Below are 72,089 nucleotides of genomic sequence, written 5' to 3'. Positions count from 1 at the left end.
TGTCCTATGCGAAAGGCTCTGGCAAATAACAGGGTTTGATACTGTTCATCCAGGTCACTTCAGCATGAGAAAATACTGAGTGAGTGTTGCTATGTCAAAGTGTGAATTTGAAGGCTCAGATGAGCCATTGAGGTGCTTTTGCGTTCTGCCGTGTAAGCAGTTTTTGAATGCTATTGGAGATTAGAGGACTTGACCACAGCATGGTTTACCAGTAATGAGTTTTGAACTTTGTAGTCTTCTTCTTTGTCATCCCAATCATTCTAATAATCTGTGGCTGGTTTGTTGGCACTCTCTTTGATAAGTGATGAGATTCACAATGTAACATCATTGGTGATTAGAGATACTGACATTGTGTAAAAGAAGGTGAACTGCTACAACATGATTGAAAGTAATATTATTGTTATTATTATTGTGCTTAAGGTCACATATCTTGCCAGTGTGTTACTTTATCACTCTTTAATGCTTAGGGCACTTTTCCAGTTTATTTTATGCACCATAAACTTTACTGTGAATACTATGCAGTTCACACATCCCTGTGCCTTTCCCCAAGCCTATATCAGCCAGCAATTGTATTTTGCTTGTAAAGTACACAAAAAAATATATCTGGCATGGTCTCAGAACTGCTCTTACATTCTTTACCACTTTTCTTTTAGGTCGAGACATGGCGAGCACTACTCTCCCAGGTTACCCCCCTCACGTCCCCCCCACCGGGCAAGGCAGCTACCCCACTTCAACACTTGCTGGAATGGTTCCTGGTAAGTCATATTACTGGTTTTATGAGGCTGTTAAGTTTAAGTGAGCTCATAATATTTTCAGTCAGTAGTCCTCACCAATTGACTTCAGCAAACCAGTTTATTCCAAACCAATATAAAGTTCTTAAAGAAATGTTTGATAGCCTTACTTTTAAAATTCTGCTGAGGCTGACAACTAAATGAAAGTGTCAGGTAAAAATTATACTGAACACTAGTATTGATAGAATAACGCTAACAATGATAAGTACAGTGGGTATAAGGCGGTATAGCCATTTAGTGAGTAGCAACAATAAGGACAGACAATTGACCTGCGAGCAAGCATCAGGCAGCTTATTGGATGCGCAGGAGCAAATTAGCACTACTCAATATGCGATCAAGGCATAGGATATAAGACAGTTCCTCTCAGCTCCACATGGGTTCCAATGCTCATTACCTGCCTCACCCCCCCCTCGTGTTTTTACGGACCATCGATAAACAGGGCTCTCTTGCCCCAGCCTACAGTGCTGCAGAGCGTATCTCTTTCCCCCTCTACTTAACCTGCAGTTCAGGTTCACAGCAAACAGTTAAGGGTCACAAAACAGCGGGCAGGAAGGCCTGTAAATATTTAAATCACTATCTCTCTAAGGGACCCAGCTTGGGTTTCACTGCCAGCCACCAGGACAGGATGCAATCTGGCAACAGAGTTGTGCCCTCTCCCCAAACAGCACACACAAACACACATACAAGCATACACATATCAAAACATCTATTCTTTCCAGTACAAGAGCTCATCCAGGCCAGACAGAGCTCATCTACATATCCTTAAAAAATAAAAAAAAAACTTTGTTTTCACACTTTATCCGAAGCATAGGAATAAAGCATAGGACCGGCTGAAAAATCTGTCTCACAGCATCTTCAAAGACATCTGCACAGTGAGCAAAACATTAAAGACAAATATTTTACATCAAACACAAAAGGATTCTTGCTACGGTCACTGTTGAGTGCTTCAGCCCGATTCAGTCTCGGTGGGATTGCCGAGCCTGCAAACATGAATACATTTTGCAGGACAAATTTAATTCAGTGACAGAATTCATTTGTTGGGCAAACATATCTTTATAGGCACATCAAAAATGTCTTCATCAAAGATTCATTTTCACTGGTCACACACATAGAGGAATCCTCTTAAATCCAGGAGCCATGGGTTTAATGTGCTCTCCTATTTATCTGCTCCCAGAACAACTAAGATTTAGTGACAGACCCCAAAACACTGTTAAAGCAAAAGCCATTTCTCACCAGCTTCATATAAACCCCAGCTTTTATTGTCTCATAAAAGAAAGAAACGTGGGGACCAACAGCATTGCTCACTGACACACTCGCGACTGCTCTCCAAAAGTCTATGCTATATAACGAGTGAGAACAAAAATTATTCAACATTGGGGATCTTTTGGAAGTCAAAGTTTTTGAAAAGCTGGAGGAAAGGCACAATTAAAGAAAGAAGCTGCAAAATATAGAAGACGATTAGAACTATGGAAAATGCAGAAGTAGGAAAGACTAAAATGGTAGGGGAAAACCATTTGGTGCAATTAATAAGATCTGCTTTAGACTGTGGTGTTTTTTTTTTTCTTGGTTTTATAGGAAGTGATTTTTCAGGAAATCCTTACTCCCATCCACAATACACAACCTACAATGAAGCTTGGAGGTTCAGCAACCCTGCACTATTAAGTGAGTATTAACACTACTTATTTCAGATAGAAAAGTGGGTTGGATTATTCATATGTAATCAAATGTTGTCTTGGGTACATTTTTAATTCAGAGATTAGCATCTACTTTGTAACTGAAGTTATTTCCTGTAGATACAAAAGAGAAAGGCTAACTAAAAAGCGTCACTGTCCTGATTTTAATTTAAAGTGAAACTGTATTTTCTCCTACTTTTAGAGTGGGCCTGTACTTTGCATTGGTTGTTTTCAAACGGTCCGTTCTTCTGTTAACTTCCAGGTTCCCCTTATTATTATAGTGCTGCGTCCCGGGGCTCGGCCCCTCCCACTGCTGCCACTGCCTATGACCGCCACTAGTTACCATGGCAACCACGTCACTCTAAAACAACACAACCATGACCAACGTATCGCACCAGTGTGAACAGTGTTACGGTCCAGCGTGGCCATTCAGTGTGGCTCCCACCATCTTTGCAGGGTCAGACTGAGATAAGGAGGGTCAAGCAGCCGTGAATTTCCCTCCTGCATTTATTCTATGCCCAGCCACACGCCCCCCCCCCCCCCCCCCCCCCCCCACCACCACCACCACCACCACCACCACCACCACCACTTCAATCATCGACGTCTGAGCCCCCTGTTTTTTAACTCTCTGAAGAATGACTGTAAAATTTCCATAAAGACACTGAAAGATTATACAAAATCTATATATATATTATAAAATATAAAACAAGACGAACCGTGTGAAAAATACAATGTTAACATGTGATTTTTTTTTATGTTGATGTTTTTTTTGTTTCTTTTTTTTTTCATCAGTCATTGCATTCCTTTACATACTGTAACATTTTGGATTGTCCTTTGCCAGTGTCTAAACCTCTCATGGACAGATTAGTTAGGCAAGAGGTGCAGCAAGAAGAGCTTTGTAGATGAACGCATCAGCTCAAAAGCCCTCTATCATAAAGACCAGTTTAATAATGTTTGTGACAGTATAAAAAGGCTTACATCATGTTCTGTGAAACACAATCATTTGTTAAAAAAAAAAAAAAAAAAAAAAAAAGGCTGAATGGTAAGAATAAAAACGGTAAAAAATGGCCTGAAAATAAATTAATTTCTTGAGTTCAGATTTTTACAGGGTTTTTTTTTTATGTTACAATTTCTCATTTTTTGTTTCATATCAAAGATTATGACAGGCTTCTGTTCAGGTGCTACATCATAACCAACATCATGCTTTGCTCCTTTTTGCACTATTTAATTACAAAAAAAAGTTACTAATGAGGTCCATGAGCAAGCAAAATATGTCCAATGGTGTGTAAAAATACAAAAAATCCATTCTATACTGGACAAAACAGAAAACATTCTGACACCTTTAACAATTGCTTCAACTCATGTAACCTGTTTATTGTCTTTATTATGTTCATGTTTTATGAATGTTAAAACAAAGCAATCGTCTGCTCTTTTGTCATATTACTGGGCCATTGCCATCTGTACTAAACAGTCACAATTAAATTATTTTTTATAACTGTTTTTTTTTTTTTTTTTTTTTTTAAACCTACTGATCATGTTTAGCAGAACATTGATCTCTACTCTAATGTCAACATAAGGTCCTAGAGCTGCCTTACAACAAAGTTTTGGGTGAAAACTGGCTCCAGTCCTGAGAGGTAGATATGCAAATAAGACAGCTATTGTGTTCTAGAACAATGTTTCTAGATAAGAGATTTAAATCCGTGAAAAAGAGAAAAACATCCATTCCATCATCTCCTGAAAATGTAAAGTGAATGTACTTTTACCACATTTGCCAAAGATTTAGTTTGATATTTAATATTTTATTTGCAGTATCTGTATGCATTATTAAAGCAGTATTATGTTTTAATAGTAGTCAACACTGATTCTATGTGGTAATGTTAAACAAAACACCAAGCTCCATCAAATGCACATTACAGTGTACACACACAAACACACACACACACACACACACACACACACACACACACACACACACACAGAGGTGTATTCCGTTAGTTAATGTCGTCATTTGCAACAAAATTGCTGCTTTGTAGAATTTGTGTATAATGTGAAGACAATTCTTCAGTGTATATAAGATCATCTACATCTGACCATTGCAGTATCGTAGTAATTTACTGATTTCATTTGTAGATATGCAAATTGAAAGGAAAAAAAAAAAAAAGATTACATACATTTGTGTCTTAGGTGTTGTGCTTGGAACAAAAGTGCAACAAAAAAACTTAAACCTGTCAATTATTACTGTGGGTTTCAAATGCTACCCATCACATGTATGACTGGTTGTATGTTTGGTTCAGTTTTTCCTGACTTGTTCATATTTTTTTAAGTCGCTATGCAAATGAAGTAAATGGCTTTCTGTATTCTCTTTTACTTCTGTGTTTAATTTTTCCATCTAATTCCAGATGATCCATCCATCTCTTATTAATGCTGACCCTGTACAAAATACAGTTACGGTTTATTTATATATGCCTGGTTTTGTGGGCCGTTTTTCCACAAGATGTCCAACTATGATCTTTGCTCTGTGGTTTAAAATGCAGCAAAGTACAGCCTGTGATTCAACATATTTGAGCTCATTGACCTGGAGGTGACTATGTCATAGCAGCATGGAGAATACACACACAGAATCTAATATACACATACATACACAGAGACACTCAAAAACACATAACATTATGGCAACAGAGACAATAGCGAATTCAAATAAAATTGTGAATGTTACAATTAAAAAAATTTCATCTCACTTAGAATGAAGACATTTTTGTCCTATTCATTGCACCCAATATATATTTTTTTTGCCTTTTTTAAAGACAGAAAAGATCTGCATCAGCAGAGCCAGGCAGAGGGCATGGTGTTTCTACTGTTGTTAAGATGATGCATCATGGACATTACAATTTCTGATGGAAACCTATAACTGAAGCCATGTGGCCTCAATCGTTGCTCAGATCCACTTCTGTCTGAATCCTTTTTTTTGTGCACATGAAAATAAATTTTTGTATGTCAACACTTGAGTGGAAATTTATTTTTATAGCTTTTAAATTGCAGAATGTACATGTACATTACTAGTATAGATATGAGAAAGAAAGAAAGAAAGAAAGAAAGAAAGAAAGAAAGAAAGAAAGAAAGAAAGAAAGAAAGAAAGAAAGAAAGAAAGAAAGAAAGAAATGAGAAACAGTGTAAGAGAGAGAGAGAGAGAGAGAGAGAGAGAGAAAGAGAGAGAGAGAGAGAGAGAGAGAGAGGGAGAGAGAGAGAGAGAGAGAGAGAGAGAGAGAGAGAGAGAGAGAGAACAATATGTAATGATGTTTCGAGTTTCCTCTGCAGCAGACCACTGCTTGCTCCTCTCGTCTAGGCAGACAGTCTCACCCTGCTGTAATTCAATTGCTCTGCCTTTTGTTTATTTCATGGATCCCCTGTGAAGCATCAAAAGCTGGTGTTCTGTCAGGCTCTTACTGTCGTATATATGTTTGTCATTCAGGCCTTGTTAAAATAAGGAAAAGAAGCCTCGCCTCCGCTCTTCCCCCAGCTGAGAATTCCCAGTGGTAAAATTATTCCATTTAGATGGAAACTTTTTTTTCTCTCACTACACTGTCTAAATTGGCATATCTGCCTCTTTTGCTGAAACCAATAAACTGTGAACCTGAATGCATCTGTCAATCAGGCTCATCTTCACTTTAGCATGCCAGATGACAACAAGGGAGGGAAGGGGGTGGGGGGTGTTAGCCGAATGGAATCAGCTGATTGGCTCTCATCAGCAAGGCATTACAAAAAGCACCTGTCATCCTGCAGGCTCCTCAAACCCAGTCAGGAGGCCCAAGCCCTGTAGTGCTGCGCTTCGACAAACAGCTCCACACACACTTACTCTCCAACACTAACTCCTAGTTACCCAATGTTTTACCTAATTCCAACAGTAACTTTGCAACTCTTTTAAACAAGCTGCATTTGTTTTTTTTGTTTAACATCATGTTACTTACATTTACTAAGTTGGCTAAAATCTGTCTAACTTGGTTAGAAATGCTGCCAATTTGCATTTAATATCGTTAAACTACGAACTATTCAAATTAATTAAAAATATGTTTTGTTTGTTAACACATATTAGCACAACAAGACCTAGGAAGAACTGTAATTAAAAGGTCAATAATTTAGCACAATATCACATTTGCAATGTGAAATTCAGTGTTCAACATTTTTAACAAATACAGTAAATGCACAACACTTATTATAGTTGAATAACTTACCCAATTTATACACACCACCTACCAGTTGACAAGGCAGCATGACACCACCTAAAGCCTTACCAAGCATGATCAGAAATGGTAATAGCATGGAAAATGTGTCCATGTACATTTTATGTAAATGTCTGTACATGATAAAGATTTGATGACACATTATTTCTAACACAGCAAAAAAACAGGGCCGGTCAATGAACGTTTAACATAGAGTGAGCATCTGAAACTGTCACGAGCTTTAACCTCAAAGAGAGGACGGCTTTCAGAGGAGTGGCAGTGGACAACATTTAGCAGCAAGTCCTGTCAACTGCATACATGCTCATCATCATCATCAGTGTCATGTTTGATGCTGGGGAGGGGAAAGGCCAACCCAGGGCTGCCAATCAAATCCACCTCATTAGGGACAATGCTAATTATGAAATTTTAGGTGTGGTCTAGTAATGAATATGTTCAACATGATTTTTATTTAATATAAATATTGCCATTGTAATGAGTATAATGTTTATAATGTGAAAAAAGTCACATTGTACATAAATAGCCTTTATATATTGTTTACAAAATATTGAGTATAATGTTTATAAACTGAAGCATACTCATAAATAATAAACACATTAATGTAATAAATATATACAATAAATAATAAATATATAGATACATAAACACTGTTTACAGATATACTGTATGTATATTATTATTATTATTATTATTATTATTATTATTATTATTATTATTATCTTAATGGTTACAGTATCTTACATCACATACTCTGTATAAAATAATTTCTCAACTGTCCTCCTTCTCTTAATTTTACTACAAACAAAATACCATAAACAAAACATATTACATCATTATTAAACTATTTTGCAGGCTAATAATAAAAATAATAATAATAATAATAATAATAATAATAATAATAATAATAATAATAATAATAATAATAATAATAATAATAATAATAATAGATAAATAATCGTACAGGAGAAACAATTATTATTATTATTATTATTAGTAGTAGTAGTAGTAGTAGTAGTAGTAGTAGTAGTAGTAGTATTAGATTTGCACCTTGGATAGTCTGCCACCCTTTTTCTGGAGATGTTCACTGTCACACTTGTTCCTGTTACTACTTCTGTGAAAACTGACAGCATTCAATTTTTTTTAAGTGAGTTTTGTCTATGAAGCAATCTGTTACGCAATATGTTACTATCTTCACTTCTTTTATAAACATTTTTATATATTAACATTCAATATATTAACGTTTAATATATAAACAATTTCTGATTCTTAAGTCATAAGATTATCATCAACAATTACATTTTATTTAGAAAAAAACAAAAAGGTGCTTTTTGCACAGTGCTATTCCCATTAGTTGTAACTAATTTTGCCTTTTGTCAGAGTATTGTATTTAATTAGGTGTTGCAGTGTAGGCTATAAATTAATAGTAAGCTCCACTTTTTGTCTGCCTCCCCACTGTTTGGAGCGTGATGTCAGTGAAGCTGAAAGTCTCTGCTGATGGCTGCTCTGTAATTATGAGGTCATTTTTAGCTGAGCTGTGTGAGCCCATCCAGGAGACAGTTACATAAGTTGGTGAGCTTCCTAATGAGCAAGCATTGATTGACTTAACAGTGTAAAAAGATCAGCTTGGGTGGTGCTGAGGCGTTGCAGAGTTCAGTTCTGGCTCTAAACAATGGGGTGGTTTTATTAGTTATATTATTAGCACAGGAACATTATCAAATCTGGCTTGATCTGAGACCTGGTGCCTTATCACTGCCAAATCTGGCCACTTCCATTGGCAGACAAAACCCATTTTCTTTCAGCAGCTAAATGATTGCACCTAATGGCTATTGTGCAGCACATCATGTAATTAAGGGCCAAGCACCCCACCTTATGTCACATAAGAAGGCAGCAGCACAAATCATATTGTCAAAGATAGATTTTTCTTTTTTTTTTTTACTAAATGTCTAATCAATCAAACATCTGAAAAAAGTTGTTTGTTTGGTTGTTTGGATGTTTCTTTTTTTAATTCAGCAATACCCCTGACATGCGGTGACAATATATTGCAATCCAGTCCACCATTGTTTATTATGCACATACATCCACATCTTTGGGCAATTTAGCATCGCTAATCTACTACTAGCTTGTTTCTAGAAAGTGAGAAAAAACTGGAGAACTCAGAAGAAACCCTTATGGGAAAAATTATTTACAGACATATGAACTCAAGATCAGACCGGGGACCCTGAAGGTGTGATTTGGCAACTTATTTTCTGATGTGTCATCCCCTTTACACTTATATATCATTTACAATAATCATGTCTGCTCACTGGAGATCATTATGCCTTATATGGATTACAAATGGAGAGAAAAAAATAGAAGAGTGAAGTCGAGATACAGCAGAAGTGCAAACCCTTCTTTCCCTTCTTCCCTAACCCCAACCTCTCCCTGGCTCCCCAGTCAGACTCCCTCTCTCTCTATCTTTCTCTCTACCCCCTACCCTTCCCCAGCACCCAGTCACTGTCAGGCCAAACACATGATGAATTGCCCTGTCAACAGAATTCATTCAGGGACCAATTAATTCAGCAGAAATGAACTAGAGCCATCAGTCGCTGAAAAACTCGCTGCGAAGAGAGCAAAGTGGCTTACTTCGGAAAAGGGAATGAGAGCGGGAGGAGGGAGGCACAGAGAAAGAGGAAGAAAGGGAGAGAGAGTGCGTAGTGGAAGTTAGTCTGACAGAAATTGGTCATTTAATGCTTTAGCGCACTGGAGACAGCCCCTGTCATACAGGAAGGCATGGCAGGGCTCCCCTGGTGCTTTATTTATTAATTATCCAAAGCAGCAAGGGGCATTTAACTGTCTCACTCCAGGCCTGTCAACCTGACTTCTTGTCATTTCCTTACCATAAACAGATTCTTTAACACCACACTGAGGTTAATAAAACAGTGTTCCAAAAATATTCCAGAGTTTACAAAATTATGCATTTTTGTGGCAAATAGTTACTAATAAACTTTCCCCATTACTCATAATGGGCACAAAGGGTTAAGTGTATTTTTATAAAGTTTTGAAAAACCTTATTAGAGATCAGCTGAAGTGAACTTGAAACACTTCAGTATTCTGCTATTTCTGTACCTTATTGAAATGAATGAAATCATTTGTGCTCTATAAAAATACTAAGACAACATCAGTGGCCTAAAATTCTCCAGTGAAACAATTTTAAATGACAGAACACTATTGTACCTCCCTAAGCCTTCAAGTTGTGTAACAGGCATGGCCAGGCTCTGCATATCACTATCCAGGCGTATCTACATATCTTAATTGAGCAGACTATAAATAAGCAGAACAAAAAACACACATGAATTTACAGCCTTATTTGCATACTGTCCAGAATATAGTCTAGCCTGGATTCTTTGCTAGAACAGTAATGTGAAATGTACAATTGATTAATTTCTTATGTCGCTCTTTAAAAAAATGATCATCACACCACCGAATTAGCCCAAGCAGGGCTTTGGAGCAACGCAAACTAATTAAGGTGTTTTGTGATTTTTGGGCTGGTGATCAAGCGGTTGCTGCTTCATCCCACTGGTAATTATCATGTCCATATGGTCAATGCAAAGCTATCTAAGCAGGGGAAATTCTATCAGGCTGCTTCTGCCAGAGCTAAGCCAAAACTTTGATCATCTCCATTGTAGAGGTCCTGATCGCTGTACTGAATTATTGATGGAGCCTTTTCTTGAGCAGAGCTCTGGAGCTGCTCTAAGAGGAGGCTAGAGACAAGCAGCTGGGAGGCAGCATCTCCTCACGAGCCTGTCCTGCAATTCTCTCCACTAGCAGCAAGTGAAACTCGAGGCTCTTTCCACTGTGACGTTGTCTTCTGAGTAAAGACGCTCGAACCTTGGATGGCCTTCCATGGTTGTCAATTGAATAAAAAAGGTTGTGGCGTGCCTGCCAAAAGAGGCACATCTATTCATAATGGACATCCAATAGGACAACGCCATAGCATGTACTTTAGACTGTACAACATGTTCAGAATAATGTCAGCACAGTACAAAAGTGACCGTGTACTTTATTAGATTTTTCTTTTTTAAAAACAACATTTAAACTTTTTTAAAAACTTAACAGCTTGACAGTTCCTGTCTCATCTGTCTCATCGTCAATTGCACAATTTGTCTGAAATAGCGTGAATATATATGAGCTCTGTTATGTGAGTTTATAGAGGGTACATTAAGCTCACTCTGGCCTGTAACCTAGCCTTACGATCAGCCTCTTTCAGTCCACACTCCACTGCAGCCCACTGTTTATCTCCCAAGTCTTAAAGCTGATAGACAACACTGGCATCCAAGCTGAGTGAATCTGACAAATGAAATAGAGAAGCTAACAGAGAAGAAAAAGGTGCTTAGGTAAACTGTCTTTGCTGAAGTACTCGCCTGACTCAGACTCACATGCTGTGTTTAAAGCTGACTTGTTTTCTTGGGCGAGCTAAAGAACCGAAGCACGAGTGTGTCAGTAAGTAAACATTCTGCACTCGAGGCCAGGCAAATAACAAGCACTAAAACAGAATGTACATCTCAGTCAGTGAATAAAACGGAATATTGCAAGAATGATGGAGATGCTGAAAATACGTAGACATTGTGATTAACTGTGATTTTATGTCAAATGTCTAAAGTTTCCCACACCAACATAAAGTCAGTGTCGAAGAATCATCTAAATGGCGTTACTTTTCATGGAAATTTCAAAATTTTGGCTCTTTACACATAGCCTTGCAAATATGAGACATAATGCTCATTTTGAACAAAAATGAACCCTACCTTCGCAAACTACTCTATGATATATATATATATATATATATATATATATATATATAATTAATTCACTTTTTGCCATTGCTCTTGGGAACTGATTACGTTTTTTTAAGCACGCACATACTTTCACCAGTCCAAGTATCTCTTTATTTCTCAGCCTACAGTAAATGGAAAAATGAGTACAGAGGCAGATAAGAAGATGTGCAGCTGAATATAATTAATTAAATGAGACTAATTAGGAACATGAGAGCAGGTGCCAGGCTATGGGCTGACAGCACAGACAGCGAGACAACATGAGAGGAAAAGAGAGAGGGAGAGAGAGGGAGAGAGAAAGAGAGAGAGAAAGAGAGATAGAAGGGGGAGGAAAAAAACACTCGGTTAAGGGGTGTAACATGACAGGAAGAGGGACAAAACAACTTTCTGCATTTTGTCATGTGAAACCCCACAGGAATACATATGACAGAAACTGTGGACCCTAGCACCATGGGGGTCTTTCCTTTGTCTGAGACAGATTATTTTTTTTCTTTTTTTTTTGGCAATTGGAAGTTTGCATAAGCGCAAGATTTTTCCCCCTAATTATTTCAGCATATGCTCAGCACTGGTGGCAGCATAAATTGAGAGCAATTTTTTTCTCTCTCTTTTCTGCCACTGTTTTAGGAAAAAGAATCAAGCATGTCCCCCCCTCTGGAGAGCTTAAGTGAGACTTCATATTTAAAAATCAAGATGACAATACTTACTGCTTCATATACCTGTAAACTCAATTAAACATGCTGTATTTCCAGCAGTAGTTGAGCAGGATGGCTTTACAGTAACTCTTTAGTACAGTTACTGCCTAATACTATATACAGAACTCGGGAACAAATATTTTATATTATTTTTTATATAATAAAAAATATTTTATAAATATAAATATTTGTATTATATTATATTATATTATATTATATTATATTATATTATATTATATTATATTATATTATACTATTTGTAAGTATAATTAAGTGGCAATGTTAGTTCAATTAATTAATTGTTTTTAGACAATAGCCATATTCAAATAACTGAAAAGTTCGGTCCAGATGTCTTTTATTTTTTCATTTGTGCCCATTATAGCAATAGTACTAGTAAAACTGCCTATTGTAATTACTTTGTAAAAAATTAAAGGTGTTCTAGATGTACTGTAAAAGACCCTTTTCTGAGCAAAAATTAGCTGAACAATGAACATCTGATTGTCATTTTTATTTCTGACACTACATATTAGTAATGGCCAACAGTAGTATTATAACAATATAAACAACAAAATAAAATACCTAAATTGTGTGTAGGTAACTGGAATAAATCATGATACTAATTCCTTGGCTTTAGGAGGTGCATTGAAGGCTTAATTAGACGACTGTTATTTTCTGCATTTACATATTTGATATAACAGCTACAACAGAATCAACCTTGCAGAATCTGTTGTTAAAAAACAACAACAGATGATTGTTATAGTAGCCCGTAAGAAATGTGGCATTTTATTTGATGAGGGTGGTCAGGGTGGATTAACCTAATCTCTAGTAAACAAATAACACCAGTGGATGAGGTGGTTTAATGAACTCATTTGATTTCTAGTAGAAATAACTCTTTGACCTCCACTTTTATGCCAAACAGAGAGAGAGAGAGAGAGAGAGAGAGAGAGAGAGAGAGAGAGAGAGAGAGAGAGAGAGAGAGAGAGAGAGAGAGAGAGAGAGAGAGAAGGAACTTCATTTCAACTTCCTTTGAGGAGGCAGGAGAAAATCTTTTTTAATTCTAAAAGGTATGTAAAGTGTCATATGTACCATTTGACTGAGTGGGACAATGGGACAACACTAACCAAGTGGACAGAGCAAAGAAGAGAGAAATTTACTAAGACAAGACATTTCTTTACATTTCTTTAGCTTTGTACACAGTATATGAACCTAAACAAGAAATTGTATTTACAGCATTAGTATAACCATTTCCCTAACCTCACAGCAAGACGCATTTTAAATGAAATAAAGCACAAACATTCTTGAGATTAAAAGAAGAGAGCTGTGCTTCTTCTTCTTTTTTTTTTAACTCTCTAGAAAAAGCACAAGAGGCAGTTTGAAGTGCATGGTGTTGAGAGTCAAGATGCTGCCAAGAGGACAGTTCAATATTTTGTCTGAGCTCAGCTGTCAATGGGCCAAAAGTGAAAGTCCGAGACAGAGAGGCCCAGCGTTTTTAATTATCTCCAGCCCAAGCCGACTGTGCATCATCATTAGAGAAACTAAGTAGCAGTGGTCACTGACTCAGGTAGTGGTAAACGGCACAATTAACAGCCTGAGGGGGGAGAACTATATTCAATCTGAAAGCCTTCTCTCTTAATCCATCTCCACTGATCATGGCCTTTGCTGAGCTATGGGCTTTTACATTCAATTACGTTAAGTTAATTCAAGCTAAGAAGTCAACATTTTAATCAGGACCTGACAATTTAAAGTGAAATTCTAATGTTGAGAGAACTTTAGTGATAATGCATACAAATATAAGACAGGGGGTTTACTTAGTCAACACACTACGAAATAAACTGCAAAATCGTGATTGGAAAAGCGCATCTGTAGGGAAGTTTGTATCGGCCTGTTGACGATTATAAACCCAGTTACCCAAAACCAAAATGACTTAGCTTGAAACCATAAAATGATGTAGTCCATTTAAAGTCTTGAATTGTGGATGTAGAGCATAAAACCTTATATTTCCCAATTTTAACAAATATTTTGAAAATTAAATGTGAATTTCTGGTCCCTTCATTCGATGGTATTTATTCCATGATGCAATAAATTGTTGTTGCAATGTTGTAGTAAACAGAGTTTTCCCAGTCCACACAAAACGTTGAAAAATAAAGGGAAAAAATATTTTCTTTTTCTAATAATAATTAAAGTCTTAGTTGTTTAGGAGCACCACATGTGCATGTTTCATATATTGTCCCTTTGATTTAGTCAGTTCTGAAAGGTAAGGCTAAAATATTTATTAATAAGGCAGGTGTTCATTAAAAAGAAAGAATTCATTAAAACAGCTGGATACTGCTAATTTTGGTAAGTGTGAAAATCCCTACAATTTGTACTCATACACAAATTGACACAACTTACATACATATGCATTATAACATGACAGTGTTTACTTTTATAATAAATTAACTACAGTGTAAAAGTAACTTAAAACAATCACTGGGTTCTTTTTCAAGTAGATGAATCAGTACAACAATAACTTATAAATAAAGTTTTTACTTTCTTTTTGAACTGTATACAGCCTTCTTTGCATTTTTGCTTGCCTAAGTGTCTTAAACACTAAGTGACCCTGAAAGCCTGTCCTGATTAACAAGGAAATTTGCAGCATTCTGCACATAATCAGACTGGACAGAGGTTAGAACAGCTCAATATAAGAGATAACCACTCTTTGATCCAAACAGCCATGCAGAACCTGGCAGCAGCAGAGTCAGAAAATGTTCTGTCAGATACTTTGGATTTAAATTTGACCTTATTAGCCTCACAGGGATGAGAGAGAGAGAAAGGATGGACAGTGGTATAATGCAGTACATCTTGCCCTCACGATATAAGATATCAACAAGGTTTTTTTGGCTCTGATATCGCCATGAAAGAATAATTATAAATTATAAATATCTAAAACGAGAATGTCCACTGCTTTGAAGAAACGCATTATTATTTGGAAGGATTTTTAAAAAAATATTTTTTTTAATGTACATGCAAGATGTTATACGAGTGCACGGTAATAGAGGAATTATGTAATTGAACCTGCTGTATAAAATATTCCAGAGCATTTCTGTGGCAAGGGCCTTCATTGTGCTACACTGAGATGGAGTCTCTCAGAACTAAGGACTTATTTCCCTCTAGAGCTAAATGTAAAATATATTCATAGACAAAGAATGTTAATCCTTTTAGTCTAATGAAAAAGCATGTCTCTAATTAATATATGCTTTTTAATCAGACATGCTGACATTCAGGAAGACACTGCCAGGCTTCCCTCTGCTCAAAGAGTCTGTGTTAATTGTTCAGATATCAGCAGTGCCATCCAAATCCCTTGGACCTTTTAATTATCCGGAGGGAGCCACTGCTAGGATTTCCTCCATCTTGACCCTTTGCTGAAACAGGCTTTTTGTATCCTTGCCATTCTCCAGCAGAGCTTTATTCACTAGCACACCTCAGGGGCAGTCGTCAGCTACTGCTGTTGATTTTCATTAATTTATAGACACTAAATTCACCAGTTTGGTGCTCACCCTTCTTTCCTAGGAAGCCAGAGAGCAGTGCACTCCCTTTTGGCTCCTGGCAGCTAAATTAAATGGAGTCAGCCTGATTGCTGGAAATCACAGGGCTGGGTGATAAAGCAATTAAGCCCCTCTAATTCTTTAGCCAGGAAAGGGTCGGCCTAGGCCTAGGAGATAATTAACTATATATAATGAAATCCCTTTGTTGCCTCTTTTTTATTTGATTTTTGTTTCCTGGTGCTGCTCACTACACAAGAGTGCAGGTCTGAGGCAAGGGTCTCCCCTCTCCTAGGTTGTCCAGCAGATGAAAACAGATCTTTAGTTAATAGGCTCTCTATGGACAGATGAAGTCTATTAGAAGGTTAATTTGAAAATGAATGGAGGGACTTAAAGAGGGAGAGAGAGAGAGAGAGAGAGAGAGAAAGAGAGAGGCCACAGAAAAAGGCAGCGCATAGACAGCACATACTTCAATACTGCACAGTTTTGAGAGGGTTTTTATGTACTGCATGAAAAATAATAAAAACGTAATTCTAGAGAATATTAGCATGAACAACATTAAACTGTTAAAAAAATAACATCCTATATTTTAAACACAACATATTAGAGGCTACAAATGCTAATGTTCTTCAATTAAAACAAAACATAATTATTATTTATTTGTGTTACATTGAAAATTAATGATTTGGTTTTTCCCACCGTGTGGTATAAATTGCACACAAATTGGGATTTCTACTTAATATCAGTGCTAAACTTTCAGGGAGTTATAAAAATAAATAAATAAATAAATAAATAAATAAATAAATAAATAAATAAATAAATAAATAAATAAATAAACAGCAAAGCATTGTTCAAATGCATGGCACCACCCTGCCTCCTATTTCCATTTTTTTCCCACTGCCTAGGAAAATATGATCCGAGCTCATTGGTGTGTGTATAATGAGGGGGTTACGGTGAGCTGAGAGAGGTCATGTAATTCTCTGTACCGGGGGACAGGATTTTTGGGGGAGTTGGCTGAGCACTCCTGCTCTATGATGCATACACTTAAATGTGCCGGTGACGACCCTTCCGAATCCAATGTCCGATTTAGGCATTGCTAGCATTAAACTCAGTTGGACTGTATCAATTTCTTCAGTTATACATATATTTTCCCTTACCAAAAACTAGAAACCATCCTAAATAAATAATGCATGAAGGAGAAAATATACAATATGGAGTTTCACTGTGTGCAAGTGTGAAAAGGGCCGCAAAGTAAAATAAAAATTTGGTGCATATCATTACAATATGTCATCGTATTGTAGATTTTGATCCTGAGAATTTAGGATTTAGCATTTTCACAACAAGATTCCAAACTTTATTTAGAAAAGCCAGTTCACTGCTGAAGCCTGTCAGACACAGGAGTAGCCCTCCTGCTGCAGAGGTCACACGCATTAGCATATAATTTGGAAATATAGCCAACAACTGTGGCTGAGTTTCCCAGAGGAGGTCTTCTTGTGCCTCCCTATGGGCCTGAGGAGCCACATCAGTCCAGAGTTAACCATTGCCACTTAATTATGATAAAGACACATATTTGCCGCCTGTTTAAAGATCCTGTATGGTCAACACTCCTTTGCCTTTTGACCGTCTGACCTTTTAGGAAAGCCACATCCATCATCTACCTCCTCACCCTACATCATTGCAAATCATTATGCACCCCCCCAACAATGAGGGGGCCATATGCGACCATGATCAGGATTAGGGATAATCTGTTGGTGATCAATCATGTTTTTTGGTACTTTGATTGACATTAAACTTTCAGGGATTAGCATGACTGAACCAATCCGTAAAGATTCGTCACATATTAGATTCTCTTTTTTCTGTGCTAAATCTACTGAGCTCACATTAACACTGTATAACAGTTTATAATTTTCCAATAAAATTGTCTTCTAAACTGAAATGATTTATTCAAATTGATTCCAGTTTCTCTTTTGTGTAATAAATTGCAACATAGGAATTATTGTATAATAATGATAGAAAACCATTCAAATGTATGCCTAACAGTGTTACACACACACACACACACACACACACACACACACACACACACACACACACACACACACACACACACACACATTTAAGCCAATTATGAGTGAGGTAGACGTCATCCCTGTAAAAAAAAAAAAAGCCACCCCTCCCCTCCTGTGTTCTCCAAGCCGGAGATGAGCCAGTGACCCCTCTTGGTTTGCAAAACTAGTGCAGCGCTCTAACCCGAGGGCATGTGTTGTCATGCAAGTGAGATAAGTTTATTTTGCGAGCGACCGGCATTTGTTCCGTCAGCAGGTGTGGGCTCTGGACCCTAAGCATGAGCAGTGGGGAGCCCAGCTCAGCACCTGCAGTGCTAGCGAGGTGGCTACGGAGATGCTTTGGCCGCAGCCCAAATATCTGCCTCTACCTTCTGTGCTGAGCCCAGCCTAGGGAAAGCAGGAGGAAGCAATATTGTGGAACAAATGTCCTCTAATGTGAGCCTGCTGGTTGGAGGCTCCGGTGGGGCCTGCAGTCGCTTTGCCCCCATTTACCCTTCACGCAGACCGGCCGGTGCTACCGCGGAGGTAAAGTTAAAGGCATGGTAATGCTGTGGGGACTTCCAGATGCTCCCTGGACCTGATACTGCCATCCAGCAACAAACAGGTGCTGACAGCCTGGGCCAAATACCAATATATAACGATGGCCAGATACCACCATACTACAAGAGGTGCAAAATAAATGTGAAAGTGAAAATATCGTTATAATAATTTTTTATAAACTTTATAAGATTATTTATAAGAACCTTTATATATATATATATATATATATATATATATATATATATATATATATATATATATATATATATATATATATATATATATATACAGTATATATTCTACAGTTTAGATATAGCTGGTTTGTACCCAAAGAGGCCAAAGGCTGAGAATGTGACAAATTCTTGTGAAAAGGAAAGAACTTCTTATCAGCACTGCAGTAAAACTGATCTTTGAAGTTTGTTTTTATGTCTCTCAGTAGAACAACAGTAATTACAAAGACAACACAAGACTGCTAATGTTTGCCCTGTGAGAGACAAGCTTCAGATGGTGGAAATGTGTTTGTTTGCCTGCTGTTTTTTTTTTTTGTTCCTCTGTGTTTTGAGATTTAAAGATAACAGAATGTCTGCCATAGTTTCTGTGCAAATGGATAGATAAATTTACTTTAGCATGAAGCCAATAGCAAAAATTATTTTATATATGTATTTCTCCCTTTAGGATAAAAAAATAAACTATTAAAGTAATGTCTTGAAATTTTAACTTCTTAAAAATTTAATTTTTAATAAATGTATAGCCAACAAAAAGTCCTGTACCAATATGTTCATTCCAATTATTTCATTAGGACTAAAAATGTTATGTTTTTATTATTATTATTATTATTATTATTATTATTATTATTATTATTATTATTATTATTATCATCATCATCATTATTATCATTATTATTATTATTATTATTATCATCATTATTATCATTATTATTATTATTATTTGCCTGTGTTGCTAATTTAAAATGATTTATTTCTGAATTCCAAAACCATTTTCTAATTTATGGAGAGTCAGAAACATGAAATGTGCAACATTACTTCAGACGACACAGTAAAAAAATATAACATATAAATATAAATAATACTTAAATACAAAATTAAACAGTTCAGGGCAATTTTAAACATATTTTTAGTGCTATATCTGATTTATGCTAAGATTTCATAGGGATAGGTAAGTCTACATTTGATAAGCCTTGTGTGCAGAACATCACCATGCATAATCCCTTTACTTTAATATAAGACCAGTGTTGTGGGCTGTGCTATTGGCAGAATTTTAAAAATAATTTTCCTGATCACTGGCCTCACTATCAATTGGAACACTTCCATCTGCATTACTGTGCTCTGTAAGAGAGAGTAATACAAACTGAACAGAGCTTATCTCATGTGATTGGAATTTACTTTTAGTCTTCCAAAAATGACTTTCCATTTTCATGTGACTCGTTTAAATGTGTGCAATTAAAAGTTGCAAATGCATGAAGGCAAACCAAGTATAGTTGAAGTCAAAAGCCAGAAAAAAGCAAGCGAGTCATAGGGGAGCGAGAAAGGCAGCAGTCTGTCTGGAAGAGTTTACTGATCTGCGAATTGTTGTCTTGTGTCTGGATGGGCGGCTTGTGTCTCAAATGAGCAGTCTGGGGCAAGGCGGCACAACAGAGGGAGTGATAACCATAGCAACAGCCCAGTCCCCAGCTGTCACACCGTAGCGGAGATGGGTGCTGTGAGCACGGAGACCACTTAACCTCGGCCGCACTTCAACTTAGGGGAGTCAAGATGCTGCTCAAATCTCCACAGAAACTCCACTTAATATGGAGACAATGGGGCTCCTGAACAGACAAAGAATGCCTTTGAAAGCAACAATGAATAAATGAGCTACACTGAGCTCCTTCATGTACATTAACCACCTTATCAGTACCTCAGACGTCACCTTTCGAAACTAAGGAAGAGGAAACCCGTGGCTGTGCTTGGTTAAGCTCTCAATAAGGTTCACATCACATATTCATTATGATTCATGAAAATCGCCAACATCCTTTTTATTTGTCCTGGCCAAGAATGACCTTCATTTCGATGTGCTCGAACCTATTCAACAGACAGCAATGGGAATGTAGCTCTTTCAGTTTCCAAGCGCACCAAGAAAAGGGTGCCTGCCTGCTGCAGTATTCAATTACTGACCTGCATTCAGTATGAGTAACTACGTAACTAAGGTCAAGCCCACCCATAATTGACAGCATGCATAATGTCAGCAATAATAATTTCAATTCAACGCACTACCCAACCCAGACAGAGTCCAACATCAGCTTGATAAAGAATGGGTTGTCAGGACAATAAGCAAGAAGCCATAGACTGATCTCATTTGCATATAATAAAGGACTAGATTTTGAACTAACTCACAAACAAGATAAACATAATTTGATTTGATACAGTCACAATGCACTGGGCTGTACTTTGCCCATGTCTTTTTTTTTTGGCTATAGGTAAAGAACAACATAATGCATGAGTCTAATTCTGGCAACTGAACTACACAGATACTTTAGCGCATCTACAACAGCCTATCCATGCCTATGCATTATAAATACGTAGCATACTTTTGTGCAGTCCTAGAGAAAGACAAAATTCTTGAATCATTTCCAAAATACGCATAAGCTATTTGTTTTCCAAATGCATGTTTGCATGATTAATGCAGCGTAAACAATGCCAATAAACCAAATTCATAACATATGACTTTTTAGGGATCGCAAGGTTATGGGCACCAATTTGAATATGACACTATGATGCATAAGCATTTTGTGGTATGTCATAAATAGCAATTGGTTTTCATCCCAATTTGGAACTAAGCAAAGCCTGGCCCCCCTCTCCCGAGAAGGTCATCTTCATATTAACATGAGCGAGCAATACTCAGATGAGTAACGATCCATTCCAAATGACGGCATTTGTTTCTAATGACCACTTCAACCAGGCTTGCCTCATGGAAACTTGCTGTATTGCTACACATCAGTGAGGACAGTACTGTTATCAGTTTAGCCATCTGTCAAATCAGCAAAATGTACAATAAACAAGCAAAAAGCTTTGCATACAATATATGAAAGATTACAATCTCAGGTGTACATTTTTGTAATACATTTTATTTGTTATACAATTTATTTGAACTGAATTTATATTACCTAATTAACCTGAAATTGCCCCAATTTTCAGAGAAAGCATTTAATAAATTATTATTTATTTAAATTCTACAAAACAATCCATTACAAGAAATACTTGGTGACTTTAAAAGTGACAGCTAGACAAATTATTTAGCAGGGACCTGGATACAAATGTTGTGGTAACAGATACATAAAGACGCTTTAATATATATTTTAAGAACCATCAACGATATATGACTTCCCAGTTTATGTGTCAAAATTGGCATGGTGTCATTTCTGTAAAGTGTACTTTTTGCGGTTCTTTTTTATATTTAAACAAATATTTTAATTGCCAGCAGTATCACCAGGTGATAAAGTTACTAGAAAAACAAATACAAATTATATATCACAGCACCAATTTTCATACAGGTAAAATACAAAGTATACATGAGGGTTTGCATCTTTGATCTGCTTTTGACATAAAAAAAAAAAAAAATAAATGGGTGAAGTGTCACATTGGCAGTGAATACAAAATAAAACATACTGTAGACTGAAGGTCTTGTCAATATGAAATCTGTCAACAAGATCTTTCTCTGTTCTTTTGTGTGTGTGTGTGTGTGTGTGTGTGTGTGTGTGTGTGTGTGTGTGTGTGTGTGTGTGTGTGTGTGTGTGTGTGTGTGTGTGTGTTGTGTGTGTGTGTCATCCTCGTGGTGACAAACATTGGCAGTGACAGAGGTCAGACGGGATGGCCTGTTGTTTTGAAAAGGAAAGCTTGGCATTGTCCCCTGTAGCCTCCTCAGGCTAGGAGGCATGCTCTAATCAGGCTCCCTCCTCTGCTGACGGCTGTGGAGGAGCAAGCCGCAGCCTCCAGTCATCCTCTGGGACCTTTCAATGGGCTTTAGAGGCCAAATGAGGTGCAAGTCTATTAAAAGGGAGTTTGAGTGCAGATTCCTGGTCCATTGGGGGTCTTTGACGTATCATTCAGGTGCAGTTAATTTCTATTTGGTCAACAATGCACACACAAGCGCTATAGTGGGAACCAGACAGGGTGATGATTGAGGTTCCCATATGTCCTACCACAAAAAGGCAAGAGGTTTGAAAACATTTCCCACTATAGCTGCAGACAGGGCACTTTAAATGTGCATTTATTTTTATCTTTTTTGTTTGCAGACTAGAATAGATTCTGTTATATTTTTATAATGTTTGGGGGCGGGGGTAGTTTTAAGCTTTTATACTCTTGGCAAAAGAGCACTATTTTTGACGTAATTTTAAATTTGAAAATGAAATAATTTATTCATACACTACCTAAAGAAAGTACATTATCTAAGTATATAATATTATATATTATATCTCATCTACAAGAAATGGATGCTATAGTTTCTACTGCTTACTGCATTTACATACATGCATGAAGATATTATACTGTTTTTGAATGTTTATACTGCATAATAGTACTGTTCAATTGCATGTTTTAATGTATTGAATCAGCAAAGAATCCATGTAAAGTAAAGCTTTTAAGCCTTTAAAAACATCTTGTCTTTTTTTACAAACAAAAAAAAAAGAATTGTAGAAGGGTGCATGTTTGTTTTTCACTGTTTACTATGTTTCGAATGAACGATAGAACTTCCTCTGAGTTTTTGTTCTTTGTGTATATGCATCTGAATTTGTACATTTGCACATGCAGCATGCAACCATATGCCTTGCGTGCACAAGAAGGAAAGATAGATTAAAAGACCCTGTTTATTCATATGGAGAACTGAGATGAATAATGAACTCCAGCAAAGAATCATGTTTTGGAGGACATTGTCATCGCACGATTTATTATATTGGTGTGCCTGTGGGTCCTCAGGCTTTTTTATCTAACTCCAGGGCTAGCCCATTTTCTCCAGCAAGAAGGAGCTATGTGTTTCATGATTAACCTACATCAGGAGAAGTATTCATGACCTGTCCTTTGAATGTGAACTCCTTGAAAGAATAAACTATATATGGATATTCATGCTTCAAGTCAAAGGTGCACAAGTGCAATAACCAACGAACAATTTCAGACTTTCCAACTCCAAGATCATAGGGTATGAATGTGAGGGTACAGAATAGACAAGCAGCAAATTGGATTAAATCCATTGCAATTGAATTGCTATGCATAAGACAATGCATTTTATGCCCTCAAATACAAGTCCCCGATTCCATCTAACAGTGCTGTGTACAATATAGTAGGGTTTAATTATAACTTTCTGCAGGGTTAAATAAACTATTTTGTCTTTGTCATAGGAAAAAGCAATATTTACATACAGCTCAGGTGCTGTTTTTGTTAGAATCTATTATAATTCACCATGAAGTCCTGGCATGCCAATATGAACTTTAAAAAACAAGGGAAAAGGGACTGCGGCAGTAACATGACAAGAGGCTGCAATCTAATTCAGCCAGAGTCAGACTGTCAGGGCTAATTAGACGTGATTGTGAAAGTGCGCCTCAGAGCCCGAAAAATTTAATTTGCTATTGATTTGCTACTTAAATGCCTCATGTCCATTCTTATCATTATTACATGGAAGCCACACTGCCAATATGTAAAGAGACCAGACATATCAAAGAACGAATCCAGGCACAGGGTGCTTTCTTTAGCAGAAATCAGCATGAACATCGTATTAATCCTTATTATCATCCTGACTTCTGAACCCGACACCTAAGCATGTCAGTATTGAGTGTATAATAGGAAGCAAGGGTGCAAGCTGATTAACAGTCATCTAAATTTAATTTGAATGATTGTGAACCTGCTTCTGTGGAGGACCCAAGAATATCCCATGAATTACATTCCTTTACTCCAAAAGCATGAGCAAGAACAAAAGAAAGATGCAGTATGTTCATTTCAAGTAATTGGGGAGCACACTGAATGCATCTCCCAAATTAACCTCACAAATACTCTCACAAATCAGTTTTTACATATTAAAGAGAAAAAATAAAGAAGAAGAATAAAAGCACCAGGGAAAATAAGATGTTAAATAGAATGGTAAATAAAATATTATATGGTGTCTCATGGTACATAACTTTGTAAATAGGTTTTCTTTTTGGATTTTTAGCAATTACAAGTGAAGTTGTTTGCATGCAGTGTTTAGTTTAGCTGATGTCCAGTAATGTTTAAGAGATCACACTATTACAGTGAAATCTACACAAGTAAACAGGTAGTTCGAATGTATACCTTATATGAATTGATATCCCATCATATTTCTATATTATCTTATCAACTAATACCACTAAGTGGCAGCACTAATTAGGTATTTTGTCTCATAGCCTGGAGTAAGTCAGGCTTAAGTTAAGTTAAATTAAGTTAAATCGCATTCAGATTTCTATATGATTTTTATAGCTAATTTATGAATTAATGTAAAAAAGTCACATAAATTACGTTAATTTTACCCAACAATCTGTGTTATTGAATATATATTGACCGGTCCATGTGGAGAAACCATGTGGAAACCTAAACATGTATATTCGTATTGTTTAACTTAACTAAAACCATAAATCTAGGTATATTTCGATGTGAATGTGTCATTTCCATTTTTATTTAGATGATGGGACTTTGAGATTTGATACATAACCCTGCTCTCCTCCTACTTCTACTCCGTCTCTACTGACATTTGCAGAATATTAAAATCCACACCACAACACGGATCTCAACACTGACAAACTGGGTTTATGATTTGTTGAGCAAGCAATAACAGCATGCTGACGTATATTTTAGATTGTTGAATGGTGTTTATTGAGCGACTAGGAGCCACTGGAGGAGGAAGTGGGTGTGTGAGAACAGAGGAAGTGTTTTACGAAAGTGAGTGATGCTTGAGTGGCTATGAATAAAAAATTTGTGGCATAAATTGATTGCTATAAGAAGGTTGGCAGACTAGGGGGATGGCCTACCTGTAACTTATTTCTAAAGATTTCCCATCATCCAGAATCATGCGGCTCCTGCTCAATCCTCAAACACAAATACAAACTCTTGTTTTATGAATGGTTACACACTGCTTTTCCCAGTGATACACCATCCTGCCAGAATGCAAACTTGAAGCTATAATATTATTGAATGTATATTGAATAGAGAAATACAAATGCACAAAAAGAGACTGAGTGCTGTTATTGTCATATGGGCAGTTGTTACAAGATGTGCTGTAATTTTGTTAAAAAATAATAATAATAATAAGACCACCAAAATGCAATATGTAATGTGCTGTTTTTCATTAAAGACATGTCAAAATAAAACTATTAAAGAATACCAGTAGGCAAAATAAGACAATGTGCACCTTATATATGTATGTATGTATGTATGTATATATATATATATATATATATATATATATATATATATATATATATATATATATATATATATATATATATATATATGTCATTATTATGGCATCCAGAGATCCAGAGATAACGAAGTACAAATAGTTTCTGGTATCAGTACTTTACTTCACTATTCATTTTTTGGACAACATTTTACTTTCATTAATTAAATTTTTTACACAAATATCTGTACTTTCTACTTCTTACATATTCAAACCAGACTCGTTACTTTAGTTTTAATCTATTTGGTGACATAATTAATATTTTTTCTCCTCGTTGTGCACAGTTTTTAGCCCATCAACCTATTTCTTTTTATTGTGTGGCTTTTTCAATCTACCATTGGTGTATCATTTCCCGGCTCTCACACACAACAGACGTAGGCTAGTTCATGAAGCTAACAACAAGCAAGGCAGAAGGCAACAAGACTTATGGGGCTAAAATAGATGAGACAGAGGGAGTCAGTGATGTTACCTGATCATCATCTTTGCTCTGCTTGTCTTCTATATACAGTAAATGTTCAGCCTGGATACGTTCATTAGAAAACATAATTTGAAGTTCTTTTGTATTATACATGAATATGATGTGAGGTCCAGTTACCAGTGTGACACTAAAACAGGTAGAAGTAATGGATACTTTTTACTTAAGTACATGTCAGAACCCAAAATTCTTTACTTTAACTTGAATGAAAAGGTGTAGTAAGTACTTCAACTTTTAAAGCCTTTTAAAACATGAGTATCTGTACTTCTACATGAGTGAAGGATGTGTGGACTTTTGATAATCTAATTTATGTTCTACTACATAAAATAACATAATGCTACTATTAAGTGCCATCATGGAGCATGTTTATCCAATGCTAAATACTAATATGAATACTAAAGTTCAGAAACACTTTAGACATAGCACTTAATAAGCTATAAGTTTATATGACCTACGCAGCACAATATACATGACTTCTTTTCTTGCACACTAAATAAAAACTATGCAATTCAGACTTTTCATCATGTTTGTATGCATGTATCTGTCCCAGGAGAGTGAAGCTGCCAGTGTAAAACTACTACAGTATTTGTTGTGAGGGCTGAGGTCACTAGATCAGTATTGACCTTTGCAGGCCTGTTTCAGTGATAGGCATTTGTCACTCTGTGGAGGCCAATGTGCAGTAATAGATTATTGACCATTGCACAAGTCTCATCTCACCATGTGGTCCGAGCCCTGCTGCTTTCTTTATTACTACAGAGGAAGCCTCGAGCCATGGAGAAATCACCACCTCATCCACATTTCACACCTCAAACGCTGAATTACACACATAACACAGAGTGTAAGGCAAAGGAGAGAACAGTGCTGAAACATGGCTGTAGGTTTCAGCATGAGTAATGTTCTCTCTGCCATCTTAAGGCACATGTAACTGCACTAATACACTGAGTGAAAAACAATATTCTATTTGTGCTTCAGTTTAAAGGTAAATCAGATGTCAAACAGAGCATGTAAATAAAAATACAAAAATATACTCAGTATTTCAAAGTAAAAATAAAGGAAGACTAAAAAAGTGCGGTGATTTGCTCCATATTGTTGTTCTTTTTTTGGCACAGTTTGGAATTTTTAATTGTATGATAATTCATCTCAGAGCTCTAATTTACCCCCTACTGCTTGCTTTATATGTTGGACCATTTTGTGAACCATTCTCCAGAATGTTAAATGAGCCACCAGTTTTAAAAAACTGTCTCTGAGCGAAAGCACATATTTATGGGCATATTTGTTAGCTTTTTGTCAACACTAAACCTTTGGGCAAATGAGTGTTCATATGTGACAGTGAAGTTTGAACTTTAATGTTCTTTAGTTTTACAATTGAACATTCTCTTTATAAAAACTAGATTCCCAAATATCCAGGACCTGATTTTTGGAAATAAGACAGAATTTAAGCCCATTTTCATAACTACAATAACTTAGCATGAATAACATAAACAATATGCAGCTGTTGTGGATTCCTTATGCAAATCAAAATCAAAATTGACTGGCAGCTTGTGGGCTTGTCGCAAATGAGCCACTGCTCCCACTGTCCGTAGCAGTATGATATTTTTGATGTGGCACTCCAGGCCTGCAATATGTCCCCACGCCCCTGCACTGTCTAATAACTACCCGCTGTTTTGAGTCTGTGGCCCTGTCTGTCAAACATCAGGGACAGTTAGTATTATTTTACCATTGCTTATTTAACCGCAGGAGGCCTATTAATTTCACCAGGCTCAATTCTCTCTAGAGGCTATGTACGTACAGCAGGAACCCTATTTTTCTCAATAGATTTGCATCTATTGTCAATTAATAATGGATCAATAGAGCCTCAAAAAATGACAAACCTTCTAAAAAAAAAAAAAAGTCTGAAAAGAAAATTTGAGAAAGAGAATCAGTTCCCCCAAAACTGATAGCGATTATTAATATCATGACAGAAATATTAGTGAAGGTGTCTCAATGATTTATTTTTCTCTCAGCACACCCAGGTTGAATATCATTGAAGAGCGTCAGTAGCTGGACAAATCTGGGCTTTTCTTGGCATCGTCCCAAGGATGTCTGACCCCTTTGGGTGAACTACATCCCCATCTATAGTGCCAGGCTAATGGAGGTTTATTTCCTATTGGATGCTGTATTCTCCTGGCACGGATCAGCCTAGTCTGACTGGCTGTGGAGGCAGTGCCAACAGAAAACATCATAGAATATTAACCCTTTTTGTTGTTTGGCATCAGCACCAGATGGTGCAGCACATCGGAGCACAGTAACAGCTGTCAATTTCAAGGTACTGCCTCTAGTGGAGTCTTTTTTACTCACAGGGAGCATGAGTGAAATTCTTTTTAAGCATAATAACCTAAACTAAATTGCACTACTTCATTTGTAGAGAAAAAAACAGTCTAATGAATTCCCTACTGTAAAAAAAAAAAAGAACTACAGAGCTGTATCAGCAGCACATGTAGACATGTTGACACTGGTTGTGTGTTAGAGGGGAGAATTCAGTGGAGGGTTGCCCTCCCTCCTGAGAGCACATGCAAACACACAGAATAAACACTGAGTTCTGCTCCCTCGAGTCACTGCTGACTCCTTTTAAATTAAAACTGAGTCTTCCAAATAAATTCCTCATTGCGGGGCCTCACAGCACAGGAAAGTTGCATTTCACCCAAACAGTGGCTTGGGAATTGTCCTCCTAACCTACTCCTGATTCTTTGATTTACATGATAAAAGCAGAGACTCAGCAGACTGGCCCTGAAGCAGCGCTGCTTCTCATTTATTCATTTCTTTACCAACATCACATTCTTTCTATTCGAGGCGACTGAGGAAATCATAGGACCAGTTTAGTTTTGGTTTAACATGCTCTTGGGGAGAGGGGAGAGCAGATAGGGAATTGCCTGTGTGTAGACTCTTCCTTTCCACTCACAGCTCAGTACAGCTCCACAAGTAAAAAGAAAAAAAAAACTAGACAGCATAAAACACTACCTGAGCTGTCAGTCTATGTTTGACAAAAACACTAGCACATTATTCTTTTAAATTACGATTATCCCCTTTTCTTTGTGATAAAAAGCCTGCAGTTTCAAAGCCAATTCACAACATAGGAAAACAGTATGAACCCAGTGGCTGGTAGCTGATCACATGTCACATGGTTCAATTGCACACCTGATTTAAGTGGACTTTGACACATGCTGCTCAATCCCAATATAACGCCCAAAAGCACATATTCAATTGCAATAGCAAAGTTTCATCTAAATGGATTACATCAACTGCACACATGAAGTAAATCAACTGGAAACTGACCCGAACTCTCACATTATGACTTTCACTATAAGCCTGCCTGCCTCTGTGCTCCTCAGCAGAACTCTACAGATCTCTGCTAGCCCCCAGGATTCTACTCAGAAGTCGTAGAATAAAACATTTCATTATATACTCAAAATAGAAGTACTTTAACTTTAAGAAATACCAGAAGTAAAAAAAAAAAAAATAACTGGCAGGTTAAACAGAATTTTTGAATGCTCGTGATGCATAGTAATTAAAGAAAATTAGATACCACAGCATCTCTTAATGTCTCTAAGACCTGAAATTGAGTGAAGTCCAAATATTACACTCTCAGGGAAGGATTGATTTAGAAAGTAATAGAAAACCTATTCATTTTTTGACGAGGATAAACAATAGAGCTGAAAAGAGCAGCGTATCATTTACATAAAAATCTTTAATTTTAAAAATTTGCATAGTTTACTGTTCACATTCTCAATACAGCCTACTTAGCTCTCCCTTCATTTATCTTAAATGGTATCCTCCCCCAGAAAGATTAATGGAAGCTGGAATCAAACAAAATGGCTCCCAGGGGGTGGACGACTGTTTGTTATTCATGTTGGTCTGAAAACGGCAACAGTAAATCCTCTAAGTTGTTGTTAAGCTGAGGGTATTACCATATGTGTGCCATTTCCACAGAGTGACAGCCCCCCTGGATCAACTGGGGACTATTGATCCAGCAGCACTCCATTTCAAGTTAATTGTGCTTGAAATGAGGTGCACACTCCCAAGCATACCTTTGTTTGAAAGGTGGTTATTTATTTTTATTTGTCCGGATGTTCATATCTGACAAAAGGAAATATTCCATATTATATTTCCGTTCATTAGAATTGGCATTGATTAGCAAACTTAAACCTGTCGATATTCTGAATATCTATGTTAAACCATTTTTAAAAGCTGATATAAAAAAAATTAAAAACAGATAAAGGCAGAGCAATTACGATTTGGGATATAATGTATTACTTTACAGTTGTTCATAGTTTCACTGAAACAGTTGCTGGACAAAAATCTAGAGGTTTCACATTACAAACCATATCTGAGTTGAGGGAAGCAAACAAATCATGTTTAAAAAGCAGTACAATGTGCAGTCACGTATACAACACTTCCTGGGGATTTTCTCCTCCAAACCAGTTTCACATTAATTCCTGATCAGAATGAAATGCTCCTGCTGTACGAACCTCATTCAGTCAAGTGAAACTTGACTACTCGGAGCATATAAGTCAAAGCTTTGTGCACTGTATAATCACTGTCATCATTAAGGTCAAAGCCGATTAGTGCATGTGACACATGCAAGGCTGTGTACCCTCCACTTCTGACAAGACACACGGAAACTGGAAGCGTAAAAGAAATAGTAAAGCAAAGCTCTCTTACATTAGTTAAAATATCGAGAGGCAGAGAAAGTGGGGAATATACAGGATTTTCTCAGTTACAGAACAAACAGTGGCGTTCTCTTGGATTAGAGTCCTAAGTGGCTGCTGCTTGGTAATCCCCGCAGAGAGATGGCAGTGAATAGAAGGGAAATGAGAGTGGATATAAAAGAGGGAAATGACTAAATATGACTTGCTTCTCAAGAATGATAGTGTTTCACATCAGGCACACTAAACCCCAAAACACATATTTCCAAGTAATTGCCATTGCTACTATATAAAGCCGAAGCTATATCTGAAACAATATTAGATCTAATAAATAAATAAATAAAATAATAATAATATTAATAATAATAATAACAATAATAATAATAATAATAATAATAATAATAATAATAATACTAATAATAATAATAATAATAATAATAATAATAATAATAATAATAAAGGTGTAATGGATCATGTTAAATGGACAAGCATATTGAGACTAGGATTTAATTTGCATGCCAGATTAGCCTACTACTGATAGCATTGTGGCCTCAGGGGCACCTCTTTTATTAGTCAGATTTAGTCTTTTAAAAACCATTTAGTCAACTGAGTTAACACATATATAATCTGATTCCCAAATCCACCATGAAAATACTTAACCAGCAACCCCTGCCCCAGCTTTTCTGCAGCTCAATGACATGCCAAGCAAAGAGTAGTAAAAGCTATGGACAGTGCTAAGTATAAATAAACCAATGAATAAACAAATAAATAAACAAACATTATCTACACAATGTACTTTAAGAGAGGTCAATTGCTCAAAATTGAATTATTTGTATTATGCACATGATAATGTGTAACAACCAAAACAAATAATACTATGCAATTGATTTAAAAGAAAAAATCAATGACACTCTTGTAACAATGATTTAACGAGTCTATAAAATACATTATACTACTTTGAATTCTAAATCCAACCCACAGAGTGAAAAAAAAACCTTAATGTTAGCTAGGACAAAATGCTAAGACAAAATCCCCAAACTCCAAAGCCATAGGGAACCGCACACATGTAAGAGATGAGCAGGCAGAGTGTGTTTTGTATTAAAAAGGAACAAGGGGTGTCCGTTGGCAGCTAAATCCCTGTTTGTGGGGTTGGTGGAGCTCACTGCTGGAGGCATTCTGCTCTGTGCCCCCAGCACACATGGCCTGACATGGTCAGGGTCATGCCTGAGTGCCTCATCCTGCCTTCCATTTACAGATGCTCCCCAAATCTATCTCTCTCTCTCTCACACACACACACTCTCTCACACTCTCTCTCTCACACACTCTCTCAGCTGGGGCAACTAGGGGGATAAACAACAAGAGAGTTTAGATCCACACTGGGCAGCTATACTGTCCAGGAAGATGTGCCCATTTTGAGGAGAAAAATTTGATATAGTATATAATTGGGACTGAAACTGGTAGGGGATGTGGACAACACTAGGGCATACATTATGCTTCTCTTGTTTTGTGTGTGGATATAAACCGGAAACAATTTATTAATATATCTGAGTAAAATTTGGTAAAATTCAAGTAATTTAGAGCAAAGCCTTTTTTAATTCTTCTAATGAGGTTCCAGAATAATGATTAATAAAAAGTCAAAATACATACCAACATGAAACTAAATTATTTAACTTTAGTCTGAATCACAATTCTCAGTAAAGATACGTAGCAGATTAATCTGTGCTGTTAGGAAATGAAAAAACCTTTCCAGGGCTGAAATAAAAAATTTACTTGTCTATTAAAATTGTGTAACGATTTGCATGACATTTTAGTTACAGTTTAATACAAACTTTTCATAAGGTCTAGCTGCTGCTTCCATCTACATTGATGCAACATTAAAATACTGATGTTGGCCCTGAATTATATCTGTTTTCTCTTTCTGTCTGAATCCTATTAACATGTAAAGTACTGCAAGAGCAAGGTTTGATAACAGTTCATGCATTAACACACAAGGGAGGACCGTGCATCCCTGCTTTTCAAACACCATACACTCCCAAGTGCCAAGCTGTATCAACAGAATCTTGCAAATCAGAGCAGCTTTGTCTGCTTCCTGGAGGGATACCCCCCCCTACAATCCTCTTTTGACAACTGACCGTATTGCAGTTTGCACATCACCGATTAATAAAATCTCCATTCTCCCAGTCAGCACCACACCAACACATACACACTGTCAGCAAGCAAACCTTCAAGGCTGGCTACAATAGACAAAGTGCTGAATGTCGCTCTGCTGTGATCACCAGTGTTTATTTAATTTGTAAAACCCTAACCACCAAAAAGAAAAAACCTTAATCGCTTAATCGACCAAAGCAATTAGTAGCCAATCTCCTGAGGATTTTGCTTTGCCCCTAAACATTACACAATGGTTTATGTCAAAGGATTTGTCACCTCCTCTATGAGGCCTTCTTGGCTTCACAAAAATACACAATAGCAAAAAAAGAAAGAAAGGGGAAAAAAAACAACCTCCAATCCTCCACTGAGGATTTGAGAACTTATATAACTCCCAATTATCAAAACTTCTCCAGGCAGCCTCACAGTCCTCTGCTCTGTTTATATGACTCACAAAATAGCTAATACTCAACTGTGTATAATGCCAGTGTGGCCACATGACTGCAGCAAAGGCTCTCGTGCTTTCTGCCCCACTGAGTCAGGCATAATGGGTGTCTTGAAGGCTCTAGGCTCAGGCCAGCAATGCTAACAAAGCCTTGGTGGCTTGCAGGGAAGAGCATGTCTTCAAGCAACTTGCCAAAAACTCATTTTCAGGAGCACTCAGGGATTTCTGCAGGATACATGGTAGCGCCATGACATGTCTGGCTTTAGATATCATGGCATAAGGGGGATTTGAGGATGCAGCATGTGCAAGGAACCAATATAAATGATGTGAGATAAATATTGATTTTATATTTAATGTAAAGTATCCAATTATTTAAAGACTGGGAGTAATCTTAACCTTCAAAACAAAAATATCAGATAAATACTAGTTAAACAGTTAAAATATAAATTATTTGAAATCAATTATATACTTATGTTGTGAATATAAACTGGTTTCACTTATTCCACTAAAAGCACTGTTTTAATGCAAATAATAAAGCACATTTTTCTCCAAAATATCCTATTTGTCTTTGACTAAGTGTAAAGTATACATTTACTGATCTAAAAGAACTTGTCAGTTTAAATACTAAATTCCTAATGGCAATATTAATCAGCTTATTTCTTTACATTTCAATTTTTACTGGTGTTATATACACATCTGTTCTTAAAACTGAAATTACATCTGTATTATATATATTGTTTATTAATTAAGTTAGAAAAAGTGCTGGAGGTGGGATGTTCTACTTTATTAAGTCAACTATGTCTAACTGACTGAGTCTCCTTCAATTTGTATCTTTGTTTCTTGCTCTTTCTCAAGGCTTGACTCTTGTCTAGGCCAGCATTAATGTACCTGTTTACCTCATGGGTGGTCTTGAGCCGGGCTCAAATAAAGCCCCTTTTCCTGCAGATCTAAGTGTAGAGTAGCTGCTAATCCGATTTCAGGAAACAGCCAAGTCGCCCTCTAGCTTCCCAGCTTATTTCTACAACAGGGACAGAGATGGAGGGAGAGTGCATCATTCAGCAAATATTCAAAGGCAGACTTTAGGACCACCTAACCTGTGGCTTTTATTGCCCACCCCATAATGAGGGGGGGAATATTACCTTTTCACTGCCTGTGCTTTTTTCAAATACATTCTGCCCTCACGGGGACATTACAGTGGCCAAATATAATGCCGGGTTTCATGGAGTCCAGGCTTATCTGGCCTTGGAAAGTATGTGAGACATGCCAGTGAACAAAGGGCCATCTCTCCGCCAGCAAGCCGGGTGAGGGGATCTCTTTCAGTGGCCACAGATTGCCCTGTGTTCCCTTAATTGACAGACCAGGGCTGGCTGGGACAGAAATGACATGCAGCTGCCCCTGGCCAAGCCAATGCAGGTAGGCCACATTTCATCAGGGAAATAGTCCCTAATCCTCTATTCTGCATGTGAGACCTCTATTCTGGTAATACATGCTTGCCTTGGCACACACAGTCCATAAGATAAGAGGAAAAACTAAAATGTTAATATGCCATGTCATGCAACTCACAGTTAAATCTAAGCCATAGCTTATTCACATGGCACATATGTTTCAAAGTGCATTTATATCTCTGTATAAGAGAACATATCAACTCATCAAATCAAATGACCAAATCATCATCCAAAAGTAGGATCTATATTATATACTATACTATATATAAGCGACTAATATATGTGCAGACGTTTAAAAAAAACACCACGAGTGTTAAATAGACTTCATGGCATGCTCTGGCTCAGTAGCTCAATTTTCTCTCAACCGTTCTGGGGAAAGCATGGCCTCAGCTGGCCGAAAACAGGCAATGCAGAACATTTGATCAAGCAAGCGGCAAACTGAAGCACAAAATGACAAGATGTTTTCAGAAACTGGCAAAAAGTCAATAGAGCTGATAAAAAAAAAAAATCATGAATCTTTCAAAATCCAGAAGCACTCATGATAATGCATACACAAATGTGTTTGTAAATCAAATAGCTGAAAAAGATGCTCATTAGAAAAAGAATCAAATAATGTATTTATTTGTTTTCAATTTTTTAATGTAAATTTAGCCTTCATTAGACTTTCATTACACATAGTTTACATGAAAAAAAGCTCAAAAGCAATTCCTGGAAAATATTATGACAATAGGGAAAGTGAATAAACTGACCAGCAATGATGAAAAATATCAGCATAAAATCCTATTATGGGCACCAGGCCAGTATTTATACAAAAAAAAATCCTGCACCATGTTATTTGTCTTTTCTTTTTTCTAACCCCAATGCATGACTTTCATGCTATCAACACACTGCTTATTTTTGTTAGTTAATTACTTTGCTGTGTGGAACCAAGCCAAACAAAACTATTAGCGCATTTATTATTATTTATAAATGCAAGAATCGGGGGGGAGGGGGGGGTGGACTCTTATGTGCACTAAATAGTGCATGTCCATACATATCATTTGCCAGCTGACACCAGCTTTTTCCAGAGTAGGCCAATGCGCATGTATCCTAATATACAGTATGCAATGGCATCAGAAGAAAAGCGTGTCACTTCTGATCCCTAGTGTACTGTCAGATGTCAGCAGACCCGAGGGAGTTTGCTTTCAGCAGGGAATACATTTGGCCATACGGCATCTGTCGCTGCCGCTCAAATCAGCTTCCAAACCGCTGAGCATCACCCACACCAGACCAAGCCAGCGCTGCAACTAATGCAACTCTTGGTCATATTAAATAAGCTTTTCAGTTTTTTTTAGACATATGACAAGTAATTGTTTGCTTTGGACTTGTCAGGTTTTTTAATGCTGGATCAGCTACAACCAGTCTCTCAGGATTTTTGAAAAAGTTTTCATTAAGTTGAATTTTCTGAAGTGTTTTTAATTAATAAATGTAAAGTGGAGTGATGCTTCGAAAAGATCTCTGCAAGCTCACATGACATGCTCGAGTCAAGACTGCAGTGCACTATCCATTCCTAAATACTCCAGATAGTGAGTGTACTTGACGTGGGGCCAAGCAGACTAAGGAGGGCCACACAGTGGCGGTAACTCCAGCCCTAGAGAGAGGGCGAGATAAGAGAGTCCCATCTCAACCCTGCCTCGCCGTTACCTGAGGAACGCTACCAAGTCAATAAAAGCCCTCTTGTGTCTGTCAGAGCTCTTTCAGTGCTCCGTTTGATGGCCCATCATCCCGCTGCTGCTAGCTGATGACCTTGATCCCACACTTAGCCCAGTGTAGCTAGAGCCCATAAACATGGCCTAAAGAGTGCAAGCTCTCAGCTTCCTAACAGCCCTGTACATTACAAACAAAGGTAAATAACACATGGCTGTGAATGTGAGTGGGGTGTTTGCTTTTAAAAGATGCCTCCAGGGACTGAGTTTTCATTACTAGTGCCTTAAAATAGCAATAATAGCAAAACCTACACCAGATCAATACTATAGGAGCAGTCTAGCCTATGTTTATTACATGGATTGTGCAGAGTATCAAAGAAAAAAATCATTTATCATTTATGGATACAGATCTCAAATTAAATGGAACTTTTCTTTTTTTTTCTGTTTGTAAATGATATGCTGGAAAACTAATAAATGTAATGGAATAAATGTATTTGCAATTTAAATTATTGTCGAAGAAGCAAGGCTGAATCATTAAAATTTTAAATATCATAGCAATCTTTTAAAATATTGCAAGGGAGCATAAATGCAGGAGGTCAGATGTTTGAATGCAGATATTTCCTGAGTAAGTACTAGCTTTGTTAAGAAGTATTGAATCTTCTATACTGGCTCTTGCAGTCCTCTTAGAGAAGTGACTTTTGTCTCAAGAACATAAAATGTTATTGCAAGTTCAGTGGAGCACTTACCAAGACAACAACAATAGTCGTCACCAGTGAAGAGATTGTGGCTCCACCACGGGCCAGTGAAACTAAAAGAACATAATGGAGATGCAGTAATAACATGGCCCTGACAAATAACAGCAAAGTAGAACACTTTTTTAGGATGTGCCAACAACCTACTGACAAAGGGCAAGAATAATTAAATATAAGCTTTTCAAATAAAATGTATGCACACTTTTGTATTTCAAAATATTATATACAAAAGGAAGAAACTATGTTTTCATAAACAGTAGATTTATTAAAGCTATAGATTTATATTTACATTTTATATATATATATATATATATATATATATATATATATATATATATATATATATATATATATATATATATATATATATATATATAATGTAAATATAAATATATAGTGATTAAAAATATGTGAATTATTGTATATAATTAACACATAATATAATTATTATGTGAATGTGAATTATTATTTATCACTATTCAATAGCAGAACATTTTCACATTCATCTAAATCTGGCAATGTGCTGGTCTTGTATGACTTGCTTCACACAAAAGCTTAACACACAGTCAGAATTTCACACTCCTAATTTACACCTCTTATGACAAACATACTGTAAGTGATTTAACAGTAACAGAGTTACACCCACTGTTAGAATGCTATAAATATCTAAAGGATTTTTTTAAAAAGACATTTTAAAATAAAGGATTGCCACTACTATTACTAATACAGTAATTAAAATACTACTACTAAAATGTAATAATAATAATAATAAGAAGAAGAAGAAGGAGAATTATTATTATTATTATTATTATTATTATTATTATTATTATTATTATTATTATTATTATTATTATTATTAGAAAGAATTGATATACCTACACCTCAGTGGTAGTATGCTGCACTGCAAGCTACAAACACATCCATGCATTACTGAGTGCTTCTTGATAGCCATGCTCATCACTATAATTTTCCAACTATTGGCCACTGATTGCATTTCAGCCCAGAGGTGAACATTACATGCTCACTTAGCACCTGAGATCACGCAGGCCGCTGTGTCTTCCCCTCCAGTGAGTACTTGGCAAAGCCAGACTCTGTGAACTCAACACACACCATGCAACATCGACCACAGACAGCCTCCAGTGAGTGAGAGATTCTGCTAACAAATTGTTTGTGGGGTAAATACACAATGCCTTTAACTGCATTTAAATATGACTGCTTGACTCACTGTGCATTGAGGGTGGGGAGGGAATTAAACAACATAAATTACATCAGTACAACCTGTGTAATAATTATAGGTTTGGACTAGTTATACTTGTGTTACGGTACAGTTAGTGTGTCTGAGAGGTGTTTTGTGTATTCACAGGCACTGAATGACTTAACCCTGCCATCCAGGGTTTAGAACACAATGGTGTAGGCACCCAGGGTCCGAAACTATACACTTTAATAAAGTCACAAATGGCTAAATGAGGAGCTCTGATTGCACTCACATTACCAACAACAAGGGCTGCACTATGCCTCAAGGAGTTTTGTTTTACACAAATATGCTAAGCTAATACAGACCTAAAAACACAGAAACCTGATCACAACTTGGGTTGTTCAGGTTTTAGCTACTGCACACAGGGTTTTTCCTTTTTTGCTCTTTTATGAAAAACATCAAGCGTTCAACGTACCTCCTTTGTGGAATTTGAGCTAAAAAATAGTCTCTACATACTAACCAGTAAAGGTAAAACAGCTCAGCAGCATAAGTTGCAAAGTGTTAGATTTTTCTGGTTCATGTTGATGCATGGCAGTTTTTCACTGTTGTCTGTATCAAGAACAAAAATGGATTTTGAAAAAAAAAAGAGAAGAGGAATGGACTGAGGGCAAATGTGTGCGAGAGGAGAGAAAGATAAAGAAAGAGAGAGAAAAAGGAGTGTGAGAGGGAGAGAGAGAGAGAGAGAGAGAAAGAGAGAGAGAGAGAGAGAGAGAGAGAGAGAGAGAGAGAGAGAGAGAGAGAGAGAGAGAGAGAGAGAGAGAGAGAGAGAATGCAAACTTTTTAGAGTCTTCTTTGGGCCTCCCATTTGGGCACAGAGAGGTCGCAACCTCCCTCTTTATTTTTCCCAAGGCTGTTGGGCTAATGAAGTAACAACAAACTGGGCCGGCGGCTAATTTGGAGTGGCATTTCCTGGCCCCTCTTGGCCCACGGAGATGTGTTTCATTTTCTCTTATCAGTGTTTCAGTCATGTGGCTTTCTGCATGGACGCCCTTGTCTCCCCCCATCGTTGGCCTAATGGAAACTTCGTTAATGTCATTAATCTGCCGACTAGGACAAGTACTAAACATACATCAGCCTGTTTATACCAGCTTTGAGAGAAAAACGCTAGGGGCTGTTTAGACTTGAACACCATAGGAAGATACACTGAGGTTTCATTATCTTTACCGGTCTATGCAGCAGCAAAATTGGCCAGGACACGCATTAATCAAGTTATGTCATGGTTCTTAGCCGAAATGTACACCGCATGTAACTTTTCCTCATATTTTCACGTGTTTACACAGTTGCAAACCAATAAACCATAATTGGAAGTTTGATGAGAATAACACAAGCGATCACTACCCAGATAATGCATGCAGGGCCAGCGTGAAACTGTGAATGTCACCACTCGGGTTTAGAAATTGGAAGTAAATTGAATGTTCAGATTGATAGCTAAAATAATCACATAACTGCTATGCTAGCAAATAATCCACTTGTCCATCATGCGGTACAGACAGTAATAGGATGAAAACTAGAGATTTAGACAGAGACTTTTCCACATGATAAATCTTAGACAAATAACAATAACAATGACAATAATGTTATAAATGAGCAGGTTATATTAGCTTGTTCCCCTAATTCTGAACATGTGTGATGCCTGTGTGGTAGCTGTCCTGTTGACCCCAAATAAAGAAATGCTCTGTGCCCACCTCAAATCAAAACAGAGGGCCTGCATAAAGGCACTTTAATGATGAGTCAGGCAACTCGGAGAGGTCTCTCTAATTAAGAGACTTCATTCACACATTCCCTCCACTCCATGAATGGACACTCTCAGGCTGACATGTCATATAGCTCCATTCATAGCAAGCGAAAACACGGGCGGGGGAGCAGAGCTCAGCTGGGAGGGATGGCTAACCGAGGGGACATTTTCTTTTGTGCACCACTAAGCTTCTGGGGCCAAATGCCAGCAGGCTTACCCTAGTGCTGGCTGCCCATGTGTTTCGCCTTTCTCCCACATGGAGTAATTAGGAAGATCTTAATGGGTTTTCAGGTTTATTAGTGTCCAGAAAAAGCTTCAAATGTCACTTTAATTAAAGGGGATTCTGAAGACAGCTTGTGTGGCAATGTCGTTTAGAAGAATCCTTGTCTGGGCACAAGGGGAGTGAACAGGCCAGACTTTCAATGCACACAAAGATAGCACAGCTCTAAAAGAAGACCATCTAGACCCTTGGTTGGGCAAACTAGATCATTTGACCCCGACATAACATTAAATTGACAGCAATTATTGGCTTAGCATGCCACACAGGCATAAACGAATCCCTCCTTTCATATCAGCATCGGCAATCCTACTCCAAAAAGGCCGTCCCATTGAAAAAAAAAACTCGCTCCCAAATTATTTTGGGGGATAAATTTATTCCTGGCATATCCTATGCTCGTTCATGCAGAATATAAAATCCTAGATTATTTCTTGCTTGGTTAACTCGCATCCGTTCTCCTCGTTCACAAAGCCACTCTAATGTTGCCATTAGTTATGCTTCTCTGGTGGCCAAAAGATGAATCCTGAGGTCCTCGCACCAATAAATGAATGGTGGAAGGAGATAAAATATATCACCGAGATAAAGAGGCCAGTTCATTGCTGGAACATCAGAGTGCAAGATAATTAATCAATATGAAAATGACATGACTGTTAAATGTGCAGCTTAGAAAATCCTCTCATCTATTTTTCTCCCTTTAAAATGATGCTCCAATGTTCATAATTCTTCAACCATCATGCCCAAGAAAAGAATATAAAATGTTTCATATAAAGACATTTTATAAAGGAATATAGCCTGTTTTAATAATTAATCCAGTGGAGAAATTAATCCCATGCACGCATTATATTTGAATTTTATCCCTAATTCAACAATATTCCATTCCTGAACTCTTCATTTAAACATCCATGCAAAAAGGAAGGTAACTAAAATATTTGAGCCCTTTGTGAAAAAAGAATATTTATATTCAAAGGTTGAAAGCAACTAGTGTTTCGTTGAGCGAGGAAAGACAACATGTCAGAGTTTTATGGCACAGGTGTGTAATCGTATGGGCTGAGAGCCTAGAAAGGTGATCTGATAATTGGCCACAGGGGAAACAGCTGTGTGTCTAGGGATTGTCTGTAGAAGATAAGGGACAGGAACTTGTAGTGAGGTATTTTATTAAGTGTCAATTTGCCACAATAGTGTGTCCTTATAGACTCTACAACAGAACAGAGAATGAAAGTGCTCTTGGTGTTTTTTTGCAGCCAGAATAAAGAGGCACAATAACCTGAAAAGAGCTATGTTTAAAATGTAGAAGAATGGATCTCATAAATTCTTTTCAACCTAAAAAATACCATGCATTAAATAACTTTAATGTGTCTAAAAAAGGAAGTATTTGTTAATCAGCTAATATGAGCAGCACATTTTTAAAAGCTGAAAAAAAGGGGAATAAATAAACGTAAAAAGAAATAAATCTATTAATATAGATGGTGTCATTTGTATGTGCTGTGTTAAAAAAACTGCAATGCTTAGAATTTTAAACTTAGTACAAAGAATGCTGCCACTTTTTCATGCTGTGGAATTGCATCTGTTGGCAGCAAAGCGAAACAGCAAGCTTTATTTTCCTCAGACAGTAATGCTAGTGTACCTTTGGCACAGAAAAGCAGCGCCTCATACCTCACTCGGGGCGGCTCAGTCAATGGAACAAAGTTAGAAGAATAGAATACAGTCACAGAACAAAACACACACGGCACAGTGCCGGTGCAGAGACTACAGCTGGAATTCCACTCGGTGTACAAGATGAGCAAAATGGTGACAGGCAAGTGTGGGATGAGGCCTTTACTCCTATAAGCCATGCATGTCTTCAGCCAAGAATCATTTCCATTTTCATAGGCAAGACTACAGCTGCAGAATTCACTCATCAGTGGAACACCACTGCAAACAATTGTTTGTGTTCTGTCTGCATTAATATAACGTACGTCTGCATGTTAGAGTAAATAACTGTTCTAATGTTATGACCGATTAGAAAATGGCAGTATGAACAACAAAAACTACTACTACTACTATTAATAATAATAATAATAATAATAATAATAATAATAATAATAATAATAATAATAATAATAATAATGCTTCCCGTGGGCTCACCACCTGCAGGAGGGACCGTAAGGGACGGTGCTGTGAGGATTGGGCAGCAGTCGAAGGCGGGGGCCTGCTTAGACTGCTGCCCCAACGACCCGAATTACGGATAAGCAGGAGAAAATGAATGAATGAATGAATAATAATTATCATAATAATCATCATCACTTACTTGGTAAATTAAGTGTTAAATTAATTAACAGCATTATAATTTGCAAATAAATTACCAAATTTGTGTTAAATGTTTTATAGAAAGGACTAAAATTATATATATATACACACAACTATATTTATTATTTTTATAATTTTTTTTCTAACATCCAAAGTGGAAAGAGCATAATGTTCCAGAAAATTGATATTGAAGCTACATTATAATTTAGCTTACATTATCATACAAAAATTAAATTAGTGTAATGTAAGTCATGATAAAACATTAAAAAAATTATTTAATTGTCCAATTAGATCCCAGTTACCAAAGTTTATAACAATGACATGTCTCAGTACAATACATGCAGAAGGTGGAGCTGTTTGCACAGACAGTGCAATTCACCCTTATTTATGGATTTTTAGCAGCGGCATTGACATCAGCCCAGCCCAGTGTTTTGACAGGACACTAATGTTGAGCTAAGATGAGGAATCACTTCAAGGTGCCCTCTGACAAAAGATAAATGGCAGCTGACCTGATGACACCAAAAGGTGAGCAGCCTTGTGGCACTGTTGTGGTGCTGGTCAGAAAACATTTCCTGTGTTTCTTGAAATGCACCACACCTTTAGCTTCTTAAACTTCCCACAGACACGGAACAATATTCGGACTGAACAAAGTTATTACTTTCCCTGAGAATAATAACCATGACATCAGAGTTTAACATCAGAGTTATTATGTGATTTTGTTAAACAGTCAGAAAATACATAAACATAAAAAAGCAATCGCAGATTTGAATAGATGTTAAGAGATATAAATAGCAAAAGAAAACATAAGAATGAGCTAATGATCTCCTAATTCTGCACATAAAATTGTGCAGATTATTAATTTTTATTTCATTAATTAAGACTAGCAACTTTTTTTAAATACAATAAAAACAAACAATACAAAACACAGTTCCTGAACTAAATGGACCATGGCTGTTTATTTTTCTACATTATATTCTCAGCCACATAAATGATCAAACCTGATGACAGTCAAAGTCTGAGGAAGAAACGGAGCTTACCGAAGGGAAAGTGACAGGCCTTTCTACAACAGATGTTTCTACCGAGGGGAGTCTACTCTCCACTGAGCAGTCTCACACATGAGAGACACCCAAAGCTTTGGAAACCGTCCTGAAAATGTATATTCACTGGTAAACATGCCACCTCCCGCACTGACTATTGCTTTCACAAAATATTCCTGCCATGTGCAAGATTACAGGGAACTATTTACAATGTAGAAATAAATTAGCATCCATCTATATAGTTGAGGAGAATGAACTATCTTTTAACCACCACCCCCCCAAAAAAGGATGTTGCACCTTATTACAAAAAAGATAAGCTTTTATCGATCCATAATCTGGACGAAAGCCAGACTATTGACAGGAAGACAAAAGACTTCAGCAAGGCCATTTGTCACAAATCTAGTGCTGTTACTCTATCATGGCAAGAGAAATTTTCCCACTGGAAGTGATAACACACTTGTTCAGTTTTAGCAGATCAATATTAATATGTGGGTGATCCAGAAGATAGATGTAGGACACAGTTTAACCAGTTCCCTGCTGGATCACAACACGAAGACCAAAAGAATTTACTCAGGACCTGGAACAGGTTGAATTTTGATGCTATTCTTTGTGGTATTTTCACACAAACATAACATAAGTAGACATTAGTAGACATTTGATGGGTTCTGTAGCTAAAATTTATTGAATTATTCCCTTGCAAAAGCTTCTAATACTGCAATAATAATAATAATAATAATAATAATAATAATAATAATAATAATAATAATAATAATAATAGATTAAATCTACTACCAATGCTGCATTAAACACTAGCAATTCAGAAAAAATAATTATAATATAAAATAATATAAAAAAGTATTTTTTAAAATATTTATATTTCTTTAAAGTCCTAATTATCACCTAAATTAGTCCCAGTACAGGACTTCAAGTAACCAGTTTTCAGCAGTGCACAGAGATGGCATGCTTGTCATCTAAAGCCATGTCCACTTCACAAGACAGCATTTTGCCTCCTGTTCATTGTGGCCAGTCTGGTGCCCATTTCCTTCAGACAGGATCTAAGCAGGAGCCAGACGGGAAGGCAAGCATGGCCTCGCAGGAGGCCGGATAAGCCAGCTCTGATGCCTTGATACAGCTCCAGACCCCCAAGCTTTGACATGCTGGCCACAAAAGCAAAAAAAAAAGTTTCCTCAGGAAGAAAATAGGCTTCTAGCAAAATACTGTCCGTCTTTTTTCTTTATAGTCTACACAGATGTCACTGTTTAAAACCTATAAATATAGTGAGATTAGAGGTGTTATAATCGACACAAAAAAAATTATAACCTTGCAAACTAAATTACATATAAGAAAACAAATATATAAGATTTAATTTTAAAGACTAATTATATATATATGAATAAAATTTGAAAACAGTTTTTTAAAGGTTTGGGTATAGCAAAAATATCAAGCTGCTAAATAAGTTATAAAAAAAATACTTGAAGATACAGGGTAGATACTTTGTATTGTATTCCCATTTTAAAGATTCCACACAATATAATAATAATAATAATAATAATAATAATAATAATAATAATAATAATAATAATAAGCAGATTTTATGTGTTTTATTGTTTAGTTTTTTTGCTTTATGTCTTCAGCATGCTTCACATGGGTTTATATTCAAACTAATTAATAACTGGGGAAATGTATGCACTAAAAATACATTCCTAAAAATAAAATATTAGTTTAGTGTCAAATTATCATGCCTGAACTGCAGATCATCTATTAATGAAATAATTAGAAGTGTTACGAAAGACCGGTCTGGATATTGGTGTTTAAAGTTTGGCAAAAGGTAATTAATTTGGCAGTAAATTATTTGCACTGTAATTGCTTAAACTAATGAAGGAGAGGAAATTGCAAATCAAACTGAGGTTCTCTACCTTTCACTTTAATAAGATGGAAATCTTTTGCACAATGAGCAAAATACACATTACAAATTCTGACCAGCCATCCTGATAATATCATGCTTATTAACTGTAATGGTATGTTACTGGGTTTGCTTTAATAATTACACAAGCTAATATATCAAATCCTTGTTATCAATATAAGTATTATGAGTGGTGCATAATGAAGGATTTATCCAAGCTCTTACTCACTCAATAAGAAATTCTGCATTAAATCAGATTTAGCTGTAAAACTAAATACTGAACATACAATTGTATTTCTTATTATAGCTGCCATTTTCCACTGTGCTTGGTAATAAGAGAAAGAGACGATTTAATGAAAACATCTGTGCTGGTAAATAAAGCATAAACATGTATAAACTTTCTGCAAAGAAGTTAGCAGGGTGTTTTATACTCAGCAAAGCACTTTGCAGTAATGTGATGTGCTTGATGGGACACTGGTCCCCACAGGTTCTGTGTGGGTGTCTCTGTGTCTCACCTCATGATCTTGCGGCTTGGCACACTGGCAGATGGGGTACATCATGCCATCAAGTGGAAAAGCGAGTTAATGTCAAGTGGCTTAAATACAACTGTTCCACCAAAAAAAACAAAAATTAGCACAAAAATTTTTTTTTTCCCTTTATTTGTTATATATAATGATTTATATATTTTAACCCCCTAAAAACTTATAGGAATAAGAAAATTCCATAATAAATATATATTTATATTCCCAAATAGTTTCACCAATAATTTGTATATAATTCGTTCCATATATATATTACATATTTACATTTGGAAGAGAATCATTTCAGATACAAATCATATTTTTGGGATTTGTAGCCAGAGTAAATTTACATTTAATATACATTTAATATATATACAATATACAAAAGCCATTGCATATTTATAAATATAAATATCCACTAAAAAACATTATAGATTTTTCTGTATTGCAGGCTTCAGTAGTTCCAGTGCAGCACTGAAGAAGTGCAACTCAATGCAGCCATCTAGTGTCAAAAAGCTATAGTATTAGAATTATGTTACATACAAAGGTATAACTGAAAAATTAAAAGAGTTTTAATCTAAATCAGTCAGTCGGTTTGTAAAAAAGTAAGCAAGTAAATAAATGAATGGTTGAAGTGCAGGCTTTTGGGTATAATATACAGTATAGTTTAGCATATTAAATGTCTTATCTTTTTGACATATAAAAATCTCCTAAAATAATATCAGCATTTTCCTATGTATGTGACTTATATCCCAATAAACTGAGATATAAAAAATAAATAAAACTTTGAAATATTTAATTCAATGCACATTTTGGACATTTAATTTTAAATAAATGTAATCAGAGTCCAGTCATGTCACAACGTCTTTTGCACGACTCATTATCAGCTACATGTACTGTTTCCTGTACTAATTGAAGCTTCAATGGAACTCTGCAACCGACAAGACATGACTCCAGAAGAGCTGAGAATAGAAACAGGCACATATACACAGACCAGACAACATACAACTAAAGCCATATTAATAATGTAGAACTACACATCTATAATGCCAGTATGTGGTAGTAGTACTGCAACTGACCCAGCTGAGAGCATGGCAGCTCAGTTCCCCCTTTGCTATGGCCAATTCGGCACACTGTAATTGAGAATGACTATATCTTATAACAGCTCAGTGCTTAATGTGAGGTGAAGTTGACTAGTCCGAAGCTATACAGCTCATAATGAGTAAATAATTCACATGCATTACATTTATCATTGAAAATAGTTAAGTGCCAAGATATCAAAATATAAGCACATAAATAAACTGGCAAAAAAACTCCTTAAGCTTGGTGCACACAATAAACCAAGGATTATGATTGTAGCCTCACATGTAACCACAATGAAACCAAACACTTGATTTCAATCGGCTGTGGCACAGATATTTTGCCAGGCTTGTAAGTGATACTGAAACTAATTAGTTTGCAGGACTACCGCACCATAATGAATATTTGAATGGGAATATGGGGCAGACATGACTTGTGAGAATTGTGGCCAAGAATTGTGAACATCCCTATGGTGGTTTAAAAGGTTTTAAATGATAGCATTAGTGAAAAAAAGGTAAACACAAGCTCTTTGTATTGACTATATATGACTTTGCATATGCCAGGCCCGCTTAAAAATCTAGATTTTGAGACCATATTTGCCTGTTGACCAATTATTTTTCAGTTTCTTCATCTTTTTGTAGTAGCTCAGTGGTTAAGGCTCTTGGTTACTGATTGGAAGGTCAGGGGTTCAAGCCTTACTATTACCAAGCTGCCACTCTTGGGCCCCTTGAGCAAAGCCTTTGTGTTTCAGGGGCGCTGCATCATGCTGCATCTAACACCACTGGGATACGCAAAGAAAGAAATTCACTATGCTGTAATGTACATGTGACATGAAACTGAAAAATCTGAAAAAGATTATAAATGACCATTATTTGTATTTTCTTCTAGTTTTCCAGAACCAAAAACAAGTAATTTTCCAATTTTTTTTCAAGGATGCACAGAAAAGAATATAAAAAGGAATCTAAAACAGAAAAAAAGCTTGATTTTTTTATGTTTAATTGCAGAACAGCAAATGCAATCCACAAGTGGTATATTCACTATGAGTGTAGTTCCGGTATGACGTAAACAATCATTCTTATAAAAGACATCAGCATACCTATTCCTTTCTTAATAGATCATTGGGAGGACGAATAAAAAAAAGTGATCGTGCAGACCATACGGTAGCATTCGTGTCTAATTTTGTTGATTAATAAATTGCTTGTGACGGTAGTGCAGTGAGCAATGTAAAAGGCACAGAGCCTTATGCAGCTGATGTAGAACCGAGTCAAAGCCTGAATGTATCACACCATAAAGCTTGGGTTTAGTGTCAACGTCAGGTGTCATACAGATGGCAGGGTGCTCATGTATCACAGAACCAGGGTGCTCACGAAGTCATGCAGCTGCAATACTGTGGAAGGACAGTAAATTAAGAAAAAAAAAAAATGATGATAAGAACCCACTTTAAATAAAGTGTGTTTAACAACAATCTACTAACAATTAAATTAATGAATTGTTACATTTCATGATGCACTGTGTATTGTGTAAATTCGTTTTTACATTGTACTTATATTTACCTGCATTATTATTATAAATACATGTGAAAGTTACACTGCTAACCCTAACCCCTTACACATAACCATACTATGACTTTTTCTTTTTTGGAAAACCACATACCTATATAACACCTCGGTCGGAAAGTGTATTGCAATACATGAACACAGTTCGTATAAACAAGTCAGTCAATGCTGCTACTACTTCTGGCGGAAGTTATACCCATAATCGTTTTACAGCGGCGCCCACAAGGAAAATATATATAGTATATAGCGAAGTTAAGTTAAGTTTGGTCATTTTCGTCCACATAAATTTGTTAGGAAAAAGTGCGGATTGGGTGTAAATAAACTTTGTGTTGCCATAAGGTGGCTTCCTTTTGCAACCTCTAGAGATCCAAATGTGAGTGGAGAATTTAGTCCAGCTCCATGTCCAGTACAAAATCTTCATAATAATCGTCTTAAAACCCTCTATTCCCCATATTCACTCACCAAGTAGTTTGTTGTTGAAGAAGACGCTATTTCTAAAATAATATTAAGGAGAGGTTCCAAGACCATTAACCTGTTCGATCTTACAGATATCTAGCTAGTTAGTTAGTATTACTCTCTCTCTCTCTCTCTCTCTCTCTATCTATCTATCTATCTATCTAAAACGGTCCTTTTTCTTTTTTTCAAAATTTCTTCGATTCATATTCTTCACATCATTCCTGCAGCACCACGAGTGCGTGTTTACTTTAAACAGGAAATGATGTCATACATTTTGAAACAACCCACGGCGCGCAGGTTGTAAGAAATTGCCCACTTGAAACGCTATCAAATTTTACGCAAAATAAATTCGTCTGCAGTCATCCTGCACTCGTTTTGTAAGTGGAACAGATCGTTTTGGTGAAACAGATTAGATGTGTTTGTTTGCTTGCTTGTGGTGGCCGGTTTGATGGAGCTATGGGTTAGCTAACGAGAGCTAGGCTTGTTAGCTTCGCATTTCGAATGGCCGCAGTTAAGTTTAGCGTTTATTTCCCTTGAAGGTTTTTATGTTGTGTGTATCACGAGTGCATAAGTGAATGTAGAGCAGAGGAACGATTCAGATCAGGTGAGGTTTCTACTCTAATCGTTTAGCTGGCATCCGAGCTGGTCTGGAAGCAGGACGCTTTCAGGACAAAAGACTGATGCTCGACATTTAAGCGCAGTGTAGGCCTGCATCTGAGATGACCACACACACACACACACACAACAAAAACACACCACATACAACAGAAACACAGCAAACACACCACATACAACAGAAACACAGCAAACACACCACATACAACAGAAACACAGCAAACACACCACATACAACAGAAACACAGCAAACACACCACATACAACAGAAACACAGCAAACACACCACATACAACAGAAACACAGCAAACACACCACATACAACAGAAACACAGCAAACACACCACATACAACAGAAACACAGCAAACACACCACATACAACAGAAACACAGCAAACACACCACATACAACAGAAACACAGCAAACACACCAAGTAATCTTAAAAGCTTTTGGCTGCAATGAAGCCATCAATCAAAAATTATTCTTGTGCGTACACAATTATTCTTTTCAACGGCTACACAAGGTTGTGTACCTATTGACACAGGGAGCAACTATTATGTGATAAAAATGCCTTAGATTGCTTTCTCCATATATAGAAAGTGTGTTTGTGTGTGTGTTATTATGTTGAACAGTAACAGGTAGGATGGAGCTCCAGAAGATCATTCACGATGCACTGTACGACTTTGTCCGATCACACATACCGCATGCAGATCTGAGGTTAGTTGCCATCTTACCTTATCCAAACTCCAACCAAATAAAAGAAAACGCAGTACGAGATTCTACCTGTTTTCTTTTTTCCCAGCACCCTGGATGACGTTTTGCTTTCCTACATCATCGGTGTGCTGGAAGATCTTGGCTCCCAGTCAAGCGTTGAAGAAAACTTTGACGTTGAGGTGTTTGTTGAGATGCTTGAGGCTTATATTCCAGGCTTTTCCAGCATTGACTGGTAATAATTGTTGGGCTTCTTATTCCAACCACATTAGAAATAAATGCACAACAGTGTGAACCTTTTGGCAGTTTGTATCTGGAAGTGTATTTAACTATTCAATTTTATTGGTTTTTTTTTCCCCCAGTGTTCAGGTTTGTGAAATGATGTTCAGCTTGTCCTCGAAATTAGCGTCAGCAAGAAGCGAAGGTGAATGTTCCTAAGCGCTGTTGTTGTGGATGGATCGTGTTTATAAGTTAAATCCGAAAATGATTACAGAACTTCTTTTTACATTTTGCATGTTTAGTGCAAAGTGCACAGTATATTTTATTCTATTATCTGTGAATATTCCTGTTTCAGAGTCTTTTGAGTTGAAGACAGGCGAGGGAAATTGTTCCTTGACACCTCCTCCAGAGCAACGAGTCCAGATGCAAAAGACACACAGCCACTCATCACATGCAGAGGGAGCCACAGCCAAGGTATTAACTCACATCAGTGTTTTTAGCTGTCTGTCCACAAAGCCTGTTTGGTTGGTGTTTTCTTTTGTGTTTGCTGACCAAATTTTCTTGTCCATGCATCAATCTGAGATTCTAATTAGCTCAATAGCTCAGTGGTTAAAAGTTTGTGGATTTACATGGAATCATCATTGTCACCTGATCCAAATAACAGGTTTGTTATTAAAATTTTATAATTTTTTTTCCTTAATATTATTCTTAATGTTTGTCAGACAAATATTGCATTACACTTTCATGGTCAGAAACTCAAGACGCAGTTTTATAAAAAGTCAGTGTGTCTTAAGCATTTCTTTAGCATGATATTTTAATAACTAAGTGATTAAAAGTTTTGGGATTAATGTGGAAATAGCTTTGTAACAAGTGCATGAAAGATTATATTTTGAAATGGATTCCAACAAAATGAAGGTCACAACCAGGTTAGACATCTGAAATAGTTTTGATTTAATAACTTCTTGCATGCTTGAAATATATTTTAAGTACCGGTATATATTATATTTTTGGTGTTGAAACCATTGACATCAGGTTGGACTTTCTTTACTTCATGTTTTTGGTTTATTAAAGCAACTTGCCTAAAGTGAAATACAGTGTTCTGAGGGAAAAGAAATGAAATGCATCTGGAAATGAAACAGTGGAAAAGGTTGACATTATTAGTAAAATTGGTGATAGTTTGCTTTCAATTAAATGATTACTCAATTTAGCATTGCAGCTCCATGTAACTATTACTTCAAATCATTGTGTGTGTGTGTGTGTGTGTGTGTGTGTGTGTGTGTGTGTGTGTGTGTGTGTGTGTGTTAGGTGAGCACTTCAGATTGGGATAAGCAGGAACAGCACCTTCTGGAAATGTTTCCTAAGTGTAGCGTGACCGAAGCCAGAAGTGCATTATCTATTGCTAAAGGAGACATGGAGGAAGCTGTTCGACTCATCATCGAGGGAGATGTGCAGCTCAGTCCCACCCCTCCCCTCAGAGTAAGTAAACCATCCATGCAAAGCTTGATGTGTCTCTGGAGCCCTGAACTACTCAGGAAAAAAAAGAACCATGGCCCAAATGTGTCCTACCAACTGTGACTCAGATTAAATATTTTTATTTATTATGCCACGCTGAACTGTTCGAATAATTCAGAGGAGTGAGAGTTATATGGGGGAAAATGCACAGTAGTTCTAAAATAGCAATCTGTTCGCCACAATACTGTGGTCTGTCTACTGAAACTTAGACTGGGAGGGGGAGCATTATGTTGTATATGTTTCATTTATTTCTTTGTTTCTAGGCAAGCCAAACCAAGACTGAGACGGCACAGGCTGATGAGAAGCTTAAAGCAAATATTTTAGAAAAGTGAGTCTTCTATGAGTTACTGTAATAGTTAATTTTCTGTTTCACAATTTCCTGTTTGTTGGAAAAAACTAAGGAGGTCATACATTTTGTGTATATTTATATCTCCTATAAAGCGTTCATAAAGCAAACCCGATTTACCTTTAGCCCTCAATGTTGCATTATTCCAAACTGTATTATAGTCAAATTAAAGTAGCCATGCTTTATTTATGATTCATAATATTTAGAAATATATGGTAAGACTTGCACTGTAATATTCTTAACTAATGCAGCTTTTTTTTTTCCATTTTGTAGTTCAACAAGACTAATAAAAACCAAGTACAATAGAGTTCAATGCCTAATACAGCTATATGCAGAGACATGAAGCTTGTCCACATTTTTCATGTTTTTTTTTTTCTTTTTCTTTTTTAAATTGGGCTGCAGCTGACTTACAGCTTAAGTCATGATATTATGTAGGTGATAGTCAGTTAGTTTGCTTCTCAGTTTACACATTCATCAGACGGAAAGTCTGTTCAAATCAAAATGTTATGTTAAATAAAATAAAAAAATTTGGAGATATGGGCATCTTTTCCCCTCTTTTCATATATGGCATGATGGGCCAAATTAAAGGTCACCACAGGCCAGCTTTGTCCTTTATTCCCTAGTTTGGGCATCTCTGTTCTAAAGTGTCTTTGGAATAATGTATAATGTATGCCCTCCTATTCTATTGCACACTAATGCAGTTTTAATTTCTCAATTTTGTAGTGTAATGAAACTGATAAAAACATAGAAACAATACAATTTATAGTACAGTAGAGTTTAATGCCTTCTACGGTTGCTTACATGTGCTTCTTATATCGTTGATCTCTGAGAGACATGAAGCTTGTCCACATTATTAGAGGGACAGTGCATGTAGGACGTTTTGGAGACGAGGTGAGGGAGGCGTGATTGAGATGGTTTGGACATGTGCAGAGGAGGGACATGGGGTATATCGGTAGGAGAATGCTGAGGATGGAGCCATGAGGAACGTCAAGGAGGAGGTTTATGGATGTGGTAAAAGAAGACATGGTGTTGGTTTGAAAGAGGCAGATGTAGAGGACAGGGAGGTTTGGAGACGGCGGCTCCACTGTGGCGACCCCTAATGGGAGCAGCTGGAGGAAAAAGAAGAATGTCTCGTGTCCATTTCGAATGAAAGCTTTATTTTTTGTAAACATTTAAAGAAAACTGACAAAGGCAAATACATTTCCTTATCTGTTTTTTTTTCCCCCTTCTTAGATACATGTTGGTAGATAATGAGGAGGATAAGAAAATACACAGACCGTTCATCCCAAAAGACGTAAGTGTTTTGTGTTCGTGCGTGCGTGCCTGCGTGCGCTCGCACACGTGTGCATGCTTATGAAGAAAGTATTCTATCTAATACAGTGTGTCATATAGTAGACTTCAAGGTTAATTTTGTGTCTCGTAGGCTCCGAAGAAATTGGTGCGTTACCATGGCAATCAGGTGGTGACAACCAAGGGAGAGCGCTACCATCTGGTGAAGAAAGATGAAACTGAGGAAATGAAAAAGACTTATGTTAGCCTTAAACCAGCTCGCAAATACCGCTTTCACTGATATCTGTACATTTACACATCTGGTTTTAAAATTGTATTTATGATGCGAGTGATTTGACCTGTACGTGAGCTGTTCTGTGAATTCATATTTTTCCCCTTTTTTTTTATTTATTTATTTATTTTTATTTTTTAGGAGTATACATCTTTAATTCTTAATGCACTGACAAAATCAAATCTTTTCAGAGTTTTGTTTTGAGTATGTCTTTTTTACTTTTCGTCGTATTATGGTTTAGATGTGTTTTATGTACCACCACTTCTGTTTCACCGTCCTTACCGTCAAGGGTTGTTCAAAAGAAATTGATGCTCCTGTGTGTATGTGCCCTTGTTCCATGACCTTCCATAGTCAAAAATTGACAATGTGTAATCCCCATTTTCTTTGTCATGTACATTGAGCTATCCTCTTATTTTCTTCTACCTCAGTGAGTGTACTTCTTGTATGGGTATTTTTAATTGATTGGTAAAGAGCACCCCAGTGCTAACATCACCCAGCTGTTATATCAGTTTATTGATCACTACCGTCAAAAGTCAAATTCCATGCAGTATAGGGAACAATCAGGTTTCTGTTTAGGCAGAACTTGGTTATGAAAAGTCCAGAAATACATCTCAGCTGTTCTCTAAACAGAAAAATGTATCCTGTATCATCATCAGTTTCTACTGCAGGATAGACAGAGCTTCCTTACATGCCCTTTATAAGGAAGTGTAAGGAAGCGGTGTCCATCCTGCAGTACAAGAAATTTGTTTTGAGATCACTACTACGTGTACTGCAGGATGGACACCGCTTCCTTACACTTCCTTATAAAGGGCATGTAAGGAAGCTCTGTCCATCCTGCAGTACACGTAGTAGTGATCTCAAAACAAATTTCTCTTGAAATAAGTTGACTTTGCATGTGTCAATGACTGGATGATACTGGTATGATTTAGATTTCTTGCCCAACATCATATAACCCAATTGTAAATATGGCAACAGCCTTCAGCAAGGGCTGGTCTAGGTCCATGTTTTTAGTCCACACCAGCTTTCACCATTTTAAATCAACCTGGTTTTCACCTCTTGGTTCTACAATGTTGCACCTGTGGCATGAGTGTCATGGTCATCTCAGTACAAGTAAGGCTAGTCCTATTCATAATGCTGTTGGCATATATTATGCAAGTCATTCCTACTCCTGGTATTTGGGATAAAATATAATTCTAATTACATATGTAACTGAGTTTCTGAACTCCAGATAAACAATATTTGTCATTCGAAAACTATACCAGCTAAGTGAGAAATTTCCAAGCAAAGGTGGCAGTTTTATGGTGGTGTTTATTGTAAATACTGCATTATGCATCGCTGTGTGACTTTGGAAGGTCTTGGCACACACTCAAGGAGGCATCAAAGTGTCTCTCACTGACCCTAGTGGTTATCATACATCACCTACAGGGTTTTAAAGTACAATGAAGGTTGGGGTGTGCACTGTGAAATCTGATTACCAAGGGGTAATGATATTTCAGTCGGGCATTATTAAAGTTAGGATAAAGTGAAATTTAAGGGGAGAGAGTTACTGTATTTTTTTAAAGCAGATATACAAGGGCCTCCCAAATGTATTTAATTGCTACTTGTATGTTATTTTGACCTCTGAGTTATTTGCACTGGATTATCTTAGTTTAGTCTGGTTTTACTCTACTGTATTAGAAGTGTTCTGTACGTTGGTGCTTACAGTTCTGCATGGTTTTAGCTGATGGAGAGTGAATGGTCATGTAACCCATGCTCACTATTCATAGTAGAACAGGAAGCCTAGTGTATTAACATTTGTATGTTGTTGTTTGTGCTCAGGTTATGCAGTTTCCTTATAAAGAGGTGATCTTCGCTAACTGCTAAACTACAAACTGTTGAAATGCGCCAGAAGTTTTATTTTTGCTGTATGATCAACATAAAAAGATAGATGTAAACCTATAGTCAGGTATTTTTTTTATTTTGCCCTGTGTCTTTTATTATTCCAAATTTTCAGCCTTTTTTTTTTTTACATGACACCTGTCATGTAACATGGGATTAAGTTGTGGAACAGTTAGCTGAGCTGTCGTTTGGAATGGAGCTGTGATTGATAAAACTGCTAAATCATTATTGTTTATAAAAGAGCATCAAGTAGTTAAATGCTTATAATCGACAACTCTAATCTCCAACTTTTTCCTGCTTGGCTGCCATTTTACCCAAGCTAACTAAAGACGTGTGATTTCAAACACTGATATGTAGCAACATATCGCACAGGGGTGTTAATACAAAAACAGGTACCACATTGTCATGTATAGAATCAGCTGTGTTACTGTCTTCTGCGGTTACATCAGCAGCAAACAAGAGGGCGTCTGATCCAGAGGCCAGTCTGCATGACAAGGCACCAGATTACACAAATGACACACACACATATTCCTTGCACAATAACAGTGTAATATAATGCAACAAGCGATCTGTATTTATATTTAAACCTGTTGGATCAAGACAGCAAAAGTGAAAAAATAGTCTAATTTACACTAAAAATAAGTAGCTGCTGTAAGTGTTTTTGCTAGTACAAGCTGCTTCATAGCTGCTAATCAAACGCTTCCAGATGAAGGTAACCCACCTGTGATATACCAGACAGCAACCCAGCCCACCTTCAACAAAAGTTTATATACACAGTAACTGAAAGGAGCTACATCCAATTATAGGCATTAAAGCGTAAACCAAGAACGAATGCTGTAAATGCAGCACACAGTCCTCATGTTCATGTTAATGAAGGTGGGGTTTTGTTAGTAGCAAAAGCTTTATATTTGACAAATCAATCACTCCTAGGTTTTTTTTTGCCTTGACTCCATGTCCCTTGCTTCAGAGACATTTAAAGTTCAATAATATAATTTATTCACATTATATGATACCTCTATTGCAAAATATGTAACTCTCATTTCTTTTATTGTGCTTAAATTACCTAATTGTCTGTAATATACCTCAGAATGGACATAATAGACGTGTAACAATGACCATTTGGTATACAAGCCTTAATTTCCCAATGTTAATAGCACATGTACAAAGAATCACTGTAAAGCATCTCTTCGGAAAGAGACAGTTTTCCTATATACCAATGTATAGATACCAAACTCAGAGAATAAGCCACATTGTATGAGGCCATGAGCTTGATAAATAAACCACACACTGTTTCTGTATTGTTACTGTTACAACTCAAAATGTACACAGAGTAAAAGGATAAGGCTTTATTTCTAGAAGAAGTAAAATTCTTAACAATGAATTGAAAGCATCCTGAAACATTTGGGAAGTTTAGGTGAAAGTGAGAGTTCATCACTGCTTCTGAAAACCCTTTGATTTATGAACTACATGCACAACATGTGGAGGAGTTTATTCAGTGACTAATACAGTAAATCAACGCTTTTCAATAAAACAAGATTGCAGTAAACAGAAAAAGCACCAACTGAATAATATCAAGGGTGCAAGAAACGTTCCCTAATGGGGTAATCAAGAACAAGCTACCGTTGAGTTAACAGTGGGTTATAAAGCCATGAAAGATGCTAGGAAATGTACACAAATGAACTGAACACAAGGGTCTTCTTAGAAAAGAATGTTTCTGGCTTATGTTTCCCCTTACAATACTCTCCCTTGTGACCATTTATGTCTAATATGGCAAATTATATCGGTTTTGAACAATGTTTATGATTTGATTTACAAATCTTAATGAAATTGTTTATGATGAATCTGACTTTCCTAAACTTGTATAAATTTCCCTGACCAACATATAAAAGGTACTTTGTGTCAGACGTACGTCTGTTGTGTAGGGTTCAAAAGGGGGCGTGACATTTTTCTAATGTTGTAGCCCAGCTAAGGTCAGACATCATCTTAGCCCACCTACAGACACAAAATAAGTTCTACATCTTCAAAGTGAGGAGCCATTGCCAACCACACAACCAGGAGGTAAAAAGTGAACTCCAGTTCTACAGTGTAAAAGGTTATTATTATTATAGTTTTTTGTTAGTCTTGCTGAACGCATTTAATAACTTATCTCAATAATGGGAAGAGGATGATTGCTAGATGACAGCTAGCCATTTTAACCTCCTTGTAAAGTTTGTATTCCCAGTTGGTAGTTTGTGGGGATTAACAGAAGAGTATGTGAGTTTCTTTGCATTTCTGCAAAATAAACATGATTTCTATTAGTTAAGCAAAAATATACTTTGTTCTAAAGAACAAAATGCACAAATTAGATAAATTAATAGGCAGCTAGTTCATTCTGTGGGATATGACTTTATTATACCACAGAATAAGCATAAAGACATTGGCAATCTCTACTAAACCACTGCTGAGTTTCATGCAAACTATTTGGTAAAGGTTCTGCTCTTTTATCTGGCACTCATTAATGACTAACACTAATGTGCATAAAAAGTTTACTTTTTTATTACACTTCTGTAATACTGACTAATAAAAAGCTGTGAATATTTGGGGTGGCTTCCAAAATGGCATACTCTAATAATAATATATAGCATGTCCCTACAACAGTGTTATTACTATTTATGCATATTTTTGTTTGGGGAAGTGTGCATTGTGCTGTTTGGTACAGATCCTTGAGTTTTATCGAAATGTGAGCATGTGCTTCGAATCGGTTTATATGTTGGTATACCCCTATTTAAAGCTCTGTTTTCCCAAAATTAGTCTGGAACTTTTCTGGAAAATCTTTTGGCCAGAGGACAACATTTTAAAATCCTGCAACTTTTAGTACCCCCTCAATTAAGTGATAAAAGGTTTTAAGTGAAAATCCCAAATACTAGCTTTTTCAAGTGCTATACCGCCCTTCTTTTTCCAGCCAAATTACAGTCCAGCAACAGCCATGTTATAAACAGCAATAATACTAAAACAAAACAAAAAGAATAATTTCAGTCACAACTATATGTTAGAAAAAAATCAATTTGGCACATAGCACATACACAGTAAACATTTACAAAACCAAGTATGCAAATTTACAATTCCAAATATCAACAAAAATAATTTTGTGCAATAATCACTGCAATAATCATTCATTTCTACTTTGCTTGGATCCAGGGATCTGTAATCAAATTCTTTAGAAACATTCTGCAACTGGAGATAAAACAATACACAGGTTATTCAAGACACATTCCAAAAAAAAAGCCTAATTTGGAACATAGTGAGTGAATTAGATATCAGTTCAGCAAATAAATCTTTACAAGCAAATTAGACTTTGAGTTTCTTCGCGTGTCGATTTGAGTCATTTAATAATACAATAGTAGTTTCAGGAAAGGGGGACATGTCGTAGCCTTTTAGATCTGTTGTCATTTCACAAAGAAGAATCATTCCTATGTTGGACAGATTACTTTCTTACCATAAAATAAAAAAATTTTTTATTGAATGTATATGCAACAACTGAACATAGTTTTAATACAGTAAATTAAACATTTTCCCTAACTTGTGATTTGAGTCAGAAACATTGTACCATGTGTGAAAGGAGGTTACACTCAAACAAATGCACAGGCAAACAAACGCATGTGCACAAGAGGGATCAATTTTTTAGCAATTATCAAAATTTATCCTTAAAAAAAAAAACTTTTATCAGTTCCATTCCTTCAGGGGTTGAAAAAAAAATATATATTTCCTGTGCATCACTACTGTAACTCTTGTTGGGTGAGAGTAGAAAAAGGAGAAGGAAAAAAAAAAAAACAATTCTGATTTTCAAACCTTTAAAACCTGCATAAATTACAGTATACAGTAACAAAAAATACTAACACAAGTAAGGTTTGCTGGAAGCACTCTTAAAATGGACAGTAATGTTTCGACTACTTTGACAAGATAAACAAGGAAAATAGGTGCTATTGGAGGGGCGTGTGTGCTCTGGGTGTTTGTTTTTTTTTTTTCTCCCACACTGCATCATAAAAACTAAATCGGCAGAAATCACATATGTTGACTCAAAAGATGGAGCAAATCAATTCTCTATAGTGGTACCTTCCGTTAGCTGATTGAAAACATCTGGAGATATTCGAAGCAGAAATGCTGAAATGTGTGCAGCCGAAATGCTGCCATGCAGTTAACTGAACGATCTGAACATACAGACAAGTAGCTGTCCACATCCATACGCTCTACTACACATAGCACACCAGAGCTAAACTGCTCATTAACATGGGCTCTGCTCGTATCTCCCCTTGATCATCATGTTCAGCAACGGCCCAACCTGTCGAAAAGATGGAAGAACACATTTAGATTTGTTAAAATGTCTATTATCTTTGCTTTAACAAACAGAACGGCTTATAACAGCTTTTAAGTCCACAAAAATCTAATTCCCCGAGAAACTGGCTGATCACGGTTCACTGGCACCAGTTTATCATGGAAATGAAGGCAAGAAAATTCTAAGAAAATGTAAGGAATAATGTGCAGGACAATGGGACATCAAAGTACAGGACAACAAATTATAAAATAGTTATTTTACTTTTAAAAGGTAAATTTAAATGCAAAAAAATTTTACTCAAGTAGAAATGCAAAAGGAGTTCTTAAACTTTTACTGGAGGAATATTGAAACTTGGTACTTTTACTCAAGTACAGGATCCACAGCTATTATTTTATTTTTAACTATGTGACACACTGCACAAATGAGTTCAGGAGTCCATTTAGATCCACCAAACAAACAAACAAACACTGTCTCAAATCTTCTGCACTATTTTACACTGTTATTGAACATTCTTGATAATAAATTTTCCTATCACAGGTATTGCTTGAATTGTAAAACACTTATGCAGCAAGCTTACCAAATAATGTATTTTGTACCAGCCTTCTGGATTTTCTAGGTAATAATTATTTTTGAATGTAAGTTTATAGTTCTTGGTTTGAGATGCAGCCCATAACAACCATCAAGATGATATGTATAAAATTGATAAACAAATCAGTGTAAGGAAATTCCTTTGGTTTGTGGTAACTTACACAAGTATTTTACTAGCGCAATGAAAAATGTTATTGTAGTCCCTATATTATACGTTTTGAATTAAAAAAATGTAAGGTAGTCAAGGTTTGAACTCAGAAAATTCATAATGTCTATTTGGGATTGTTTGCTACAACTGTTTGGGAGTGCCTGGTCTAGCTGTGAGTACAGCTGTGGGTACAAGCAACATTTCCCCACTATGTGATTGTGTGCTCTGCTCACACCAAACCTAATGACTACTGTTATTTTATACATTGAAGATGTGAGCATAAGAACTCTCATGTGAAAAGGTTGAATAAATTCCTAAACAGCCATCAAAGGGAGTATGCTCAGGTTAGCTACAAAGATTTCTGTAATTGGGTTGAGGTCAAAAGACAGAGCGTCTGTCTCCAATGCGCTACTGAAGTGTTTAAAAATAGAATAAAAAAAAAAAACTGAATTTATTGCTCTACTTTTTAGTACCTCATGTGGGTCCCCCAAGGCTTCTCCTAACATCTTTTCAATGTTCCTCATAATGGCCACCTTCTGGTGGGCCTTCAGTGGGTACTCTATCCTTTTTGGAGTGGGTGCACCCTGAAAAGGACAGAACAGGTATGTTTCACTTGAGATCATGTAATTCAAAAGGCTCTCTATGTCTGGACTGACGTTACATGGCATTTTTGAAATGTGTGCATCCTTGTAGAAGCTGGGTCATTGTGGGTAAACAGATCATTAGTGATCCATTCAGCTGCTTCATTTGGAAATAATGAGAAACTACATTCAAAGTAGTCTTTCATATTGTATATCGGTAAATTCGCTTTTATTTAGTTTAGTTCATTTAGATTCTCCCCATGTTTTCAAGCCCTTTAAAATGGCATAATCCACAGCTATCTATTTATTTATTTAACAAATTATTATCTATTATTCATTATCTAGTATATGCTCTAAAAGTGGATGAATACTCAAAAAAGAAAAAAAAAAAAAGAGGTGATATTTATTGTACAAATGATTTAGTTATATATGGCCAAAGGTTTGAAAACCCCAAACTGTTACAGTGAAGTTTGACATACACTACTGAACATGGTTTTGTTTGCTGTAGTATTAAAATTTGCCTTTAGGGCAGCTAAGTAGCCAAAACATATCCCAGTATAACAATGCTACTAGACATACAGCTTGGTTGATGAAGACATGATTTGCTAAGGTTGGTACGGAAAAAAGTCAAGTATTCATCACAGAGTCGTGACCTAAACCTTTATTTATCTGGAAAAGAAACAAACAAACAACAACAAAAAACATCCTGTACATAATTACCTTGTACCAGAAGTTAACAGTGATCGTGACTCCTCCATTTAACAGGGACTCTATGTGATGCCACCTGCATTATTAAAACAGAAAGAATATTTCAAACCCTATCCAAGTTCAGCATCCAACTCCATAACATAATAGTTTATTTACACATTCCAGTTTATATATAATTGGATATCACCACTCCTGTTTTGTTTTGTACCCAAATGGGCTATTTACATTGGTCTATACAACAGGGTCATTTAGACAACTAGATGTGATTCATAACTGCTAAATTACATGTATCTGGAATAATATTTTATTACTACATTTGAGTTGGTATCACTGTCAGTGGAGATTAAATGTACAAACTAAAATATTGCCATATAGCCAACAGGTTATAAATTAAGTATGGCTTCTTTGTGTCCTATTTCCATTCATGAAGCAATAATAACAATTTGGCCATGTCGTGTCCAAAATGGTACGCAAAATACATTTGCATTTATACAATTGAATAAAAGCAATGGTGCATTTTGCTGTTACTGACTATGGGATAAACCATTATTCAGTTGTACACACAGAAATGTAGCTGCGCCAATATACTTTTGCTCATGCGATATTGCTAAAATTTTGCTGGCTAGTACACACAATTTTTTTTTTAATGGATTCTCCATTGATATTACTTTTTTTATAGATCACTGGTTAAAAATCAGCATTTAGCCCAACACAAATAGATTTATAGAACACACCACTTAGAATTCAATACCACTAAATTAATAATCACATTACTTTGACTAAATGTAAATAAGTGCCATCTACACAAATAACTTACCAGTACATAGGAATGTACAGCACATCACCTGGTCCAACAACAGCCTCATATCCAAAGGCATTTTTAAATTTGGGAAATTTTTCATAATCAGGGTTTTCAAAATCAACCTGCAAACCATTAAATATGCAATTAGAAAACGTTCAATGAATGTTTAAAAATATATATATATTATCTTTATTAGCAGATTCAAGACTGAAGTGTCATATATATATATATATATATAAAGCTCAAATACCACTGACTGACTCACTCACATCACAAAATCTCAAAAACCACTGAACGGATTGCAATGAAATTTGGAACATACCTTCCTCCTGGGTCTTAGGTGCTCACTAAGTAAGGGTTTTGAAAAAAATCGCCCTGGATCGCGGCTAACTCGCGAAAAACGCGATTTCTCACGCATTGTAAACTAACATTACGGATCCTCATGAAACTTACTACATTGTTTCTTATTACATGTTAGATGCACGATAAAAATTATTTTTAAAGTAGTTTGCCCTGTATCGGTACTACAAAGGGGTAGTACGTTATTTGTTGACGTTACGTTCTGATCTCTGATCATCCAGTCCTGCTCAGTGCTTACTGCTTATTTCCATATTGCTTAGCGTTCTGCCTTCCGTAGCGAAGCACGGGTACTTTCAGCTAGTGTATATATATATATATATATATATATATATATATATATATATATATATATATATATATATATATATATATATATATATATATATATATATGCATGCATCTGTCAATACCTGGCTCTGTCGGTCACATGGGTGATGAACAGGGTATGGGTAGAGACACTCAAACTGGTTTGGTGGGAAAAGGATGCATCTCTTATAGCCTTTGATTTGTGCGAAGAAATTCTGCTGCTCATCATAATGTGCTGGTGTCACGTTTCCTTTACCATGCATAAAGCGTGCAACAGAACACAGCGCAGAGATAGACGTTAAAATCATTTAAGTACTTTAAAAAAGAAAATGTTATAAAAATGTGGATGCTACTAAATGGCTGGCTATATACACGATGATACACTCGATGGCACCGTACCTTCCATGCCTATGAGGAGCAGGTTTGATGTAAGCTGTCCCCAGTTTAGTTTGGTTTGCTGCTTGTTGATCCAGTTCCAGTTGAAACCCAGAAAATCCACGACTATTTTACGCCCAACCGTGTCATTTAGGGTTTGCTGCAAGTACACTCTAGAAATCAAACAATGGAGTTGAATATAAAGGTCACAGAAGCAATTAAACAAATAAAAAAAAAAGAAAGGAAGGAAAGAAAGAAAGAAAAAAAAAAAAAAACACCAGACTGCAGCCCATCTGTTCATCAATGAACAGGGACCACCTTAGGACCTCTATCCAAGAATGCTAACCAGAAATTATTTGGGTGGGTGACTCAGTTTAGCAGTGACATTCAACATGGTAGTAGCATATTACAGTATATCTGTATGCTTTACTAGACACAGCAGTGCAGCTTGGTCTGAACAACAAACACTGGCCAGTTTATTTAAAACACAGTGTTGGTGTATGCAAGTTATAACCTATAGATTTTTGCTTTGTGTAAAACATCATGTAGCCTCTCATTAGTGGTTAGTGTTTGACTGCAGTACTGTTGGATATTTTTGGTTAGCAAACTGTTGTCGATACCACAGTGATATGGTTGGGGGGGAAAAAAAACACCACCACCACTGATGCACCCACACCACAACCATGCCAGTGTTTATGCTGGATCCAGAGCCCATTCTGAGGGTTCCTCTGTTCATTTTATTCTCTATATAGGCAGCATACAAGTCGGCTTAGAAAACAGATGCTACAATCGGTAAGTTTTGCCCTACCTACAACATCTACACAGCAGAGAGCACATGTAAGGTACTTTGATTTAAAACTGGTATCAAACTGGTATTTCAATGTAACACCTTTTTTTTGCAATAAACAGGGTCTTGAAAAGAGAGTTAATCTGTAAACAGCAATACGTTTTTCCATTAAATATTTACCATCTCAGTGGAAAAGTACACAAAGCGTCCTGATATTTTTCCATGTCAATTGAAAGTCAGAACTGACTGAACGATCAAAACTCCATCTGCTATAGGGTACACTACAGTAGCATTCTTATAACAAACCATTCTGTTATAGCAATGCAAAATACAACGCAGTAATAGTATAAACAATAATAATAATGGGGACATCAGACATTTGGAGCAGCGTGTTAAAAACAGGACTTGAGAACTCAAAATTTTAAAAACTGTTGTCAAAATTGAGGCAACGAGTGAGAAACAAAGCAAAAAAAAAAAGTTGTACAAGTGTGCACTGGGAAGGTTTTACAGTAAGTGACAGCAAAGGAAACACTAATCAGGACAGTGGTATACTTAAACCTATTGCTTAGGCAGGTGGAGTAGATCAAAAACAGCACTCCATATTCTATTCCATTTTAAGTGTGGCCTTGTTTGTAAAATAAGTGTAAAGTAACTTAACCAAGATACATTGCCAACACCAACACAAAAAACAACTAAATGAAAAACTAAAATGCGTAATAAAATACAAAACACCACTTGAAATTGAACAAACACAAAGTATTAATCATAAACAAACCATATGATTTTAGGTCGCTAAAAATGTCATGGCAGGATGGAGCATGGAGCTCAGTAGAATAGTTCGAATCCTCAAATTCCCTCAGCTCAGGCAAAATGATGCCAAGTATTGCTTGAGCCAGACAACGATGTGAGGACACATCTTGCTAACATTAGACCACTGAGCTAAAATTCAACCCACATGGGCACATGCTGTACTACATAAAATTGCAAGCTTTCTTGCAATGATCACAAACCACCGTATAAATGTTGTATGAGAGCATATAGAACATCCCTGAAGTTCAGTTAAAAATAAGAAGAATGTGTTTTGTAGCTTACGTCTTGCTAAATCTATATCTAATAGTCTAAGGAATTATGAATATCTTTCCATGCATCAATACAACAGGTCACATGACACAGAGGTGAAATCAGTGCATTAAGCGGTCTGTGTTCTTTCTGCCTTTTAGCTGGCTGATACCCGGTGGTGAATTTTATTTCCTCGTTGGATTTCATGCGCCGCTTCTGAACCCAAACTAGTGCATTTAGCTTGTCCACAACCCGCTGTTTACATCAGGACACATATAAACCATGGTTTGCATTTTATACAATACCAAACAACACATTTGTAGCTGCCAATTTTGTAGCTACAGGACATGTGACTCATTAATACACCTTACCTTGATCTTCCACCCAGCTCTTCTGTTTGGCGCATCTTTTCTACAAACTCGGAAAACTTCATCTCTATCCTGCGTGACTTTGGCATAAAGTTCTCAAAGTTTGACATTTTCTTCTCGTCATAATATAAAAATCTGTGGTTTTCGGCAATGTACACAGAAAAGTCCCCAGTGCCAATGTTCTCTTCCAAATAACTGATGTCCCACTTGAGCGCTGGATAAACCAAGTTCGTATCCGTTAACACCACAGGTTCCTGTAAACATAAAAAGGCAGGATGAATATGGATTCTTGGTTACATACATAGTTACTCAGTGAACTCAAGCCTCAGATTTTACCATCAGAGTCTTAAACAGCTGGCAGAACTAAACCAATTCTGAGTCTTCAATGTTTAGCTAAACAGTAAATAACAGAGTTTGACCCAATACAATCCAAATTAAACTAGTGGTACTCAGTCAAATATAAAACTGTCTCAGTGTTAGTAAAATCCTGGAGAGCATTGCAATAGGAATGCTCTTTAGGTAAGCCAGGCGCACTGCAAACAGCCATCCCAAGCAGTCAATTATTTAGAAAACTAATGCTGGAGCTTGGATATTTTAATATTTAAGGACATGCTAAGTGACATTATGCATTCAATCAGGGTTAAACAAGTTGTTCAACAAACTGCTGCCAACTTAGCACATTAATGATTAGGTTATGCTCTGCCCCTGATGCTCAATGAGATGAAATTTCTGTACTTGTGCTAAAAGTGGAGCTGCTATAATCTTATCCGGTCCTGATTAGTCATTTGTGAACATCAAATGGATGCATACCAAATACAGTCCTGTCCAGTTCAACTTGACCAGATGGAAGTGAAAGGAACAGAAATCTGAACTTTCTTACCTGAGAAGACCAGCAGTGTTCTTTGGTCATTTTCTTGTTGCTTTGTACAGCCATTATTTCCATAGAATAATAACTAATGCACAATTACGCAAAATTCACACATTACAATGACCTAAATTTAACTCTCTTAAAATTGTGCTTACATCAAGTAGGCTATTGCCCTTAGATCAGCCTCCTATTTTCATCAATACCCTTCAGTTACATAAAATACCAGAAAAACAGACCTCAGCTCAGGATTACATTTAATGGAGACCTGGAGCAATTCCATCATTTGCAGGTGCTTCTCTGTGCTTGTGTTTCCATCCATGGCCATCAGCCATGTCAGTGTTTTTCTCCTCCCCCGAGGAAATTAGAGCCCAAAGACCTACTGTTTGTCCACCTCTGTGGTCATATGATTATTTTAGTCCTGTCTGGATAGATACAACAGTAATTTTGCTTGCAGAGGCTGGTGCTAGCACTGGAAAAATGTATTTGCCTGCTGTTATTTTCCAAATTTATTTGCATAGCATGCATATCTCCTTTCCCCAAATTTGAAAAAGCTTTATGTTTTGTACAAGTTTCTAAAGTACAGGATATGGGTTAAAAAAAAAAAAAAAAAGTCCACATTGTCAACACTGGGAGTCATTACAAAAAATTTAAATCAGTCTAAATCTGAAGGCTGATTCTAAAGCCAGCTATAATTATATGTATTATAACTGTATTATAACTTCATTATTTAGTTGTAAGACAGCTCAAGTTCAACAACTAATGTTTTGGGTCTTTTTTTTTTATAAGAAATACATAATTGAGCAGTTACTGTAAATCCCTTACAAATCTAAAGCTGTCAGAATAGTAAACATGATCATATGATCATTACTACTACTAAAATTTAGGTCATGGTAAAGACAGTAAACCTTTCTTAAAATCTTAATGTCTGTTTACATTTTACCACTGCTACACGTATTATTATGTAGCAACTATTTTTCAAGTTAGGTTTATTTTAACAATGAAAGACGGAATATTAAAAAAAGAAATATATATATATATATATATAAATTGTGCAAGCTATTACTCACACATGCATATAACATCTGTAGATAAAGTACAACTGAATAACACACGAGGTAAAAAAAAAAAAAAAAAAACAAGAGCGTTAAACACACAAACTTAAAGGTAAACGTTGTGAGAAAGAAAACAACTCAAAAAGTCACATTTCAAGGCTATTAACATTTGAATACTTTTTTTTATGTAAAGTGTAAATAAACTCTTAACAAAGCAACTACAAAACTGGGCATTTATTTAGTCTTATCTGAAATGAAAATAAGTGTTACAGCCTGACCCACACCCAGACCCTGTTTTTTCATATCCACACATACATTGTGTGAAACTAAGGCCCATTTTTGTCACGATTAAAATAAAACCAAAACAAAATGTGATCTTTACAAGCCATCTTTGTCCAAATATATACTATTATAAGGTCCTTCCTCATAGCAGTGAAAACTGCTATAAGCCGCCTACATTTTAGATACTGAAAGTGTGTATGAAAGCGCTGTCTATTTGGTGGGTGTGCGCGCCCCGCGTGCCTGCGCGTGTGTGTGCGTGCGCTCGCGCGCAGTGCTACGTGACTAAAGGAACGTGCCGCTGTTCAGCTCAGCCAGTCTGAGCTCTGAACACCACCACGCAGCGGCCAGACCGTGGCCTTGAGCACCACATTATTCTAATGGGATTTCCGGTTCTTTTATTTTTTTTGGTGACTCACATTTGCTGCAGGTCCCCAATAAGAGCCGATTCCTTCAACTCCCAATTAACTCAGTGCCTCATTTTCTACACGGAACAAAACTATGGATAAAGTAATTAATTAATAAAAAATAACTTTTAATTACCAAAATACTGCTTTCCTTAAAGTACTTAATCTAATCTAAACTCATAAAAACACTACTACACACAGGTAACGACCAAAAACAGTAGGCTTCCTTGCGTTATTTTTTGCACGTGATTTGAAGTAAAGATTGATATATAAATTACAGGGGAAAATTGTGAAAGAACAGTAAAGAAAAATATTTAAAATATTAAAAAGTAAATTATGGCTCGCTCAAATGAGTCGACTCTTCCCCTTAAAGAGTCGGTTCCAAACCACACACTACAAATACGGGGTGATCCGTTGTGTTGACATACTGTTTGGTACTGTGGCTCATAAAACCGTGTACCTTCACGTGGAATCAGACAGCACGGTGTGGAACGAAATAAAGGTGCAAACATTTGATAAGTGCAATCTCTGAGCTGTGCTTATATCTGAGCGATCTCTGAGCTTTGTTTATATCTGAGCGTGGTCATGGGACTCACGAGTGTTGTTGTGAGTAGTGGAGGGGTGGCGCTAAACTCGGCCTGCTGGGACTCCTGTAAGGGTTTACAGCTCACTGTAGCTCGTATAAATCCGCTCAGTACACCAGCTTCTAATGCACAATGAAGCGCATTACACACAGGGGATGATCTTCAAGTCTGCAAGTGTGGCGGTAATGATGATGATGCAGTGTGCTTTATGATCACAAGCATAGCTACCTACCTTTAACAAACATGGATGATAATGATGAGACTTCAGTTGGAGCTCAATGGTTAAGGCTCTTTTTTACTGATCGGGGTTCCAGCCCCAGCACCACTATTGGGGCCCCTGAGGAAGGCCCTTAGCTTTCAAATATGCACATGTGCCAAATAGATGCATCTCTCTCTCTCTCTCTCTCTCTCTCTCTCTCTCTCTCTCTAGGATAGACAGATAGAGCGACTACTCTTCAGTGTAAACAGTTTCTTGCCTATCCGTTGTTCGTAAACATACCAAACAGACATGTTATTGTACGGCATTGCAGGCGATCAGTATGGCAGCGGCGTCGTAATGTAGCAACCTGGAGATGTTAAAACACCCATTTTTTCTTACATTAGAGATTTATAGTTATAAAGGTTTCCTGACTGAGCCAGTGAACATGTCAGCACAGTGTCAGCTACAGTGCTATAGGTATGACTTAGCACGCTAGGAGTAACTAGTCAGATACAGAAAGCCTACATTACCTCATTGTTGATCAGGATCTCCGCTCGGGGGTCTGTATGAGAAAGACGTGGGATCTGTCGTGTTGGGAAAGGGTATTTACGGAGCTGAGCTTCAGTCCAGCCCGGATCCCGAACATCTCGAAAAGCGCTATCTGCATCAGATGTCGCCGTGGCCATGTCCTCCTGCCTGTGCCTCTCCGTGCGGGTGATTGTCGTTGCAAGAGGGACTGCGTTGTGTTGTGGTTTCCTCCGATATGTGATAGAAGACTTGGAGGAGTTTCTATAGCAGCTGAAAGGTGTGAGCGGACAGACTTCCAGCTCGTGCACCAGTGCACTGTGCCTCGCCGTTCCAGCAGCTCGGGTTTGTTTGGCACCAGTGTGTTTGAGTGTGTGTGAGAGAGAGCAAGCGTGTGAGGTTTCTGTTCCGGCTGCGTGAAGCCAGACACAGTGACTCATGCACAAAACCAAAAACACTACACACACACACACACACACACACATATACCCCCGTGCGCGCGACCGATACTTTTTTAAAAATTATTTATCCCTATTTCCTTTACCTTTGTGTATGATTATTAAGCATTCCACACGTGCTTACATTTAGTGCTAAATAAAATACAAATAGACGCACGTGACAGTGTCTTCTTTTATATACTTTATAATACCCGATAGGCCTGGAAAACACCATGCAAACTTCACGATCATCAATGTAAACAGTTTATTAAGCTGGTTTGTTTTTCTAATGTGACAATCCATACTGTAAAACTCGCACACATTCCGATTTGGGAAAGTGACTGACCAAAGATAAATTTTCTGGAATTATTATTATTTTTATTTTTTTTAAGACAACCGTGAAATTAATAATTAACAGTCTCTGTCTGTTTTATTCCCGTTTCCTTAACAGTTCATCTCTGATGGTTTGGGTGGAAAAGATGATTTTTTAATAATACGCAAATATGAAACCATTGTGTTTTTTAAATATGAAAACAGCTTTAATTCAAAAAAAAATTTTATCTGCTAAAAAGGTCCTTACAGCCCAAACCATCTCCATGGGTTAGTCACTAATCCGGGTTGCCAGATCTTTATAACTCAGGATTTAAAACCTGACCAGATGTAGATATTGGAAACAAAACTAATTCTAGGTTTTGAACAAAACATTCTAGTCTATCTGTTGCAAATAATAAATGTACGCAAAATTCAGCATTCAAGATAGCTTTAAGTGAAGGGAATGTATTCAAATGGAAGAAAAAGCTTCACAATGATCATGAATGGTCTCTTTCCTAAAACAATTTAAATTCATTCCTAAAATCCAATTCCACTTTTCGCACCTCAGGCTCAAAATAATTACAGCTTTATATTTAAAAGAAGTGCTATACAGCTAAACCTCTAATTACAACATTCAATGAAATACAGTAGTTACAGTGGTTATAGCTCAATGCAT

General features: G+C 36.6%; 3 protein-coding genes across 8 annotated transcripts in view; 2 read left to right on the top strand and 1 right to left on the bottom strand.

Moving 5' to 3' along the window:
- pax2a (paired box 2a) overlaps positions 1 to 3,017 on the top strand; it is a 26,842-nt gene extending 23,825 nt beyond the window's left edge. For 2 of the 4 annotated variants that reach the window (XM_083539571.1, XM_083539569.1), the window contains 3 exons: positions 654 to 755; positions 2,367 to 2,453; positions 2,746 to 3,017. In XM_083539571.1, coding sequence (XP_083395697.1) covers positions 654 to 755; positions 2,367 to 2,453; positions 2,746 to 2,867 — 311 coding nt within the window. In that variant the 3' untranslated portion in view covers positions 2,868 to 3,017. Of the gene's footprint in view, positions 1 to 653; positions 756 to 2,366; positions 2,454 to 2,726 lie in introns of all 4 variants that reach the window. The other 2 variants (XM_083539572.1, XM_083539570.1) reach the window with 1 other exon arrangement.
- A 46,732-nt stretch (positions 3,018 to 49,749) lies between these two features.
- Positions 49,750 to 56,412, top strand: cuedc2 (CUE domain containing 2). Of its 3 annotated transcripts, none has more exons than XM_083539585.1 (10): positions 49,750 to 49,890; positions 50,762 to 50,846; positions 50,932 to 51,075; positions 51,203 to 51,264; positions 51,415 to 51,533; positions 52,365 to 52,535; positions 52,835 to 52,899; positions 54,151 to 54,211; positions 54,341 to 55,210; positions 55,319 to 56,412. In XM_083539585.1, the coding sequence occupies exons 2-9, from the start codon at positions 50,773 to 50,775 to the stop codon at positions 54,485 to 54,487; spliced, it is 843 nt and encodes a 280-aa protein (XP_083395711.1). In that variant the 5' UTR covers positions 49,750 to 49,890; positions 50,762 to 50,772; the 3' UTR covers positions 54,488 to 55,210; positions 55,319 to 56,412. The 3 variants fall into 3 exon arrangements, with proteins under 3 accessions (XP_083395711.1, XP_083395712.1, XP_083395713.1); XM_083539586.1 differs by having other exon boundaries at positions 49,753 to 50,215; XM_083539587.1 differs by having other exon boundaries at positions 49,788 to 49,810.
- Positions 56,413 to 57,687: 1,275 nt separating this feature from the next.
- On the bottom strand, positions 57,688 to 71,739 carry hif1an (hypoxia inducible factor 1 subunit alpha inhibitor). Its single transcript, XM_083539584.1, has 9 exons — positions 70,670 to 71,739; positions 66,754 to 67,004; positions 64,561 to 64,709; positions 64,266 to 64,411; positions 63,511 to 63,617; positions 62,706 to 62,769; positions 61,878 to 61,988; positions 59,115 to 60,674; positions 57,688 to 58,828 (listed from the first exon to the last, which is right to left on the bottom strand). The coding sequence occupies exons 1-8, from the start codon at positions 71,147 to 71,149 to the stop codon at positions 60,618 to 60,620; spliced, it is 1,365 nt and encodes a 454-aa protein (XP_083395710.1). The 5' UTR covers positions 71,150 to 71,739; the 3' UTR covers positions 57,688 to 58,828; positions 59,115 to 60,617.
- Between the last annotated feature and the right edge of the window lie 350 nt (positions 71,740 to 72,089).

The sequence above is a fragment of the Silurus aristotelis genome (assembly GCF_946808225.1).
Source record: "Silurus aristotelis genome assembly, chromosome: 4".
NCBI lineage: Eukaryota > Metazoa > Chordata > Actinopteri > Siluriformes > Siluridae > Silurus > Silurus aristotelis.
Note: the sequence above shows the minus strand (reverse complement) of the source record. Positions and strands in the feature narration are given on the sequence as shown.

Coding starts and splice junctions, on each gene's coding strand:
- cuedc2 (XM_083539585.1), top strand. CDS start 50,773: ATGGAGCTCCAGAAGATCATTCACGATGCACTGTACGACTTTGTCCGA. Junction 51,265..51,414: donor AGCGTCAGCAAGAAGCGAAG/GTGAATGTTCCT, acceptor TTCCTGTTTCAG/AGTCTTTTGAGTTGAAGACA. Junction 52,900..54,150: donor AAAGCAAATATTTTAGAAAA/GTGAGTCTTCTA, acceptor CCCCCTTCTTAG/ATACATGTTGGTAGATAATG.
- hif1an (XM_083539584.1), bottom strand. CDS start 71,149: ATGTGTGTGTGTGTGTGTGTGTGTGTAGTGTTTTTGGTTTTGTGCATG. Junction 67,005..70,669: donor AGATCCTGATCAACAATGAG/GTAATGTAGGCT, acceptor TTATGTTTACAG/GAACCTGTGGTGTTAACGGA. Junction 64,710..66,753: donor GAGCTGGGTGGAAGATCAAG/GTAAGGTGTATT, acceptor TTTGATTTCTAG/AGTGTACTTGCAGCAAACCC.